The sequence below is a fragment of the Scardinius erythrophthalmus genome (genome assembly GCF_964197995.2).
Source record: "Scardinius erythrophthalmus genome assembly, chromosome: 17".
NCBI lineage: Eukaryota > Metazoa > Chordata > Actinopteri > Cypriniformes > Leuciscidae > Scardinius > Scardinius erythrophthalmus.
This window is the reverse complement of record NC_138237.1, coordinates 30,505,996-30,578,084: the sequence shown is the minus strand read 5'-3', so window position 1 is coordinate 30,578,084 and position 72,089 is coordinate 30,505,996.

The window sequence follows — 72,089 nt, the reverse complement described above, 5'->3', positions numbered from 1 at the left end:
CAGTACAGCTTATTGTGACTGTACTGGGGCGTTAGGACCCACTAAGGCCACAGGTTGATCAGACCTGCGTCCTCTCTAACACCTCTTCCAGCAGCTACCCAGTCTCCCAGGAGGTTTCCCGTCCAGATAAAGACCAGGCTCAACCCTACTTAGCTTCGATGGGAGTGCAGGTGGAAGCTTCAGGTTGACCACTGCTGGCTGGTATTGCTTTCTTTGCAAGAGTTATAAAGACCAACTAATGGAAACAATAATCACCATTATGGTGATTTCAAATGAAACAGAGCGTTAAACCCCTGTTAATTCTCAGTGGACATCTGACAGAAATAAAGTAATTCTGGTTAGTAATAAGTGAAGGTGGTAATGCTTTTTGTGGAGTTGTTTAATCCTCTTCTGATGAGATCTTGAGAGATTTATTGTCGTCTTTTATCTTCTGTTGATTTCATCTAAGACTGTGGCTGAAGTCAGTTGTAGTTCTTGTGTTTATACTCATCTCCTTCAGTGATTCTGCTTGTTAACAGGCTTATTAAGGCTGAGATGACTCAAGCAAATGGCGAAATGGATCGCTGGGTCCTACCACCTTAGTGAAAACTTGCTGGGACCCGAGGCATATATATGCCTCTTGCAAAAGCTGCAGCAGATACCATTGGGGAACAAGCTGTGACCCCATAGGTGGTATCTTTTCCCTTCAGATTTAGTGACAGAACATCACTGGAACAGAACAATACATCCACACAAAGCAAACTTGAAGTAATATAAACTTCTTTTTACGATTTTCACACTTTTATCATATAGTGGCCAGTGGTGTTGTAAATACCTAAAGAGTTACATATGCCAAGTAAGCATATATGTAAGTGACTACATGTGGTGTGCTAGAACTTCAAGACCCTAGGCATAGTTGTCTATAGTAACATGAAAGCAAATAAGAAGAGCCTGTCAAAGTCTAGAACTCTTGATTCGTTTGATTCCATAATAACCCAATGGAAAAAATGCTAAGCAAGTGCATATACTGATTATCTGGAGGGATGGCTACACAAATAAACAAGGTAAGCAAAGGTGCAAAATGGATCGCTGGGTCCTACCACCTTGGTGAAAACTTGCTGGGACCCGAGGGGTATAATTGCCTCTTGCAAAAGCTTCAGCAGATACCATTGGGGAACAGGCTTTGAGCCCATAGGTGATGTCTTTTCCCTTCAGATGTAGTCAAAGAACATCACTGGAACAGAACAATACATCCACACAGAGCAAACTTTAACTAATATAAACTTCTTCTTACAATTAATTTGCACACTTTTATCATGTAGTGACCAGTGGTGTTGTAAATACCTAAAGAGTTACATATGCCAAGTAAGCATACATGTAAGTGACTACATGTGGTGTGCTAGAACTTCAAGACCCTAGGCATAGTTGTCTATAGTAACATGAAAGCAAATAAGAAGAACCTGTCAAAGTCTAGAACTTTGATTAGTTTGATTCCATAATAACCCAATGGAAAAAATGCTAAGCAAGTGCATATTGATTATCTGGAGGGCTGGCTACACGAATAAACAAGGTAAGCAAAGGCACGAAATGGATCGCTGGGTCCTACCACCTTGGTGAAAACTGGCTGGGACCCGAGGGGTATATAAGCCTCTTGCAAAAGCTTCAGCAGATGCCATTGGGGAACAGGCTTTAAACCTATAGGTTATATCTTTTCCATTCAGATTTAGTCACAGAACATCACTGGAACAGAACAATACATCCACACAGAGCAAACTTGAACTAATATAATCTTCTTCTTACGATTCATTTTAACACTTTTATCATATAGTGACCAGTGGTGTTGTAAATACCTAAAGAGTTACATATGCCAAGTAAGCATACATGTAAGTGACTACATGTGGTGTGATAGAACTTCAAGACCCTAGGCATAGTTGTCTATAGTAACATGAAAGCAAATAAGAAAAACCTGTCAAAGTCTAGAAATCTTGATTCGTTTGATTCCGTAATAACCCAACGGAAGAAATGCTAAGCAAGTGCATATTGATTATCTGGAAGGCAGGCTACACGAATAAACAAGGTATGCAAAGGGGCGAAATGGATCGCTGGGTCCTACCACCTTGGTGAAAACTTGCTGGGACCCGAGGGGTATATATGCCTCTTGCAAAAGCTTCAGCAGATACCATTGGGGAACAGGCTTTGAGCTCATAGGTGATATATTTTCCCTTCAGATTTAGTCACAGAACATCACTGGAACAGAACAATACATCCACACAGAGGAAACTCGAACTAATATAAACTTCTTCTTATGATTAATTTTCACATTTTTATAATGTAGTGACCGGTGGTGTTGTAAGTACCTAAAGAGTTACATATGCCAAGTAAGCATACATGTAAGTGACTACATGTGGTGTGATAGAACTTCAAGACCCTAGGCATAGTTGTCTATAGTAACATGAAAACAAATAAGAAGAACCCGTCAAAGTCTAGAACTTTTGATTAGTTTGATTCCATAATAACCCAATGGATGAATTGCAAAAAGCAAGTGCATATTTACTATCTGGATGGCAGGCTACACGAATAAACAAGGTATGCAAAGTGGTGTAATGGATCGCTGGGTCCTACCACCTTGGTGAAAACTTGCTGGGACCCGAGGGGTATATATGCCTCCAGCAAATGCTTCAGCAGATACCATTAGGCAACAGGCTTTGACCCCATAGGTGATATCTTTTCCCATCAAGGTTTAGTCATAGAACATCACTGGAACGGAACAGAACAATACATCCACACAGAACAAACTTGAACTAATATAAACTTCTTCTTACAATTAATTTTCACACTTTAATCATATAGTGACCAGTAGTGTTGTAAATACCTAAAGAGTTACATATGCAAAGTAAGAAAACATATAAGTGGCTATATGTGGTGTAATAGAACTTCAAGGCCCTAGGCATAGTTGTCCATAAAATTTTCATACAGCAATCATGAGAACAGCACCATGAAAACAAATAAGAAGAACCCGTCAAAGTCTAGAACTCTTGATTAGTTTGATTCCATAATAACCCAATGGATGAATTGCAAAGCAAGTGCATATTTATTATCTGGAGGGCAGGCTACACGAATAAACAAGGTATGCAAAGTGGTGCAATGGTTCGCTGGGTCCTACCACCTTGGTGAAAACTTGCTGGGACCCGAGGGGTATATATGCCTCCAGCAAAGGCTTCAGCAGATACCATTGGGGAACAGGCTTTGACCCCATAGGTGATATCTTTTTCCTTCAAGGTTTAGTAATATAACATCACTGGAACAGAACAATACATCCACACAGAGCAAACTTGAACTAATATAAACTTTTTCTTACAATTAATTTTCACACTTTAATCGTTGCCAAAAAAACATATAAGTGGCTACATGTGGTGTGATAGAACTTAAATCAAGCCTCAGGGGCTCAAGCCCCTGCCCCTTTTGTCTCAAAATGTATTGTGCCCCTCTCTGATATATGTAAATAATAATAATTATTAAAATAAATATTATAATAAATAACAATACACTTATACACCATTGCCACGAACAATAATAATACAAACAAATATTAAATATTATTTTTTTGGCGGAAGCATTTGGCGGAGGTGAAGTGGCAGTAGGCGCCTAGGCGGAGTTCTTTTTTTCAGCGCTATGTACGCAGCAGTTCGCCGCGAGTCTTCAAACTGCACGGGCAGCAGGTAATATTAAGCTAATACGGAAAAGTTACATTTATCCTACCATGCTACTGTAAAAGTTGCGGCAGCATGTGAGTTATGCTTAACAATCATAAAAGTATAATTTAATTTCAGCCGCATTCTGAGTCTGACAATGTCATTCGTTTTTGTCCAGGCCATAGCAAGTGTAATTAGCTTGGGGAAATGCATGTAGTGAAAGGAAATTTCATGTCCAAGGAAAAGTCCATGTCCAGCTCTAAATTGTAAGGAATTTATATCTTTGATTTCATAGTACACTTTACAATAAGGTTCATTTGTTTATTATTCATATTAACTAACATTAACTAATCATGCAAAACAACTAAAAACATTACAGATCATGTACAAAGTAAAAAATCATCAATTGCCAGAAAGTATCCAAGGGTTGTTCACAGAAAGAGAATGCCAACATGACTTAAGGGGAACTTGTACAGTTCAAAAAGAACATAGGACCAATGCAAAATACCATTGCATTTCAGTTAAAGGTGTAAATCTATGGAATAGCTGTCATGAGGAACTAAAAATATGTGGGGCACTTAATAAGTTAAAGAAACTATTTAAAAAATAATGCACTGAAACTATATGAAACCATTTAAAGAATGATAAATGAACAAGCTGCTTTTGTTGTATTTGGATTGTGCAATGGTATTGCATAGGAAATACTAATGTTTTTGTATTCTGTTTATATTTGTTTGTCAACATAATGATGTAAGACAATAATTATTTTTATTTTTTATTAAAATATGAGATGTTTTAAAAAGGTAGGCATTATAAGCAAGAGCTTCAGCCTACACCTGTTTGAGACTGTGCTGTTGTTTGTTAGCTCAACTGTGTCTGAAACTAAACTAAACATTTTTTAGGCTACTGTAGGCCTATTTGTTAATCTTAGTTAATAATAATACAACTTTTAATTGTTTGTTCATGTTATGTCACAGTCAGTGCATTAACTAATGTTAACAAATACAACTTTTGATTTTAATAATGTTTTAGTAAATGCTGAAATTAATATTAACTAAGATTAATAAATTGTGTAGAAGTGTAGTTCATTATTAGTTCATTTTAATAAATGTAACTAATGAAACCTTATTGTAAAGTGTTACTGATTTCATGATAGCTAACACTTTATTGAATACATAGGCCTACAATTTATAACATCAACATAACTAAACATGAATTCCTCATAATTACTGACTTGATTCTCTGTTTTGTTTGGTAATGTAAATAATAATTAGTTATATTATCATCATTTCCGAGAGAGGCTCTCTGACCTACTGCTGCTCTCCATCGAGTGAGATATTCCAAATAATTGTGAGGAAGTCATTAAAATAGATAAAACACAACAGACAGACGGATACTGCTTTAAATACAGGTGATTTATTTTAAAAATAAATGTTTTTTTTTAAAAAGTGCCCTTTTTGGTCCTTCCACCCCTGCCCCGGAGGAGGTCTGTGCACGCCACTGCCCATAGGTGATATCTTTTCCCTTTAAGGTTTAGTAATAGAATATCACTGGAACAGAACAATACATCCACACAGAGCAAACTTGAACTAATATAAACTTCTTCTTACGATTAATTTTCACACTTTTATCATATAGTGACCAGTGGTGTTGTAAATACCTACAGAGTTACATATGCCAAGTAAGAAAACATATAAGTGGCTACATGTTGTGTGATAGAACTTCAAGACCCAAGACATAGTTGTCTACAGAGGTGTATAGTCCAGGGGTCAGAAAGTAGAAGTCCTGCCATATGTTTATTCCACCCATGAACTCAGCCAGCTGATTTCACTAATTAGTTTTATCTCCTGGCTGAATTAGCAAATCCAGTTGATTGGAACAAAATACTGAGGAGGACTTTTACTTTCTTAACCTGGACTTTACACCTCTGGCCAGATGTCAGCCAAGAGCAAAATAAATAAACCAGAACTGGACCTTATCTGAGCCACAAAACCTGTGTATATTAAATATTGAGTCATCTCAGCCTTAATAAGCCTGTTAACAAGCAGAATCACTGAAGTTTTCGTTGAGAATTAACAGAGGTTTAACTCTAATGTGTTTCATTTGAAGTCACCATAACAGTGATTTGTGTTTCCATTAGTTGGGCTCTTAACTCTTATTATATCTTTTGTCTGTTTTTGGCCACTGTGACAGTGCACACATTTGCAAAAGCAAAGAAAGCTAAAGTGAAATGAGATCAGGTGTGATGATTATCTGTTGATGGTTTTGTAATCATCATGAAATAGACTGAATCCCTGATTTTATTTGTATATAACAATTTTTTTGTTCCATCAATACATTTACATCACAAACCCTGTGTTACTCTAGCATGAGATCCAGCAGTATTATACCTATCAGTTAAAATATTTTAATAAACATGAGCACAAATTTTTTACCTATAGTGACACACACAGTTATTAACAATCAGTGTATGAATCTCAACAATGGTGACAATAAACAATATTCAGATAAACAGATCAACTCTGAACATCACAAAAAACTACTAAATGTCACTACAAAAACAACAGCAAAAAATAAATGAAAATATTTAGAATTAAACAAAATAATAGGACAATTCAGCTACATAATTTATTCATGTTGCAATGCATGCTGGGCGTTTTGTACTCTATGCTGGTACCCAGCATGCATTGCAGCAAGGGACTTTTGATTGTCACCATTGTTGAGATTCATACACTGATTGTTGATGTCTGTGTGTGTCATATTAAACTGACTTTTTCGTGCTCATGTTTGTTAAAATATTCTGATTCTTATAATATTGCTCGATCTCATGCAGCAGTAACACAGGGTTTGTGATGTGAAAATATAATGGAACACAATTATTTGACTTTGAAAACATCAGTGATTCAGGCTACTTCATGACGATTATAAAACCATCAACAGGTAACCATCATCACCTGATCTCATTTGACTTTACCTTCTTTTGCTGCTTAACAAACATACTGTCTATCATAAGAGTTAAGAGCCCAACTAATGGAAACACTAATCGCTGTTATGGTGACTTCAAATGAACCACATTAGAGTTAAACCTCTGTTAATTCTCAATACAAACTTCTGTAGACGTCTGACAGAAATAAAGTCAGTCTGGTTAGTAATAAGTGAAGCTGGTAATGCTGTTTGTGGAGTTGTTTAATCCTCCTCTGCTGAGATCTTCACAGATTTAATGTCTTCTTTTCTCTTCAGTTGATTTCATCTAAGGCTGTGACTGAAATCAGTTGTAGTTCTTGTTTCTGCTCGTCTCTTTTTCTGTTCTCTTCTTTCCTTCAGTGATTCTGCTTGTTAACAGGCTTATTAAGGCTGAGATGACTTAATATACACAGATTTTGTGGCTCAGATAAGGTCCAGTTGTGGTTTATTTCTTTTGCTCTTGGCTGACATGTGGCCAGAGACTTAGGTAAAGTTGCAGGGCTGGACTGGTAATCTGGCATACCGGGCAAATGCCCGGTGGGCCGACGTGCTTTTTGGGCCGATAAATCTCATACTTTTTTTTTCTTTTAACGGCCCATAAAACTTGTACATCGGCGGCCCATTCGTTTTGTTTTGTTTAAATTGATGGTGCTGGGTTAGTGCCGGTGTAATGCATTGGTCAAAAAAAAGTAAGCGTTAGTTTTTTTCCCACTGACAGACCGGCTTATGAAACCCGTAGATCGGCGGCCCATTGGTTGTTTTCTTGATTGATTTCTTGACACTGGGCTGGCCCAATCACACCTCCCCCTTTGGGCTTTGAGTGAGCGTGCAGTGTCAAGTGTGTATCTGTCAAAATAGTCTGAGAGATGGAGAAGAAACGCAAGGAATGTACAGGAATGTAAAAAGACGCGTTTTTATCCATGTTTTCCACCAAAATAAAAGCTTGATGCAGTTTCCGTCAAAATAAAAGATCATGTGCTTATCTCTTTCAAGTTTAGAAATGAGTACAAAACTAATTATGAAAGTTTTCTTTATTTTTCAGTGCATTTGTTTTGCAATATATGGCTATTACTGTCATTGGTTTAATATTATAACTATTATTATGTAGTAGTGTAATATAGACAGACACTGTTACTAAAAGAGGTATGATTTTTTCTTTGTTTAATTTGCACACTTAATATGGGTTGGAGCCTTTTAATTTTGAACTCTCAAACTGCACCAGATTAATGAATTTAACATTAAAATGCACACATTTTTCTTAGGGGGGGCATGCCCCCAAACCCCCCTAGAGGGACAGAGGTCCGCCCACCACAGTTTTACCAAGATCCTGTGGGAAACATTGGTATTGCTATGCCAATGCAGCTTATAGCTTGTTTTTTGGATGCATCACTGTGGAGTATAGTTCAATTGTATTAATAAATTACAATTTTGTACTTATTTAATCTGTTAACTCGTTCCTACTCACTCATTACATGGCATTAGTGGTTTTAATGAAAAGGAGTTGAACAAAAACATATTTAAGGGCGTGCAAAGATGGGTGGTGTTTATGGTCATATGTAGTGGGCCAGTCTGGGCCAAAATGCCAGGGCCGATTTTCTGTCCCAGTCCAGCCCTGTCACCGGTCACTACATGATAAAAGTGTGAAAATTAATCGTAAGAAGAAGTTTATATTAGTTCAGGTTTGCTCTGTGTGGATGTATTGTTCTGTTCCAGTGATGTTCTGTGACTAAATCTGAAGGGAAAAGATATCACCTATGGGGTCAAAGCCTGTTCCCCAATGGTATCTGCTGAAGCTTTTGCAAGAGGCATATATACCCCTCGGGTCCCAGCAAGTTTTCACCAAGGTGGTAGGACCCAGCGATCCATTTTGCCCCTTTGCATACCTTGTTTATTCGTGAAGCCTGCCTTCCAGATAATCAATATGCACTTGCTTAGCAGTTTTTCCATTGGGTTATTATGGAATCAAACTAATCAAGAGTTTGAGACTTTGACAGGTTCTTCTTATTTGCTTTCATGTTACTATAGACAACTATGCCTAGGGTCTTGAAGTTCTATCACACCACATGTAGTCACTTACATGTATGCTTACTTGGCATATGTAACTCTTTAGGTATTTACAACACCACTGGTCACTACATGATAAAAGTGTGAAAATTAATCGTAGGAAGAAGTTTATATTAGTTCAAGTTTGCTCTGTGTGGATGTATTGTTCTGTTCCAGTGATGTTCTGTGACTAAATCTGAAGGGAAAAGATATCACCTATGGGGTCAAAGCCATTTCCCCAATGGTATCTGCTGAAGCTTTTGCAAGAGGCATATATACCCCTCGGGTCCCAGCAAGTTTTCACCAAGGTGGTAGGACCCAGCGATCCATTTTGCCCCTTTGCATACCTTGTTTATTCGTGAAGCCTGCCTTCCAGATAATCAATATGCACTTGCTTAGCAGTTTTTCCATTGGGTTATTATGGAATCAAACTAATCAAGAGTTCTAGACTTTGACAGGTTCTTCTTATTTGCTTTCATGTTACTATAGACAACTATGCCTAGGGTCTTGAAGTTCTATCACACCACATGTAGTCACTTACATGTATGCTTACTTGGCATATGTAACTCTTTAGGTATTTACAACACCACTGGTCACTACATGATAAAAGTGTGAAAATTAATCGTAAGAAGAAGTTTATATTAGTTCAAGTTTGCTCAGTGTGGATGTATTGTTCTTTTCCAGTGATGTTCTGTGATTAAATCTGAAGGGAAAAGATATCACCTATGGGCTCAAAGCCTGTTCCCTAGTGTTACCTGCTGAAGCTTTTGCAAGAGGCATATATACCCCTCGGGTCCCAACAAGTTTTCACCAAGGTGGTAGGACCCAGCGATCCAATTCGCCCCTTTGCATGCCTTGTTTATTCGTGTAGCCAGCCCTCCAGATAATCAATATGCACTTGCTTAGCAGTTTTTCCATTGGGTTATTATGGAATCAAACGAATCAAGAGTTCTAGACTTTGACAGGTTCTTCTTATTTGCTTTAATGTTACTATAGACAACTATGCCTAGGGTCTTGAAGTTCTATCACACCAAATGTAGTCACTTACATGTATGCTTACTCTTTAGGTGTTTACAACATCACCGGTCACTACAAGATAAAAGTGTGAAAATTAATCGTAAGAAGAAGTTTATATTAGTTCAAGTTTGCTCTGTGTGGATGTATTGTTCTGTTCCAGTCATGTTCTCTGACTAAATCTGAAGGGAAAATATATCACCTATGGGGTCAAAGCCTGTTCCCCAATGGTATCTGCTGAAGCTTTTGCAAGAGGCCTATATAACCCTCGGCTCCCAGCAAGTTTTCACCAAGGTGGTAGGACCCAGCGATCCATTTCACCCCTTTGCATACCTTGTTTATTCGTGTAGACTGCCTTCCAGATAATCAATATGCACTTGCTTAGCATTTCTTCCATTGGGTTATTATGGAATCAAACTAATCAAGAATTCTAGACTTTGACAGGTTCTTCTTATTTGCTTTCATGTTACTATAGACAACTATGCCTAGGGTCTTGAAGTTCTATCACACCACATGTAGTCACTTACATGTATGCTTACTTGGCATATGTAACTCTTTAGGTATTTACAACACCACCGGTCACTACATGATAAAAGTGTGAAAATTAATCGTAAGAAGAAGTTTATATTAGTTCAGGTTTGCTCTGTGTGGATGTATTGTTCTGTTCCAGTGATGTTCTGTGACTAAATCTGAAGGGAAAAGATATCACCTATGGGGTCAAAGCCTGTTCCCCAATGGTATCTGCTGAAGCTTTTGCAAGAGGCATATATACCCCTCGGGTCCCAGCAAGTTTTCACCAAGGTGGTAGGGCCCAGCGATCCATTTCGTGCCTTTGCATAACTTGTTTATTCGTGTAGCCTGCCTTCCAGATAATCAATATGCACTTGCTTAGCAGTTTTTCCATTGGGTTATTATGGAATCAAACTAATCAAGAGTTCTAGACTTTGACAGGTTCTTCTTATTTGCTTTCATGTTACTATAGACAACTATGCCTAGGGTCTTGAAGTTCTATCACACCAAATGTAGTCACTTACATGTATGCTTACTCTTTAGGTGTTTACAACATCACCGGTCACTACAAGATAAAAGTGTGAAATTAATCGTAAGAAGAAGTTTATATTAGTTCAAGTTTGCTCTGTGTGGATGTATTGTTCTGTTCCAGTGATGTTGTGTGACTAAATCTGACGGGAAAATATATCACCTATGGGGTCAAAGCCTGTTCCCCAATGGTATCTGCTCAAGCTTTTGCAAGAGGCATATATACCCCTCGGGTCCCAGCAAGTTTTCACCAAGGTGATAGGACCCAGCGATCCATTTTGCCCCTTTGCATAACTTGTTTATTCGTGTAGCCTGCCTTCCAGATAATCAATATGCACTTGCTTAGCAGTTTTTCCATTGGGTTATTATGGAATCAAACTAATCAAGAGTTCTAGACTTTGACAGGTTCTTCTTATTTGCTTTCATGTTACTATAGACAACTTTGCCTAGGGTCTTGAAGTTCTATCACACCACATGTAGTCACTTACATGTATGCTTACTTGGCATATGTAATTCTTTAGGTATTTACAACACCATTGTTCACTATATGATAAAAGTAAGAAAATTAATCGTAAGAAGAAGTTTATATTAGTTCAAGTTTGCTCTCTGTGTATGTATTGTTCTGTTCCAGTCATGTTCTCTGACTAAATCTGAAGGGAAAAGATATCAACTATGGGGTCAAAGCCTGTTCCCCAATGGTATCTGCTGAAGTTGTTGCAAGAGGCATATATAACCCTCGGGTCACAGCAAGTTTTCACCAAGGTGGTAAGGCCCAGTGATCCATTTCGCCCCTTTGCTTACCTTGTTTATTCGTGTAGCCAGCCGTCCAGATAATCAATATGCACTTGCTTAGCATTTCTTCCATTGGGTTATTATGGAATCAAACTAATCAAGAATTCTAGACTTTGACAGGTTCTTCTTATTTGCTTTCATGTTACTATAGACAACTATGCCTAGGGTCTTGAAGTTCTATCACACCACATGTAGTCACTTACATGTATGCTTACTTGGCATATGTAACTCTTTAGGTATTTACAACGCCACTGGTCACTATATGCTAAAAGTGTGAAAATTAATCGTAAGAAGAAGTTTATATTAGTTCAAGTTTGCTTTGTGTGGATGTATTGTTCTGTTCCAGTGATGTTCTGTGACTAAATCTGAAGGGAAAAGATATCACCTATGGGGTCAAAGCCTGTTCCCCAATGGTATCTGCTGAAGCTTTTGCAAGAGGCATATATACCCCTCGGGTCCCAGCAAGTTTTCACCAAGGTGGTAGGACCCAGCGATCCATTTTGCCCCTTTGCATACCTTGTTTATTCGTGAAGCCTGCCTTCCAGATAATCAATATGCACTTGCTTAGCAGTTTTTCCATTGGGTTATTATGGAATCAAACTAATCAAGAGTTCTAGACTTTGACAGGTTCTTCTTATTTGCTTTCATGTTACTATAGACAACTATGCCTAGGGTCTTGAAGTTCTATCACACCACATGTAGTCACTTACATGTATGCTTACTTGGCATATGTAATTCTTTAGGTATTTACAACACCACCGGTCACTACATGATAAAATTGTGAAAATTAATCGTAAGAAAAAGTTTATATTAGTTCAAGTTTGCTCTGTGTGGATGTATTGTTCTGTTCCAGTGATGATGTGTGACTAAATCTGAAGGGAAAAGATATCACCTATGGGGTCAAAGCCTGTTCCCCAATGGTAACTGCTCAAGCTTTTGCAAGAGGCATATATACCCCTCGGGTCCCAGCAAGTTTTCACCAAGGTGGTAGGACCCAGCGATCTATTTTGCCCCTTTGCATAACTTGTTTATTCGTGTAGCCTGCCTTCCAGATAATCAATATGCACTTGCTTAGCAGTTTTTCCATTGGGTTATTATGGAATCAAACTAATCAAGAGTTCTAGACTTTGACAGGTTCTTCTTATTTGCTTTCATGTTACTATAGACAACTATGCCTAGGGTCTTGAAGTTCTATCACACCACATGTAGTCACGTACATGTATGCTTACTTGGCATATGTAATTCTTTAGGTATTTACAACACCATTGTTCACTATATGATAAAAGTGAGAAAATTAATAGTAAGAAGAAGTTTATATTAGTTCAAGTTTGCTCTCTGTGTATGTATTGTTCTGTTCCAGTCATGTTCTGTGACTAAATCTGAAGGGAAAAGATATCACCTATGGGGTCAAAGCCTGTTCCCCAGTGGTATCTGCTGAAGCTTTTGCAAGTGACATATATACCCCTCGGGTCCCAGCAAGTTTTCACCAAGGTGGTAGGGCCCAGCGATCCATTTCGTGGCTTTGCATAACTTGTTTATTCGTGTAGCCTGCCTTCCAGATAATCAATATGCACTTGCTTAGCAGTTTTTCCATTGGGTTATTATGGAATCAAACTAATCAAGAGTTCTAGACTTTGACAGGTTTTTCTTATTTGCTTTCATGTTACTATAGACAACTATGCCTAGGGTCTTGAAGTTCTATCACACCACATGTAGTCACTTACATGTATGCTTACTCTTTAGGTGTTTACAACATCACCGGTCAGGGCTGGACTGGTAATCTGGCATACCGGGCAAATGCCTGGTGGGCCGACGTGCTTTTTGGGCCGATAAATCTCATACTTTTTTTTTTCTTTTAACAGCCCATAAAACTTGTACATCGGCGGCCCATTCGTTTTGTTTTGTTTAAATTGATGGTGCTGGGTTAGTGCCGGTGTAATGCATTGGTCAAAAAAAAGTAAGCGTTAGTTTTTTTTCCCACTGACAGACCGGCTTATGAAACCCGTAGATCAGCGGCCCATTGGTTGTTTTCTTGATTGATTTCTTGACACTGGGCTGGCCCAATCACACCTCCCCCTTTGGGCTTTGAGTGAGCGTGCAGTGTCAAGTGTGTATCTGTCAAAATAGTCTGAGAGATGGAGAAGAAACGCAAGGAATGTACAGGAATGTAAAAAAGACGCGTTTTTATCCATGTTTTCCGCCAAAATAAAAGCTTGATGCAGTTTCCGTCAAAATAAAAGATCATGTGCTTATCTCTTTCAAGTTTAGAAATGAGTACAAAACTAATTATGAAAGTTTTCTTTATTTTTCAGTGCATTTGTTTTGCAATATATGGCTATTACTGTCATTGGTTTAATATTATAACTATTATTATGTAGTAGTGTAATATAGACAGACACTGTTACTAAAAGAGGTATGATTTTTTCTTTGTTTAATTTGCACACTTAATATGGGTTGGAGCCTTTTAATTTTGAACTCTCAAACTGCACCAGATTAATGAATTTAACATTAAAATGCACAAATTTTTCTTAGAGGGGGCATGCCCCCAAACCCCCCTAGAGGGACAGAGGTCCGCCCACCACAGTTTTACCAAGATCCTGTGGGAAACATTGGTATTGCTATGCCAATGCAGCTTATAGCTTGTTTTTTGGATGCATCACTGTGGAGTATAGTTCAATTGTATTAATAAATTACAATTTTGTACTTATTTAATCTGTTAACTCGTTCCTACTCACTCATTACATGGCATTAGTGGTTTTAATGAAAAGGAGTTGAACAAAAACATATTTAAGGGCGTGCAAAGATGGGTGGTGTTTATGGTCATGTGTAGTGGGCCAGTCTGGGCCAAAATGCCAGGGCCGATTTTCTGTCCCAGTCCAGCCCTGTCGCCGGTCACTACATGATAAAAGTGTGAAAATTAATCGTAAGAAGAAGTTTATATTAGTTCAAGTTTGCTTTGTGTGGATGTATTGTTCTGTTCCAGTCATGTTCTCTGACTAAATCTGAAGTTAAAATATATCACCTATGGGGTCAATGCCTGTTCCCCAATGGTATCTGCTGAAGCTTTTGCAAGAGGCATATATAACCCTCGGGTCCCAGCAAGTTTTCACCAAGGTGGTAAGGCCCAGCGATCCATTTCGCCCCTTTGCTTACCTTGTTTATTCGTGTAGCCAGCCGTCCAGATAATCAATATGCACTTGCTTAGCATTTCTTCCATTGGGTTATTATGGAATCAAGCTAATCAAGAATTCTAGACTTTGACAGGTTCTTCTTATTTGCTTTCATGTTACTATAGACAACTATGCCTAGGGTCTTGAAGTTCTATCACACCACATGTAGTCACTTACATGTATGCTTACTTGGCATATGTAACTCTTTAGGTATTTACAACACCACTGGTCACTATATGCTAAAAGTGTGAAAATTAATCGTAGGAAGAAGTTTATATTAGTTCAAGTTTGCTCTGTGTGGATGTATTGTTCTGTTCCAGTGATGTTCTGTGACTAAATCTGAAGGGAAAAGATATCACCTATGGGGTCAAAGCCATTTCCCCAATGGTATCTGCTGAAGCTTTTGCAAGAGGCATATATACCCCTCGGGTCCCAGCAAGTTTTCACCAAGGTGGTAGGACCCAGCGATCCATTTTGCCCCTTTGCATACCTTGTTTATTCGTGTAGCCTGCCTTCCAGATAATCAATATGCACTTGCTTAGCAGTTTTTCCATTGGGTTATTATGGAATCAAACTAATCAAGAGTTCTAGACTTTGACAGGTTCTTCTTATTTGCTTTCATGTTACTATAGACAACTATGCCTAGGGTCTTGAAGTTCTATCACACCACATGTAGTCACTTACATGTATGCTTACTTGGCATATGTAACTCTTTAGGTATTTACAACACCACTGGTCACTACATGATAAAAGTGTGAAAATTAATCGTAGGAAGAAGTTTATATTAGTTCAAGTTTGCTCTGTGTGGATGTATCGTTCTGTTCCAGTGATGTTCTGTGACTACATCTGAAGGGAAAATATATCACCTATGGGGTCAAAGCCATTTCCCCAATGGTATCTGCTGAAGCTTTTGCAAGAGGCATATATACCCCTCGGGTCCCAGCAAGTTTTCACCAAGGTGGTAGGACCCAGCGATCCATTTTGCCCCTTTGCATACCTTGTTTATTCGTGAAGCCTGCCTTCCAGATAATCAATATGCACTTGCTTAGCAGTTTTTCCATTGGGTTATTATGGAATCAAACTAATCAAGAGTTCTAGACTTTGACAGGTTCTTCTTATTTGCTTTCATGTTACTATAGACAACTATGCCTAGGGTCTTGAAGTTCTATCACACCACATGTAGTCACTTACATGTATGCTTACTTGGCATATGTAACTCTTTAGGTATTTACAACACCACTGGTCACTACATGATAAAAGTGTGAAAATTAATCGTAAGAAGAAGTTTATATTAGTTCAAGTTTGCTCAGTGTGGATGTATTGTTCTTTTCCAGTGATGTTCTGTGATTAAATCTGAAGGGAAAAGATATCACCTATGGGGTCAAAGCCTGTTCCCCAGTGTTACCTGCTGAAGCTTTTGCAAGAGGCATATATACCCCTCGGGTCCCAACAAGTTTTCACCAAGGTGGTAGGACCCAGCGATCCAATTCGCCCCTTTGCATGCCTTGTTTATTCGTGTAGCCAGCCCTCCAGATAATCAATATGCACTTGCTTAGCAGTTTTTCCATTGGGTTATTATGGAATCAAACGAATCAAGAGTTCTAGACTTTGACAGGTTCTTCTTATTTGCTTTAATGTTACTATAGACAACTATGCCTAGGGTCTTGAAGTTCTATCACACCAAATGTAGTCACTTACATGTATGCTTACTCTTTAGGTGTTTACAACATCACCGGTCACTACAAGATAAAAGTGTGAAAATTAATCGTAAGAAGAAGTTTATATTAGTTCAAGTTTGCTCTGTGTGGATGTATTGTTCTGTTCCAGTCATGTTCTCTGACTAAATCTGAAGGGAAAATATATCACCTATGGGGTCAAAGCCTGTTCCCCAATGGTATCTGCTGAAGCTTTTGCAAGAGGCCTATATAACCCTCGGCTCCCAGCAAGTTTTCACCAAGGTGGTAGGACCCAGCGATCCATTTCACCCCTTTGCATACCTTGTTTATTCGTGTAGACTGCCTTCCAGATAATCAATATGCACTTGCTTAGCATTTCTTCCATTGGGTTATTATGGAATCAAACTAATCAAGAATTCTAGACTTTGACAGGTTCTTCTTATTTGCTTTCATGTTACTATAGACAACTATGCCTAGGGTCTTGAAGTTCTATCACACCACATGTAGTCACTTACATGTATGCTTACTTGGCATATGTAACTCTTTAGGTATTTACAACACCACCGGTCACTACATGATAAAAGTGTGAAAATTAATCGTAAGAAGAAGTTTATATTAGTTCAGGTTTGCTCTGTGTGGATGTATTGTTCTGTTCCAGTGATGTTCTGTGACTAAATCTGAATGGAAAAGATATCACCTATGGGGTCAAAGCCTGTTCCCCAATGGTATCTGCTGAAGCTTTTGCAAGAGGCATATATACCCCTCGGGTCCCAGCAAGTTTTCACCAAGGTGGTAGGGCCCAGCGATCCATTTCGTGCCTTTGCATAACTTGTTTATTCGTGTAGCCTGCCTTCCAGATAATCAATATGCACTTGCTTAGCAGTTTTTCTTCCATTGGGTTATTATGGAATCAAACTAATCAAGAGTTCTAGACTTTGACAGGTTCTTCTTATTTGCTTTCATGTTACTATAGACAACTATGCCTAGGGTCTTGAAGTTCTATAACACCAAATGTAGTCACTTACATGTATGCTTACTCTTTAGGTGTTTACAACATCACCGGTCACTACAAGATAAAAGTGTGAAATTAACCGTAAGAAGAAGTTTATATTAGTTCAAGTTTGCTCTGTGTGGATGTATTGTTCTGTTCCAGTGATGTTGTGTGACTAAATCTGAAGGGAAAATATATCACCTATGGGGTCAAAGCCTGTTCCCCAATGGTATCTGCTCAAGCTTTTGCAAGAGGCATATATACCCCTCGGGTCCCAGCAAGTTTTCACCAAGGTGATAGGACCCAGCGATCCATTTTGCCCCTTTGCATAACTTGTTTATTCGTGTAGCCTGCCTTCCAGATAATCAATATGCACTTGCTTAGCAGTTTTTCCATTGGGTTATTATGGAATCAAACTAATCAAGAGTTCTAGACTTTGACAGGTTCTTCATATTTGCTTTCATGTTACTATAGACAACTTTGCCTAGGGTCTTGAAGTTCTATCACACCACATGTAGTCACTTACATGTATGCTTACTTGGCATATGTAATTCTTTAGGTATTTACAACACCATTGTTCACTATATGATAAAAGTAAGAAAATTAATCGTAAGAAGAAGTTTATATTAGCTCAAGTTTGCTCTCTGTGTATGTATTGTTCTGTTCCAGTCATGTTCTCTGACTAAATCTGAAGGGAAAAGATATTAACTATGGGGTCAAAGCCTGTTCCCCAATGGTATCTGCTGAAGCTGTTGCAAGAGGCATATATAACCCTCGGGTCACAGCAAGTTTTCACCAAGGTGGTAAGGCCCAGCGATCCATTTCGCCCCTTTGCTTACCTTGTTTATTCGTGTAGCCAGCCGTCCAGATAATCAATATGCACTTGCTTAGCATTTCTTCCATTGGGTTATTATGGAATCAAACTAATCAAGAATTCTAGACTTTGACAGGTTCTTCTTATTTGCTTTCATGTTACTGTAGACAACTATGCCTAGGGTCTTGAAATTCTATCACACCACATGTAGTCACTTACATGTATGCTTACTTGGCATATGTAACTCTTTAGGTATTTACAACGCCACTGGTCACTATATGCTAAAAGTGTGAAAACTAATCGTAAGAAGAAGTTTATATTAGTTCAAGTTTGCTCTGTGTGGATGTATTGTTCTGTTCCAGTGATGTTCTGTGACTAAATCTGAAGGGAAAAGATATCACCTATGGGGTCAAAGCCATTTCCCCAATGGTATCTGCTGAAGCTTTTGCAAGAGGCATATATACCCCTCGGGTCCCAGCAAGTTTTCACCAAGGTGGTAGGACCCAGCGATCCATTTTGCCCCTTTGCATACCTTGTTTATTCGTGAAGCCTGCCTTCCAGATAATCAATATGCACTTGCTTAGCAGTTTTTCCATTGGGTTATTATGGAATCAAACTAATCAAGAGTTCTAGACTTTGACAGGTTCTTCTTATTTGCTTTCATGTTACTATAGACAACTATGCCTAGGGTCTTGAAGTTCTATCACACCACATGTAGTCACTTACATGTATGCTTACTTGGCATATGTAATTCTTTAGGTATTTACAACACCACCGGTCACTACATGATAAAATTGTGAAAATTAATCGTAAGAAAAAGTTTATATTAGTTTAAGTTTGCTCTGTGTGGATGTATTGTTCTGTTCCAGTGATGATGTGTGACTAAATCTGAAGGGAAAAGATATCACCTATGGGGTCAAAGCCTGTTCCCCAATGGTAACTGCTCAAGCTTTTGCAAGAGGCATATATACCCCTCGGGTCCCAGCAAGTTTTCACCAAGGTGGTAGGACCCAGCGATCTATTTTGCCCCTTTGCATAACTTGTTTATTCGTGTAGCCTGCCTTCCAGATAATCAATATGCACTTGCTTAGCAGTTTTTCCATTGGGTTATTATGGAATCAAACTAATCAAGAGTTCTAGACTTTGACAGGTTCTTCTTATTTGCTTTCATGTTACTATAGACAACTATGCCTAGGGTCTTGAAGTTCTATCACACCACATGTAGTCACGTACATGTATGCTTACTTGGCATATGTAATTCTTTAGGTATTTACAACACCATTGTTCACTATATGATAAAAGTGAGAAAATTAATCGTAAGAAGAAGTTTATATTAGTTCAAGTTTGCTCTCTGTGTATGTATTGTTCTGTTCCAGTCATGTTCTGTGACTAAATCTGAAGGGAAAAGATATCACCTATGGGGTCAAAGCCTGTTCCCCAGTGGTATCTGCTGAAGCTTTTGCAAGAGACATATATACCCCTCGGGTCCCAGCAAGTTTTCACCAAGGTGGTAGGGCCCAGCGATCCATTTCGTGACTTTGCATAACTTGTTTATTCGTGTAGCCTGCCTTCCAGATAATCAATATGCACTTGCTTAGCAGTTTTTCCATTGGGTTATTATTATCAGGAGTGATAAACACAGCAGTTTCAGATCATTCACTCATATATGTCATTAGGAAATGTTTTAAACAGCCAAGATGTCATAAAAATAATTACATTAAAAAAGTCCCAAATTCAAAATTGTCTCAGTTTAATGCTGAATTTGCTGATACTGATTGGAGTAACGAGATGTTTCTGAAGAATCCCGATCATGTTTTGTCAAATTTCCATAGGAGATAGGAGACAATACGTCAAAAATATACAACTACCTGTAAAATACATATTAAACAAAATACAGTACCTTGGGTAACTTCTGATATTTTACAGCTCCTAAAAAAGAAGGCCTCTTCCTTGAAAGCCTACAGATTATTAAAAACACCTGAAGCTAAGCTTATTTTCACACAGTTTAGAAATAAGTGTAAATTTGAATTATACAAAGCAAAACAGTCTTATTATGAAAATCAAATTAGTCGAACAGTTTCCAACCCAAGAACATTATGGCGAACATTGAAATCTATAACTGGTGAAAAAAAATGTAAAATTAATAATAGTTTGCAAATATCCATAAATGGTACTCTTCTTACTGATCATGATAAAATTGCTAATTCTTTTAATGAGTATTTTATTGCATCTGTACAAGAATTATCTTCTAAATTTACTATTCCTCTGTTTCTCACATCAGTACCAGCATTATCTCAGCAATTCTCTTTTTCTGAAATTGTACAAAATGATATAACTAATATTTTGTGTTCTCTGAATGCTTCTCATGCTTGTGATACAAATAATTTAAACATGACTTTTCTTAAAACTCATGCCAGTACTCTTATACCACTCTTGCATCATTTAGTTAATTTGTGTATTAGACAATCAGTATTTCCTGCCTTGTGGAAAACGGCCCAGATCACCCCGATGTTTAAGTCTGATGATCCAACTAATATTTCGAACTACCGTCCAATTGCAATTCTCCCAACCATTTCCAAGTTGCTTGAAAAAATATTGTACAATCAACTAATTAACCACCTTGAAAATAATAACCTGCTCAGTGATTGCCAGCATGGCTTTCGACCCTTACGGTCAACTATGTCGGCTTTGTTGCTTCTCACTGAGCAAATACGTGCGTCTTTAAACAAGGGTCAGATTACTGGAGTTATATACATAGATTTTCAGAAAGCTTTCGATACAGTCAATCATCAAATTCTGTTAAACAAACTTCTTTCTTTTCATTTGTCATCTTCCGCAATAGATATGTTTACATCATATTTAAGTGACAGATCTCAGACTGTAAGAATCGGCTCAGTAACATCACAGCCACGAGTGTGTTCTATGGGAGTTCCACAGGGCAGTATTTTAGGTCCTTTACTTTTCCTTATGTATATTACAGTTTTTCTCAGTCGCTTTGGTGCATTTCTCACATCACTATTTACATTTGCACAACAGTTAGTTCAACCTCCACAACATTTAGTCATTTGGGCACATCATAGTAGCATTTTCTCATTCCTTCCAAAAAATTGCAAATGCTTTTGGACATGCATCAATTGCTTTCATACAACTCTCTGCTGTTTTATAACATTATCATTTGCTTATGTCATGTCAGTCAAAATTAACTATACTTGTGAATGCTGAATAGTCATTCCATATAAAACTAATAGTCCTCATTTCATTGCTTGAGTCATTACATACAAAAATGTTGAACTAGCTGTCAAAATTTGTCATTTAAAAAAAAAAAAATCCTGAAAAAGTCTCCTAAATTGAACAATTTGCAATTGAGCAAGAGATGATATTCGCTGTGATGTAGATTACTGTAAATTATGTGACCAGACAGAGAGGAACGTCTGGATGTGCATGAATGATTACAGTACCATGTATGTTGTATGTTCAGTTCCAATATGTTCTGCAATATTGTGTACAGTTGTGCACAGCTCTACCCAAAGGGAGTTTATGTTTGTTGTAAATAATGGTGTATTTTTTCTTTGCACAATGCTGTGAACAAATTAGAATTGCAAAGAGCATATGCAGTAAAAATGTGAAACATACATATATTCAGTGTCTTGTACTCAGTTACCTCATAAATACAGTAATGTGTAACTTTACTGTATTTTTCAAATGGCTGTGCAAATAGTATTTAGTGCTGTATTGAGCATTTTCAGGTAGTGTCACCAAGATCTGACTTTTATCATTGGAAAACATTTACAGAGTAAACTGTCATAATGAAAACACGACTAAGCCATTTGACTATCTTGTTCATAAACGATGGTGTCAGGACTTTTTATTTTGATGACACTGACACTTTCATTGACATAAATACTTGCTTTTGAGGAATGGGCTATCCATTTTGAGCAAGTGACACGCTTTTGCAGGTTATCAACTAGGTTTTGCAGTTTGTACTATTTGTTTTGAGAACTGCATTAACTGTTGTGCAAATGTAAATAGTGTTATGAGAAATGCACCAAAGCGACTGAGAAAAACTGTAATGATCTTCCTTGTGTTTTGAATTTTTCTAGTTCTTTGCTATATGCTGATGACACTGTTATTTTTCTTTCTGGTTCTAATATCGACACAATTAACTACAGACTTAACACAGATCTGCAGCATTTACATAACTGGCTGCAAGATAACCATTTAACACTTAGGGCCCTATCTTGCACCCAGCGCAATTGACTTTGTACACCGACGCATGTATCATTCCTATTTTGCACCCGCGCAAAGCGCGCTTTTCCCTCCACAGAAGCACGTCGGTTAACTAAGAAATACACTTGCGCTCCCCGGGGCGGTTCAGCGCAAAGAGGAGGCGTGTTCCAGCGCAAACGTTCCCTCATGCTATTTTGCAGGTTTAGAAAACAATTGCGCTACTAACCAGGAAAAATTTGTTTAAAGTCAGTGGCGCGTTGCGCATGTTATTCATATGCTATTTTAAGGGCGCATGCTTGGCCATAATCAATGTAGCGTGTGCACAACGCGAATGCACTTTGATTCTCTCATCTACACATAAGCAGCAGTTTTCATTTTTGCAAATCATACATTATTACGATAGATAGATAGATAGATAGATAGATAGATAGATAGATAGATAGATAGATAGATAGATAGATAGATAGATAGATAGATAGATAGATAGATAGATAGATAGATAGATAGATAGATAGATAGACAGTTTATTATAAAAGCATACATCTAGCTTACACATTTACCCAAATTATCATACGCCTTTTTAACCGAAGTTAATTTGGGTGTGTTTCTCCATCCCCAACGTCCCTGACGAGAACGCCGGTCTCCTTGGCTGTGAACCGCTCCTGGCGCGCGCCAGGCAAATCCGCCGTTACAATAGGAATCCGCTTTAGAACAAACGCGTCTGCTCTTAAAGGGAATGTGAGATGATGCTCTGATTGGTTTATTTCACGTTACGCCCAAACCACACCTATGAATAATGAAGCTACTTCAGACCAACCCATTTTAGATTTGCGCCTGGCGCAAGAGTCATTTATCCCGCCGGGAAAATAGCAACAGCGCCAAGACCCGCCCACAAAGTTACTTGCGCTTTGCGCTTTGACACTTGCGTTTCAGATCGTTAAAATAGGGCCCTTAATGTCAAGAAAACACAATGCATGTATTTCTATTCATCTAGGAGACAGCTATCCATATCCAATCCTATCACTTTTTCTAATCAAACGCTTTCAATTGTATCAGCATATAAGTATTTGGGAGTCTATCTTGACTCACATCTTACTTATCAAGAACATGTTCAAACCCTAACCAGAAAGTTAAACCAAAAGTTATATGTTTATAGCAAAATTAGACCATATTTGTTGCTTTCTGTTTCAAAAACCTATCTTCATGCCATCATTCTGTCCACTTTGTCGTATTGTTTACCTGTTTGGTCACTAACAACAAATGAGATTATTGAACCTGTAATAAGAATTTATAATAGAGCTCATAAGATCCATGTCAGGCTTCCAGGCTGGACTCACCACTGTACTCAGGGCTGGACTGGTAATCTGGCATACCGGGCAAATGCCCGGTGGGCCGACGTGCTTTTTGGGCCGATAAATCTCATACTTTTTTTTTTCTTTTAACGGCCCATAAAACTTGTACATCGGCGGCCCATTCGTTTTGTTTTGTTTAAATTGATGGTGCTGGGTTAGTGCCGGTGTAATGCATTGGTCAAAAAAAAGTAAGCGTTAGTTTTTTTTCCCACTGACAGACCGGCTTATGAAACCCGTAGATCAGCGGCCCATTGGTTGTTTTCTTGATTGATTTCTTGACACTGGGCTGGCCCAATCACACCTCCCCCTTTGGGCTTTGAGTGAGCGTGCAGTGTCAAGTGTGTATCTGTCAAAATAGTCTGAGAGATGGAGAAGAAACGCAAGGAATGTACAGGAATGTAAAAAAGACGCGTTTTTATCCATGTTTTCCGCCAAAATAAAAGCTTGATGCAGTTTCCGTCAAAAATAAAAGATCATGTGCTTATCTCTTTCAAGTTTAGAAATGAGTACAAAACTAATTATGAAAGTTTTCTTTATTTTTCAGTGCATTTGTTTTGCAATATATGGCTATTACTGTCATTGGTTTAATATTATAACTATTATTATGTAGTAGTGTAATATAGACAGACACTGTTACTAAAAGAGGTATGATTTTTTCTTTGTTTAATTTGCACACTTAATATGGGTTGGAGCCTTTTAATTTTGAACTCTCAAACTGCACCAGATTAATGAATTTAACATTAAAATGCACAAATTTTTCTTAGGGGGGGCATGCCCCCAAACCCCCCTAGAGGGACAGAGGTCCGCCCACCACAGTTTTACCAAGATCCTGTGGGAAACATTGGTATTGCTATGCCAATGCAGCTTATAGCTTGTTTTTTGGATGCATCACTGTGGAGTATAGTTCAATTGTATTAATAAATTACAATTTTGTACTTATTTAATCTGTTAACTCGTTCCTACTCACTCATTACATGGCATTAGTGGTTTTAATGAAAAGGAGTTGAACAAAAACATATTTAAGGGCGTGCAAAGATGGGTGGTGTTTATGGTCATATGTAGTGGGACAGTCTGGGCCAAAATGCCAGGGCCGATTTTCTGTCCCAGTCCAGCCCTGTCACCGGTCACTACATGATAAAAGTGTGAAAATTAATCGTAAGAAGAAGTTTATATTAGTTCAAGTTTGCTTTGTGTGGATGTATTGTTCTGTTCCAGTCATGTTCTCTGACTAAATCTGAAGTTAAAATATATCACCTATGGGGTCAATGCCTGTTCCCCAATGGTATCTGCTGAAGCTTTTGCAAGAGGCATATATAACCCTCGGGTCCCAGCAAGTTTTCACCAAGGTGGTAAGGCCCAGCGATCCATTTCGCCCCTTTGCTTACCTTGTTTATTTGTGTAGCCAGCCCTCCAGATAATCAATATGCACTTGCTTAGCATTTCTACCATTGGGTTATTATGGAATCAAGCTAATCAAGAATTCTAGACTTTGACAGGTTCTTCTTATTTGCTTTCATGTTACTATAGACAACTATGCCTAGGGTCTTGAAGTTCTATCACACCACATGTAGTCACTTACATGTATGCTTACTTGGCATATGTAACTCTTTAGGTATTTACAACACCACTGGTCAATATATGCTAAAAGTGTGAAAATTAATCGTAGGAAGAAGTTTATATTAGTTCAAGTTTGCTCTGTGTGGATGTATTGTTCTGTTCCAGTGATGTTCTGTGACTAAATCTGAAGGGAAAAGATATCACCTATGGGGTCAAAGCCATTTCCCCAATGGTATCTGCTGAAGCTTTTGCAAGAGGCATATATACCCCTCGGGTCCCAGCAAGTTTTCACCAAGGTGGTAGGACCCAGCGATCCATTTTGCCCCTTTGCATACCTTGTTTATTCGTGAAGCCTGCCTTCCAGATAATCAATATGCACTTGCTTAGCAGTTTTTCCATTGGGTTATTATGGAATCAAACTAATCAAGAGTTCTAGAATTTGACAGGTTCTTCTTATTTGCTTTCATGTTACTATAGACAACTATGCCTAGGGTCTTGAAGTTCTATCACACCACATGTAGTCACTTACATGTATGCTTACTTGGCATATGTAACTCTTTAGGTATTTACAACACCACTGGTCACTACATGATAAAAGTGTGAAAATTAATCGTAAGAAGAAGTTTATATTAGTTCAAGTTTGCTCAGTGTGGATGTATTGTTCTTTTCCAGTGATGTTCTGTGATTAAATCTGAAGGGAAAAGATATCACCTATGGGGTCAAAGCCTGTTCCCCAGTGTTACCTGCTGAAGCTTTTGCAAGAGGCATATATACCCCTCAGGTCCCAACAAGTTTTCACCAAGGTGGTAGGACCCAGCGATCCAATTCGCCCCTTTGCATGCCTTGTTTATTCGTGTAGCCAGCCCTCCAGATAATCAATATGCACTTGCTTAGCAGTTTTTCCATTGGGTTATTATGGAATCAAACGAATCAAGAGTTCTAGACTTTGACAGGTTCTTCTTATTTGCTTTAATGTTACTATAGACAACTATGCCTAGGGTCTTGAAGTTCTATCACACCAAATGTAGTCACTTACATGTATGCTTACTCTTTAGGTGTTTACAACATCACCGGTCACTACAAGATAAAAGTGTGAAAATTAATCGTAAGAAGAAGTTTATATTAGTTCAAGTTTGCTCTGTGTGGATGTATTGTTCTGTTCCAGTCATGTTCTCTGACTAAATCTGAAGGGAAAATATATCACCTATGGGGTCAAAGCCTGTTCCCCAATGGTATCTGCTGAAGCTTTTGCAAGAGGCCTATATAACCTTTGGCTCCCAGCAAGTTTTCACCAAGGTGGTAGGACCCAGCGATCCATTTCACCCCTTTGCATACCTTGTTTATTCGTGTAGACTGCCCTCCAGATAATCAATATGCACTTGCTTAGCATTTCTTCCATTGGGTTATTATGGAATCAAACTAATCAAGAATTCTAGACTTTGACAGGTTCTTCTTATTTGCTTTCATGTTACTATAGACAACTATGCCTAGGGTCTTGAAATTCTATCACACCACATGTAGTCACTTACATGTATGCTTACTTGGCATATGTAACTCTTTAGGTATTTACAACACCACCGGTCACTACATGATAAAAGTGTGAAAATTAATCGTAGGAAGAAGTTTATATTAGTTCAGGTTTGCTCTGTGTGGATGTATTGTTCTGTTCCAGTGATGTTCTGTGACTAAATCTGAAGGGAAAAGATATCACCTATGGGGTCAAAGCCTGTTCCCCAATGGTATCTGCTGAAGCTTTTGCAAGAGGCATATATACCCCTCGGGTCCCAGCAAGTTTTCACCAAGGTGGTAGGGCCCAGCGATCCATTTCGTGCCTTTGCATAACTTGTTTATTCGTGTAGCCTGCCTTCCAGATAATCAATATGCACTTGCTTAGCAGTTTTTCCATTGGGTTATTATGGAATCAAACTAATCAAGAGTTCTAGACTTTGACAGGTTCTTCTTATTTGCTTTCATGTTACTATAGACAACTATGCCTAGGGTCTTGAAGTTCTATCACACCAAATGTAGTCACTTACATGTATGCTTACTCTTTAGGTGTTTACAACATCACCGGTCACTACAAGATAAAAGTGTGAAATTAATCGTAAGAAGAAGTTTATATTAGTTCAAGTTTGCTCTGTGTGGATGTATTGTTCTGTTCCAGTGATGTTGTGTGACTAAATCTGAAGGGAAAATATATCACCTATGGGGTCAAAGCCTGTTCCCCAATGGTATCTGCTCAAGCTTTTGCAAGAGGCATATATACCCCTCGGGTCCCAGCAAGTTTTCACCAAGGTGATAGGACCCAGCGATCCATTTTGCCCCTTTGCATAACTTGTTTATTCGTGTAGCCTGCCTTCCAGATAATCAATATGCACTTGCTTAGCAGTTTTTCCATTGGGTTATTATGGAATCAAACTAATCAAGAGTTCTAGACTTTGACAGGTTCTTCTTATTTGCTTTCATGTTACTATAGACAACTTTGCCTAGGGTCTTGAAGTTCTATCACACCACATGTAGTCACTTACATGTATGCTTACTTGGCATATGTAATTCTTTAGGTATTTACAACACCATTGTTCACTATATGATAAAAGTAAGAAAATTAATCGTAAGAAGAAGTTTATATTAGTTCAAGTTTGCTCTCTGTGTATGTATTGTTCTGTTCCAGTCATGTTCTCTGACTAAATCTGAAGGGAAAAGATATCAACTATGGGGTCAAAGCCTGTTCCCCAATGGTATCTGCTGAAGCTGTTGCAAGAGGCATATATAACCCTCGGGTCACAGCAAGTTTTCACCAAGGTGGTAAGGCCCAGCGATCCATTTCGCCCCTTTGCTTACCTTGTTTATTCGTGTAGCCAGCCGTCCAGATAATCAATATGCACTTGCTTAGCATTTCTTCCATTGGGTTATTATGGAATCAAACTAATCAAGATTTCTAGACTTTGACAGGTTCTTCTTATTTGCTTTCATGTTACTATAGACAACTATGCCTAGGGTCTTGAAGTTCTATCACACCACATGTAGTCACTTACATGTATGCTTACTTGGCATATGTAATTCTTTAGGTATTTACAACACCACCGGTCACTACATGATAAAATTGTGAAAATTAATTGTAAGAAAAAGTTTATATTAGTTCAAGTTTGCTCTGTGTGGATGTATTGTTCTGTTCCAGTCATGTTCTCTGACTAAATCTGAAGGGAAAAGATATCACCTATGGGGTCAAAGCCTGTTCCCCAATGGTAACTGCTCAAGCTTTTGCAAGAGGCATATATACCCCTCGGGTCCCAGCAAGTTTTCACCAAGGTGGTAGGACCCAGCGATCTATTTTGCCCCTTTGCATAACTTGTTTATTCGTGTAGCCTGCCTTCCAGATAATCAATATGCACTTGCTTAGCAGTTTTTCCATTGGGTTATTATGGAATCAAACTAATCAAGAGTTCTAGACTTTGACAGGTTCTTCTTATTTGCTTTCATGTTACTATAGACAACTATGCCTAGGGTCTTGAAGTTCTATCACACCACATGTAGTCACGTACATGTATGCTTACTTGGCATATGTAATTCTTTAGGTATTTACAACACCATTGTTCACTATATGATAAAAGTGAGAAAATTAATCGTAAGAAGAAGTTTATATTAGTTCAAGTTTGCTCTCTGTGTATGTATTGTTCTGTTCCAGTCATGTTCTGTGACTAAATCTGAAGGGAAAAGATATCACCTATGGGGTCAAAGCCTGTTCCCCAGTGGTATCTGCTGAAGCTTTTGCAAGAGACATATATACCCTTCGGGTCCCAGCAAGTTTTCACCAAGGTGGTAGGGCCCAGCGATCCATTTCGTGGCTTTGCATAACTTGTTTATTCGTGTAGCCTGCCTTCCAGATAATCAATATGCACTTGCTTAGCAGTTTTTCCATTGGGTTATTATGGAATCAAACTAATCAAGAGTTCTAGACTTTGACAGGTTTTTCTTATTTGCTTTCATGTTACTATAGACAACTATGCCTAGGGTCTTGAAGTTCTATCACACCACATGTAGTCACTTACATGTATGCTTACTCTTTAGGTGTTTACAACATCACCGGTCAGGGCTGGACTGGTAATCTGGCATACCGGGCAAATGCCCGGTGGGCCGACGTGCTTTTTGGGCCGATAAATCTCATACTTTTTTTTTTCTTTTAACGGCCCATAAAACTTGTACATCGGCGGCCCATTCGTTTTGTTTTGTTTAAATTGATGGTGCTGGGTTAGTGCCGGTGTAATGCATTGGTCAAAAAAAAGTAAGCGTTAGTTTTTTTCCCACTGACAGACCGGCTTATGAAACCCGTAGATCGGCGGCCCATTGGTTGTTTTCTTGATTGATTTCTTGACACTGGGCTGGCCCAATCACACCTCCCCCTTTGGGCTTTGAGTGAGCGTGCAGTGTCAAGTGTGTATCTGTCAAAATAGTCTGAGAGATGGAGAAGAAACGCAAGGAATGTACAGGAATGTAAAAAGACGCGTTTTTATCCATGTTTTCCGCCAAAATAAAAGCTTGATGCAGTTTCCGTCAAAATAAAAGATCATGTGCTTATCTCTTTCAAGTTTAGAAATGAGTACAAAACTAATTATGAAAGTTTTCTTTATTTTTCAGTGCATTTGTTTTGCAATATATGGCTATTACTGTCATTGGTTTAATATTATAACTATTATTATGTAGTAGTGTAATATAGACAGACACTGTTACTAAAAGAGGTATGATTTTTTCTTTGTTTAATTTGCACACTTAATATGGGTTGGAGCCTTTTAATTTTGAACTCTCAAACTGCACCAGATTAATGAATTTAACATTAAAATGCACACATTTTTCTTAGGGGGGGCATGCCCCCAAACCCCCCTAGAGGGACAGAGGTCCGCCCACCACAGTTTTACCAAGATCCTGTGGGAAACATTGGTATTGCTATGCCAATGCAGCTTATAGCTTGTTTTTTGGATGCATCACTGTGGAGTATAGTTCAATTGTATTAATAAATTACAATTTTGTACTTATTTAATCTGTTAACTCGTTCCTACTCACTCATTACATGGCATTAGTGGTTTTAATGAAAAGGAGTTGAACAAAAACATATTTAAGGGCGTGCAAAGATGGGTGGTGTTTATGGTCATATGTAGTGGGACAGTCTGGGCCAAAATGCCAGGGCCGATTTTCTGTCCCAGTCCAGCCCTGTCACCGGTCACTACATGATAAAAGTGTGAAAATTAATCGTAAGAAGAAGTTTATATTAGTTCAAGTTTGCTTTGTGTGGATGTATTGTTCTGTTCCAGTCATGTTCTCTGACTAAATCTGAAGTTAAAATATATCACCTATGGGGTCAATGCCTGTTCCCCAATGGTATCTGCTGAAGCTTTTGCAAGAGGCATATATAACCCTCGGGTCCCAGCAAGTTTTCACCAAGGTGGTAAGGCCCAGCGATCCATTTCGCCCCTTTGCTTACCTTGTTTATTCGTGTAGCCAGCCCTCCAGATAATCAATATGCACTTGCTTAGCATTTCTTCCATTGGGTTATTATGGAATCAAGCTAATCAAGAATTCTAGACTTTGACAGGTTCTTCTTATTTGCTTTCATGTTACTATAGACAACTATGCCTAGGGTCTTGAAGTTCTATCACACCACATGTAGTCACTTACATGTATGCTTACTTGGCATATGTAACTCTTTAGGTATTTACAACACCACTGGTCACTATATGCTAAAAGTGTGAAAATTAATCGTAGGAAGAAGTTTATATTAGTTCAAGTTTGCTCTGTGTGGATGTATTGTTCTGTTCCAGTGATGTTCTGTGACTAAATCTGAAGGGAAAAGATATCACCTATGGGGTCAAAGCCATTTCCCCAATGGTATCTGCTGAAGCTTTTGCAAGAGGCATATATACCCCTCGGGTCCCAGCAAGTTTTCACCAAGGTGGTAGGACCCAGCGATCCATTTTGCCCCTTTGCATACCTTGTTTATTCGTGAAGCCTGCCTTCCAGATAATCAATATGCACTTGCTTAGCAGTTTTTCCATTGGGTAATTATGGAATCAAACTAATCAAGAGTTCTAGACTTTGACAGGTTCTTCTTATTTGCTTTCATGTTACTATAGACAACTATGCCTAGGGTCTTGAAGTTCTATCACACCACATGTAGTCACTTACATGTATGCTTACTTGGCATATGTAACTCTTTAGGTATTTACAACACCACTGGTCACTACATGATAAAAGTGTGAAAATTAATCGTAAGAAGAAGTTTATTTTAGTTCAAGTTTGCTCAGTGTGGATGTATTGTTCTTTTCCAGTGATGTTCTGTGATTAAATCTGAAGGGAAAAGATATCACCTATGGGGTCAAAGCCTGTTCCCCAGTGTTACCTGCTGAAGCTTTTGCAAGAGGCATATATACCCCTCAGGTCCCAACAAGTTTTCACCAAGGTGGTAGGACCCAGCGATCCAATTCGCCCCTTTGCATGCCTTGTTTATTCGTGTAGCCAGCCCTCCAGATAATCAATATGCACTTGCTTAGCAGTTTTTCCATTGGGTTATTATGGAATCAAACGAATCAAGAGTTCTAGACTTTGACAGGTTCTTCTTATTTGCTTTAATGTTACTATAGACAACTATGCCTAGGGTCTTGAAGTTCTATCACACCAAATGTAGTCACTTACATGTATGCTTACTCTTTAGGTGTTTACAACATCACCGGTCACTACAAGATAAAAGTGTGAAAATTAATCGTAAGAAGAAGTTTATATTAGTTCAAGTTTGCTCTGTGTGGATGTATTGTTCTGTTCCAGTCATGTTCTCTGACTAAATCTGAAGGGAAAATATATCACCTATGGGGTCAAAGCCTGTTCCCCAATGGTATCTGCTCAAGCTTTTGCAAGAGGCCTATATAACCCTCGGCTCCCAGCAAGTTTTCACCAAGGTGGTAGGACCCAGCGATCCATTTCACCCCTTTGCATACCTTGTTTATTCGTGTAGACTGCCCTCCAGATAATCAATATGCACTTGCTTAGCATTTCTTCCATTGGGTTATTATGGAATCAAACTAATCAAGAATTCTAGACTTTGACAGGTTCTTCTTATTTGCTTTCATGTTACTATAGACAACTATGCCTAGGGTCTTGAAATTCTATCACACCACATGTAGTCACTTACATGTATGCTTACTTGGCATATGTAACTCTTTAGGTATTTACAACACCACCGGTCACTACATGATAAAAGTGTGAAAATTAATCGTAGGAAGAAGTTTATATTAGTTCAGGTTTGCTCTGTGTGGATGTATTGTTCTGTTCCAGTGATGTTCTGTGACTAAATCTGAAGGGAAAAGATATCACCTATGGGGTCAAAGCCTGTTCCCCAATGGTATCTGCTGAAGCTTTTGCAAGAGGCATATATACCCCTCGGGTCCCAGCAAGTTTTCACCAAGGTGGTAGGGCCCAGCGATCCATTTCGTGCCTTTGCATAACTTGTTTATTCGTGTAGCCTGCCTTCCAGATAATCAATATGCACTTGCTTAGCAGTTTTTCCATTGGGTTATTATGGAATCAAACTAATCAAGAGTTCTAGACTTTGACAGGTTCTTCTTATTTGCTTTCATGTTACTATAGACAACTATGCCTAGGGTCTTGAAGTTCTATCACACCAAATGTAGTCACTTACATGTATGCTTACTCTTTAGGTGTTTACAACATCACCGGTCACTACAAGATAAAAGTGTGAAATTAATCGTAAGAAGAAGTTTATATTAGTTCAAGTTTGCTCTGTGTGGATGTATTGTTCTGTTCCAGTGATGTTGTGTGACTAAATCTGAAGGGAAAATATATCACCTATGGGGTCAAAGCCTGTTCCCCAATGGTATCTGCTCAAGCTTTTGCAAGAGGCATATATACCCCTCGGGTCCCAGCAAGTTTTCACCAAGGTGATAGGACCCAGCGATCCATTTTGCCCCTTTGCATAACTTGTTTATTCGTGTAGCCTGCCTTCCAGATAATCAATATGCACTTGCTTAGCAGTTTTTCCATTGGGTTATTATGGAATCAAACTAATCAAGAGTTCTAGACTTTGACAGGTTCTTCTTATTTGCTTTCATGTTACTATAGACAACTTTGCCTAGGGTCTTGAAGTTCTATCACACCACATGTAGTCACTTACATGTATGCTTACTTGGCATATGTAATTCTTTAGGTATTTACAACACCATTGTTCACTATATGATAAAAGTAAGAAAATTAATCGTAAGAAGAAGTTTATATTAGTTCAAGTTTGCTCTCTGTGTATGTATTGTTCTGTTCCAGTCATGTTCTCTGACTAAATCTGAAGGGAAAAGATATCAACTATGGGGTCAAAGCCTGTTCCCCAATGGTATCTGCTGAAGCTGTTGCAAGAGGCATATATAACCCTCGGGTCACAGCAAGTTTTCACCAAGGTGGTAAGGCCCAGCGATCCATTTCGCCCCTTTGCTTACCTTGTTTATTCGTGTAGCCAGCCGTCCAGATAATCAATATGCACTTGCTTAGCATTTCTTCCATTGGGTTATTATGGAATCAAACTAATCAAGATTTCTAGACTTTGACAGGTTCTTCTTATTTGCTTTCATGTTACTATAGACAACTATGCCTAGGGTCTTGAAGTTCTATCACACCACATGTAGTCACTTACATGTATGCTTACTTGGCATATGTAATTATTTAGGTATTTACAACACCACCGGTCACTACATGATAAAATTGTGAAAATTAATCGTAAGAAAAAGTTTATATTAGTTCAAGTTTGCTCTGTGTGGATGTATTGTTCTGTTCCAGTCATGTTCTCTGACTAAATCTGAAGGGAAAAGATATCACCTATGGGGTCAAAGCCTTTTCCCCAATGGTAACTGCTCAAGCTTTTGCAAGAGGCATATATACCCCTCGGGTCCCAGCAAGTTTTCACCAAGGTGGTAGGACCCAGCGATCTATTTTGCCCCTTTGCATAACTTGTTTATTCGTGTAGCCTGCCTTCCAGATAATCAATATGCACTTGCTTAGCAGTTTTTCCATTGGGTTATTATGGAATCAAACTAATCAAGAGTTCTAGACTTTGACAGGTTCTTCTTATTTGCTTTCATGTTACTATAGACAACTATGCCTAGGGTCTTGAAGTTCTATCACACCACATGTAGTCACGTACATGTATGCTTACTTGGCATATGTAATTCTTTAGGTATTTACAACACCATTGTTCACTATATGATAAAAGTGAGAAAATTAATCGTAAGAAGAAGTTTATATTAGTTCAAGTTTGCTCTCTGTGTATGTATTGTTCTGTTCCAGTCATGTTCTGTGACTAAATCTGAAGGGAAAAGATATCACCTATGGGGTCAAAGCCTGTTCCCCAGTGGTATCTGCTGAAGCTTTTGCAAGAGACATATATACCCTTCGGGTCCCAGCAAGTTTTCACCAAGGTGGTAGGGCCCAGCGATCCATTTCGTGGCTTTGCATAACTTGTTTATTCGTGTAGCCTGCCTTCCAGATAATCAATATGCACTTGCTTAGCAGTTTTTCCATTGGGTTATTATGGAATCAAACTAATCAAGAGTTCTAGACTTTGACAGGTTTTTCTTATTTGCTTTCATGTTACTATAGACAACTATGCCTAGGGTCTTGAAGTTCTATCACACCACATGTAGTCACTTACATGTATGCTTACTCTTTAGGTGTTTACAACATCACCGGTCAGGGCTGGACTGGTAATCTGGCATACCGGGCAAATGCCCGGTGGGCCGACGTGCTTTTTGGGCCGATAAATCTCATACTTTCTTTTTTCTTTTAACGGCCCATAAAACTTGTACATCGGCGGCCCATTCGTTTTGTTTTGTTTAAATTGATGGTGCTGGGTTAGTGCCGGTGTAATGCATTGGTCAAAAAAAAGTAAGCGTTAGTTTTTTTCCCACTGACAGACCGGCTTATGAAACCCGTAGATCGGCGGCCCATTGGTTGTTTTCTTGATTGATTTCTTGACACTGGGCTGGCCCAATCACACCTCCCCCTTTGGGCTTTGAGTGAGCGTGCAGTGTCAAGTGTGTATCTGTCAAAATAGTCTGAGAGATGGAGAAGAAACGCAAGGAATGTACAGGAATGTAAAAAGACGCGTTTTTATCCATGTTTTCCGCCAAAATAAAAGCTTGATGCAGTTTCCGTCAAAATAAAAGATCATGTGCTTATCTCTTTCAAGTTTAGAAATGAGTACAAAACTAATTATGAAAGTTTTCTTTATTTTTCAGTGCATTTGTTTTGCAATATATGGCTATTACTGTCATTGGTTTAATATTATAACTATTATTATGTAGTAGTGTAATATAGACAGACACTGTTACTAAAAGAGGTATGATTTTTTCTTTGTTTAATTTGCACACTTAATATGGGTTGGAGCCTTTTAATTTTGAACTCTCAAACTGCACCAGATTAATGAATTTAACATTAAAATGCACACATTTTTCTTAGGGGGGGCATGCCCCCAAACCCCCCTAGAGGGACAGAGGTCCGCCCACCACAGTTTTACCAAGATCCTGTGGGAAACATTGGTATTGCTATGCCAATGCAGCTTATAGCTTGTTTTTTGGATGCATCACTGTGGAGTATAGTTCAATTGTATTAATAAATTACAATTTTGTACTTATTTAATCTGTTAACTCGTTCCTACTCACTCATTACATGGCATTAGTGGTTTTAATGAAAAGGAGTTGAACAAAAACATATTTAAGGGCGTGCAAAGATGGGTGGTGTTTATGGTCATATGTAGTGGGACAGTCTGGGCCAAAATGCCAGGGCCGATTTTCTGTCCCAGTCCAGCCCTGTCACCGGTCACTACATGATAAAAGTGTGAAAATTAATCGTAAGAAGAAGTTTATATTAGTTCAAGTTTGCTTTGTGTGGATGTATTGTTCTGTTCCAGTCATGTTCTCTGACTAAATCTGAAGTTAAAATATATCACCTATGGGGTCAATGCCTGTTCCCCAATGGTATCTGCTGAAGCTTTTGCAAGAGGCATATATAACCCTCGGGTCCCAGCAAGTTTTCACCAAGGTGGTAAGGCCCAGCGATCCATTTCGCCCCTTTGCTTACCTTGTTTATTCGTGTAGCCAGCCCTCCAGATAATCAATATGCACTTGCTTAGCATTTCTTCCATTGGGTTATTATGGAATCAAGCTAATCAAGAATTCTAGACTTTGACAGGTTCTTCTTATTTGCTTTCATGTTACTATAGACAACTATGCCTAGGGTCTTGAAGTTCTATCACACCACATGTAGTCACTTACATGTATGCTTACTTGGCATATGTAATTCTTTAGGTATTTACAACACCACCGGTCACTACATGATAAAATTGTGAAAATTAATCGTAAGAAAAAGTTTATATTAGTTCAAGTTTGCTCTGTGTGGATGTATTGTTCTGTTCCAGTCATGTTCTCTGACTAAATCTGAAGGGAAAAGATATCACCTATGGGGTCAAAGCCTGTTCCCCAATGGTAACTGCTCAAGCTTTTGCAAGTGGCATATATACCCCTCGGGTCCCAGCAAGTTTTCACCAAGGTGGTAGGACCCAGCGATCTATTTTGCCCCTTTGCATAACTTGTTTATTCGTGTAGCCTGCCTTCCAGATAATCAATATGCACTTGCTTAGCAGTTTTTCCATTGGGTTATTATGGAATCAAACTAATCAAGAGTTCTAGACTTTGACAGGTTCTTCTTATTTGCTTTCATGTTACTATAGACAACTATGCCTAGGGTCTTGAAGTTCTATCACACCACATGTAGTCACGTACATGTATGCTTACTTGGCATATGTAATTCTTTAGGTATTTACAACACCATTGTTCACTATATGATAAAAGTGAGAAAATTAATCGTAAGAAGAAGTTTATATTAGTTCAAGTTTGCTCTCTGTGTATGTATTGTTCTGTTCCAGTCATGTTCTGTGACTAAATCTGAAGGGAAAAGATATCACCTATGGGGTCAAAGCCTGTTCCCCAGTGGTATCTGCTGAAGCTTTTGCAAGAGACATATATACCCTTCGGGTCCCAGCAAGTTTTCACCAAGGTGGTAGGGCCCAGCGATCCATTTCGTGGCTTTGCATAACTTGTTTATTCGTGTAGCCTGCCTTCCAGATAATCAATATGCACTTGCTTAGCAGTTTTTCCATTGGGTTATTATGGAATCAAACTAATCAAGAGTTCTAGACTTTGACAGGTTTTTCTTATTTGCTTTCATGTTACTATAGACAACTATGCCTAGGGTCTTGAAGTTCTATCACACCACATGTAGTCACTTACATGTATGCTTACTTGGCATATGTAACTCTTTAGGTATTTACAACACCACTGGTCACTATATGCTAAAAGTGTGAAAATTAATCGTAGGAAGAAGTTTATATTAGTTCAAGTTTGCTCTGTGTGGATGTATTGTTCTGTTCCAGTGATGTTCTGTGACTAAATCTGAAGGGAAAAGATATCACCTATGGGGTCAAAGCCATTTCCCCAATGGTATCTGCTGAAGCTTTTGCAAGAGGCATATATACCCCTCGGGTCCCAGCAAGTTTTCACCAAGGTGGTAGGACCCAGCGATCCATTTTGCCCCTTTGCATACCTTGTTTATTCGTAAAGCCTGCCTTCCAGATAATCAATATGCACTTGCTTAGCAGTTTTTCCATTGGGTTATTATGGAATCAAACTAATCAAGAGTTCTAGACTTTGACAGGTTCTTCTTATTTGCTTTCATGTTTCTATAGACAACTATGCCTAGGGTCTTGAAGTTCTATCACACCAAATGTAGTCACTTACATGTATGCTTACTCTTTAGGTGTTTACAACATCACCGGTCACTACAAGAAAAAAGTGTGAAAATTAATCGTAAGAAGAAGTTTATATTAGTTCAAGTTTGCTCTGTGTGGATGTATTGTTCTGTTCCAGTCATGTTCTCTGACTAAATCTGAAGGGAAAATATATCACCTATGGGGTCAAAGCCTGTTCCCCAATGGTATCTGCTGAAGCTTTTGCAAGAGGCCTATATAACCCTCGGCTCCCAGCAAGTTTTCACCAAGGTGGTAGGACCCAGCGATCCATTTCACCCCTTTGCATACCTTGTTTATTCGTGTAGACTGCCTTCCAGATAATCAATATGCACTTGCTTAGCATTTCTTCCATTGGGTTATTATGGAATCAAACTAATCAAGAATTCTAGACTTTGACAGGTTCTTCTTATTTGCTTTCATGTTACTATAGACAACTATGCCTAGGGTCTTGAAGTTCTATCACACCACATGTAGTCACTTACATGTATGCTTACTTGGCATATGTAACTCTTTAGGTATTTACAACACCACCGGTCACTACATGATAAAAGTGTGAAAATTAATCATAAGAAGAAGTTTATATTAGTTCAGGTTTGCTCTGTGTGGATGTATTGTTCTGTTCCAGTGATGTTCTGTGACTAAATCTGAAGGGAAAAGATATCACCTATGGGGTCAAAGCCATTTCCCCAATGGTATCTGCTGAAGCTTTTGCAAGAGGCATATATACCCCTCGGGTCCCAGCAAGTTTTCACCAATTTGGTAGGACCCAGCGATCCATTTTGCCCCTTTGCATACCTTGTTTATTCGTAAAGCCTGCCTTCCAGATAATCAATATGCACTTGCTTAGCAGTTTTTCCATTGGGTTATTATGGAATCAAACTAATCAAGAGTTCTAGACTTTGACAGGTTCTTCTTATTTGCTTTCATGTTTCTATAGACAACTATGCCTAGGGTCTTGAAGTTCTATCACACCACATGTAGTCACTTACATGTATGCTTACTTGGCATATGTAACTCTTTAGGTATTTACAACACCACTGGTCACTACATGATAAAAGTGTGAAAATTAATCGTAAGAAGAAGTTTATATTAGTTCAAGTTTGCTCAGTGTGGATGTATTGTTCTTTTCCAGTGATGTTCTGTGATTAAATCTGAAGGGAAAAGATATCACCTATGGGGTCAAAGCCTGTTCCCCAGCGTTACCTGCTGAAGCTTTTGCAAGAGGCATATATACCCCTCGGGTCCCAACAAGTTTTCACCAAGGTGGTAGGACCCAGCGATCCAATTCGCCCCTTTGCATGCCTTGTTTATTCGTGTAGCCAGCCCTCCAGATAATCAATATGCACTTGCTTAGCAGTTTTTCCATTGGGTTATTATGGAATCAAACGAATCAAGAGTTCTAGACTTTGACAGGTTCTTCTTATTTGCTTTAATGTTACTATAGACAACTATGCCTAGGGTCTTGAAGTTCTATCACACCAAATGTAGTCACTTACATGTATGCTTACTCTTTAGGTGTTTACAACATCACCGGTCACTACAAGAAAAAAGTGTGAAAATTAATCGTAAGAAGAAGTTTATATTAGTTCAAGTTTGCTCTGTGTGGATGTATTGTTCAGTTCCAGTCATGTTCTCTGACTAAATCTGAAGGGAAAATATATCACCTATGGGGTCAAAGCCTGTTCCCCAATGGTATCTGCTGAAGCTTTTGCAAGAGGCCTATATAACCCTCGGCTCCCAGCAAGTTTTCACCAAGGTGGTAGGACCCAGCGATCCATTTCACCCCTTTGCATACCTTGTTTATTCGTGTAGACTGCCTTCCAGATAATCAATATGCACTTGCTTAGCATTTCTTCCATTGGGTTATTATGGAATCAAACTAATCAAGAATTCTAGACTTTGACAGGTTCTTCTTATTTGCTTTCATGTTACTATAGACAACTATGCCTAGGGTCTTGAAGTTCTATCACACCACATGTAGTCACTTACATGTATGCTTACTTGGCATATGTAACTCTTTAGGTATTTACAACACCACCGGTCACTACATGATAAAAGTGTGAAAATTAATCATAAGAAGAAGTTTATATTAGTTCAGGTTTGCTCTGTGTGGATGTATTGTTCTGTTCCAGTGATGTTCTGTGACTAAATCTGAAGGGAAAAGATATCACCTATGGGGTCAAAGCCTGTTCCCCAATGGTATCTGCTGAAGCTTTTGCAAGAGGCATATATACCCCTCGGGTCCCAGCAAGTTTTCACCAAGGTGGTAGGGCCCAGCGATCCATTTCGTGCCTTTGCATAACTTGTTTATTCGTGTAGCCTGCCTTCCAGATAATCAATATGCACTTGCTTAGCAGTTTTTCCATTGGGTTATTATGGAATCAAACTAATCAAGAGTTCTAGACTTTGACAGGTTCTTCTTATTTGCTTTCATGTTACTATAGACAACTATGCCTAGGGTCTTGAAGTTCTATCACACCAAATGTAGTCACTTACATGTATGCTTACTCTTTAGGTGTTTACAACATCACCGGTCACTACAAGATAAAAGTGTGAAATTAATCGTAAGAAGAAGTTTATATTAGTTCAAGTTTGCTCTGTGTGGATGTATTGTTCTGTTCCAGTGATGTTGTGTGACTAAATCTGAAGGGAAAATATATCACCTATGGGGTCAAAGCCTGTTCCCCAATGGTATCTGCTCAAGCTTTTGCAAGAGGCATATATACCCCTCGGGTCCCAGCAAGTTTTCACCAAGGTGATAGGACCCAGCGATCCATTTTGCCCCTTTGCATAACTTGTTTATTCGTGTAGCCTGCCTTCCAGATAATCAATATGCACTTGCTTAGCAGTTTTTCCATTGGGTTATTATGGAATCAAACTAATCAAGAGTTCTAGACTTTGACAGGTTCTTCTTATTTGCTTTCATGTTACTATAGACAACTTTGCCTAGGGTCTTGAAGTTCTATCACACCACATGTAGTCACTTACATGTATGCTTACTTGGCATATGTAATTCTTTAGGTATTTACAACACCATTGTTCACTATATGATAAAAGTAAGAAAATTAATCGTAAGAAGAAGTTTATATTAGTTAAAGTTTGCTCTCTGTGTATGTATTGTTCTGTTCCAGTCATGTTCTCTGACTAAATCTGAAGGGAAAAGATATCAACTATGGGGTCAAAGCCTGTTCCCCAATGGTATCTGCTGAAGCTGTTGCAAGAGGCATATATAACCCTCGGGTCACAGCAAGTTTTCACCAAGGTGGTAAGGCCCAGCGATCCATTTCGCCCCTTTGCTTACCTTGTTTATTCGTGTAGCCAGCCGTCCAGATAATTAATATGCACTTGCTTAGCAGTTTTTCCATTGGGTTATTATGGAATCAAACTAATCAAGAGTTCTAGACTTTGACAGGTTCTTCTTATTTGCTTTCATGTTACTATAGACAACTATGCCTAGGGTCTTGAAGTTCTATCACACCACATGTAGTCACTTACATATATGCTTACTTGGCATATGTAATTCTTTAGGTATTTACAACACCACCGGTCACTACATGATAAAATTGTGAAAATTAATCATAAGAAAAAGTTTATATTAGTTCAAGTTTGCTCTGTGTGGATGTATTGTTCTGTTCCAGTCATGTTCTCTGACTAAATCTGAAGGGAAAAGATATCACCTATGGGGTCAAAGCCTGTTCCCCAATGGTAACTGCTCAAGCTTTTGCAAGAGGCATATATACCCCTCGGGTCCCAGCAAGTTTTCACCAAGGTGGTAGGACCCAGCGATCTATTTTGCCCCTTTGCATAACTTGTTTATTCGTGTAGCCTGCCTTCCAGATAATCAATATGCACTTGCTTAGCAGTTTTTCCATTGGGTTATTATGGAATCAAACTAATCAAGAGTTCTAGACTTTGACAGGTTCTTCTTATTTGCTTTCATGTTACTATAGACAACTATGCCTAGGGTCTTGAAGTTCTATCACACCACATGTAGTCACGTACATGTATGCTTACTTGGCATATGTAATTCTTTAGGTATTTACAACACCATTGTTCACTATATGATAAAAGTGAGAAAATTAATCGTAAGAAGAAGTTTATATTAGTTCAAGTTTGCTCTCTGTGTATGTATTGTTCTGTTCCAGTCATGTTCTGTGACTAAATCTGAAGGGAAAAGATATCACCTATGGGGTCAAAGCCTGTTCCCCAGTGGTATCTGCTGAAGCTTTTGCAAGAGACATATATACCCCTCGGGTCCCAGCAAGTTTTCACCAAGGTGGTAGGGCCCAGCGATCCATTTCGTGGCTTTGCATAACTTGTTTATTCGTGTAGCCTGCCTTCCAGATAATCAATATGCACTTGCTTAGCAGTTTTTCCATTGGGTTATTATGGAATCAAACTAATCAAGAGTTCTAGACTTTGACAGGTTTTTCTTATTTGCTTTCATGTTACTATAGACAACTATGCCTAGGGTCTTGAAGTTCTATCACACCACATGTAGTCACTTACATGTATGCTTACTCTTTAGGTGTTTACAACATCACCGGTCAGGGCTGGACTGGTAATCTGGCATACCGGGCAAATGCCCGGTGGGCCGACGTGCTTTTTGGGCCGATAAATCTCATACTTTCTTTTTTCTTTTAACGGCCCATAAAACTTGTACATCGGCGGCCCATTCGTTTTGTTTTGTTTAAATTGATGGTGCTGGGTTAGTGCCGGTGTAATGCATTGGTCAAAAAAAAGTAAGCGTTAGTTTTTTTCCCACTGACAGACCGGCTTATGAAACCCGTAGATCGGCGGCCCATTGGTTGTTTTCTTGATTGATTTCTTGACACTGGGCTGGCCCAATCACACCTCCCCCTTTGGGCTTTGAGTGAGCGTGCAGTGTCAAGTGTGTATCTGTCAAAATAGTCTGAGAGATGGAGAAGAAACGCAAGGAATGTACAGGAATGTAAAAAGACGCGTTTTTATCCATGTTTTCCGCCAAAATAAAAGCTTGATGCAGTTTCCGTCAAAATAAAAGATCATGTGCTTATCTCTTTCAAGTTTAGAAATGAGTACAAAACTAATTATGAAAGTTTTCTTTATTTTTCAGTGCATTTGTTTTGCAATATATGGCTATTACTGTCATTGGTTTAATATTATAACTATTATTATGTAGTAGTGTAATATAGACAGACACTGTTACTAAAAGAGGTATGATTTTTTCTTTGTTTAATTTGCACACTTAATATGGGTTGGAGCCTTTTAATTTTGAACTCTCAAACTGCACCAGATTAATGAATTTAACATTAAAATGCACACATTTTTCTTAGGGGGGGCATGCCCCCAAACCCCCCTAGAGGGACAGAGGTCCGCCCACCACAGTTTTACCAAGATCCTGTGGGAAACATTGGTATTGCTATGCCAATGCAGCTTATAGCTTGTTTTTTGGATGCATCACTGTGGAGTATAGTTCAATTGTATTAATAAATTACAATTTTGTACTTATTTAATCTGTTAACTCGTTCCTACTCACTCATTACATGGCATTAGTGGTTTTAATGAAAAGGAGTTGAACAAAAACATATTTAAGGGCGTGCAAAGATGGGTGGTGTTTATGGTCATATGTAGTGGGACAGTCTGGGCCAAAATGCCAGGGCCGATTTTCTGTCCCAGTCCAGCCCTGTCACCGGTCACTACATGATAAAAGTGTGAAAATTAATCGTAAGAAGAAGTTTATATTAGTTCAAGTTTGCTTTGTGTGGATGTATTGTTCTGTTCCAGTCATGTTCTCTGACTAAATCTGAAGTTAAAATATATCACCTATGGGGTCAATGCCTGTTCCCCAATGGTATCTGCTGAAGCTTTTGCAAGAGGCATATATAACCCTCGGGTCCCAGCAAGTTTTCACCAAGGTGGTAAGGCCCAGCGATCCATTTCGCCCCTTTGCTTACCTTGTTTATTCGTGTAGCCAGCCCTCCAGATAATCAATATGCACTTGCTTAGCATTTCTTCCATTGGGTTATTATGGAATCAAGCTAATCAAGAATTCTAGACTTTGACAGGTTCTTCTTATTTGCTTTCATGTTACTATAGACAACTATGCCTAGGGTCTTGAAGTTCTATCACACCACATGTAGTCACTTACATGTATGCTTACTTGGCATATGTAATTCTTTAGGTATTTACAACACCACCGGTCACTACATGATAAAATTGTGAAAATTAATCGTAAGAAAAAGTTTATATTAGTTCAAGTTTGCTCTGTGTGGATGTATTGTTCTGTTCCAGTCATGTTCTCTGACTAAATCTGAAGGGAAAAGATATCACCTATGGGGTCAAAGCCTGTTCCCCAATGGTAACTGCTCAAGCTTTTGCAAGTGGCATATATACCCCTCGGGTCCCAGCAAGTTTTCACCAAGGTGGTAGGACCCAGCGATCTATTTTGCCCCTTTGCATAACTTGTTTATTCGTGTAGCCTGCCTTCCAGATAATCAATATGCACTTGCTTAGCAGTTTTTCCATTGGGTTATTATGGAATCAAACTAATCAAGAGTTCTAGACTTTGACAGGTTCTTCTTATTTGCTTTCATGTTACTATAGACAACTATGCCTAGGGTCTTGAAGTTCTATCACACCACATGTAGTCACGTACATGTATGCTTACTTGGCATATGTAATTCTTTAGGTATTTACAACACCATTGTTCACTATATGATAAAAGTGAGAAAATTAATCGTAAGAAGAAGTTTATATTAGTTCAAGTTTGCTCTCTGTGTATGTATTGTTCTGTTCCAGTCATGTTCTGTGACTAAATCTGAAGGGAAAAGATATCACCTATGGGGTCAAAGCCTGTTCCCCAGTGGTATCTGCTGAAGCTTTTGCAAGAGACATATATACCCTTCGGGTCCCAGCAAGTTTTCACCAAGGTGGTAGGGCCCAGCGATCCATTTCGTGGCTTTGCATAACTTGTTTATTCGTGTAGCCTGCCTTCCAGATAATCAATATGCACTTGCTTAGCAGTTTTTCCATTGGGTTATTATGGAATCAAACTAATCAAGAGTTCTAGACTTTGACAGGTTTTTCTTATTTGCTTTCATGTTACTATAGACAACTATGCCTAGGGTCTTGAAGTTCTATCACACCACATGTAGTCACTTACATGTATGCTTACTTGGCATATGTAACTCTTTAGGTATTTACAACACCACTGGTCACTATATGCTAAAAGTGTGAAAATTAATCGTAGGAAGAAGTTTATATTAGTTCAAGTTTGCTCTGTGTGGATGTATTGTTCTGTTCCAGTGATGTTCTGTGACTAAATCTGAAGGGAAAAGATATCACCTATGGGGTCAAAGCCATTTCCCCAATGGTATCTGCTGAAGCTTTTGCAAGAGGCATATATACCCCTCGGGTCCCAGCAAGTTTTCACCAAGGTGGTAGGACCCAGCGATCCATTTTGCCCCTTTGCATACCTTGTTTATTCGTAAAGCCTGCCTTCCAGATAATCAATATGCACTTGCTTAGCAGTTTTTCCATTGGGTTATTATGGAATCAAACTAATCAAGAGTTCTAGACTTTGACAGGTTCTTCTTATTTGCTTTCATGTTTCTATAGACAACTATGCCTAGGGTCTTGAAGTTCTATCACACCAAATGTAGTCACTTACATGTATGCTTACTCTTTAGGTGTTTACAACATCACCGGTCACTACAAGAAAAAAGTGTGAAAATTAATCGTAAGAAGAAGTTTATATTAGTTCAAGTTTGCTCTGTGTGGATGTATTGTTCTGTTCCAGTCATGTTCTCTGACTAAATCTGAAGGGAAAATATATCACCTATGGGGTCAAAGCCTGTTCCCCAATGGTATCTGCTGAAGCTTTTGCAAGAGGCCTATATAACCCTCGGCTCCCAGCAAGTTTTCACCAAGGTGGTAGGACCCAGCGATCCATTTCACCCCTTTGCATACCTTGTTTATTCGTGTAGACTGCCTTCCAGATAATCAATATGCACTTGCTTAGCATTTCTTCCATTGGGTTATTATGGAATCAAACTAATCAAGAATTCTAGACTTTGACAGGTTCTTCTTATTTGCTTTCATGTTACTATAGACAACTATGCCTAGGGTCTTGAAGTTCTATCACACCACATGTAGTCACTTACATGTATGCTTACTTGGCATATGTAACTCTTTAGGTATTTACAACACCACCGGTCACTACATGATAAAAGTGTGAAAATTAATCATAAGAAGAAGTTTATATTAGTTCAGGTTTGCTCTGTGTGGATGTATTGTTCTGTTCCAGTGATGTTCTGTGACTAAATCTGAAGGGAAAAGATATCACCTATGGGGTCAAAGCCATTTCCCCAATGGTATCTGCTGAAGCTTTTGCAAGAGGCATATATACCCCTCGGGTCCCAGCAAGTTTTCACCAATTTGGTAGGACCCAGCGATCCATTTTGCCCCTTTGCATACCTTGTTTATTCGTAAAGCCTGCCTTCCAGATAATCAATATGCACTTGCTTAGCAGTTTTTCCATTGGGTTATTATGGAATCAAACTAATCAAGAGTTCTAGACTTTGACAGGTTCTTCTTATTTGCTTTCATGTTTCTATAGACAACTATGCCTAGGGTCTTGAAGTTCTATCACACCACATGTAGTCACTTACATGTATGCTTACTTGGCATATGTAACTCTTTAGGTATTTACAACACCACTGGTCACTACATGATAAAAGTGTGAAAATTAATCGTAAGAAGAAGTTTATATTAGTTCAAGTTTGCTCAGTGTGGATGTATTGTTCTTTTCCAGTGATGTTCTGTGATTAAATCTGAAGGGAAAAGATATCACCTATGGGGTCAAAGCCTGTTCCCCAGCGTTACCTGCTGAAGCTTTTGCAAGAGGCATATATACCCCTCGGGTCCCAACAAGTTTTCACCAAGGTGGTAGGACCCAGCGATCCAATTCGCCCCTTTGCATGCCTTGTTTATTCGTGTAGCCAGCCCTCCAGATAATCAATATGCACTTGCTTAGCAGTTTTTCCATTGGGTTATTATGGAATCAAACGAATCAAGAGTTCTAGACTTTGACAGGTTCTTCTTATTTGCTTTAATGTTACTATAGACAACTATGCCTAGGGTCTTGAAGTTCTATCACACCAAATGTAGTCACTTACATGTATGCTTACTCTTTAGGTGTTTACAACATCACCGGTCACTACAAGAAAAAAGTGTGAAAATTAATCGTAAGAAGAAGTTTATATTAGTTCAAGTTTGCTCTGTGTGGATGTATTGTTCAGTTCCAGTCATGTTCTCTGACTAAATCTGAAGGGAAAATATATCACCTATGGGGTCAAAGCCTGTTCCCCAATGGTATCTGCTGAAGCTTTTGCAAGAGGCCTATATAACCCTCGGCTCCCAGCAAGTTTTCACCAAGGTGGTAGGACCCAGCGATCCATTTCACCCCTTTGCATACCTTGTTTATTCGTGTAGACTGCCTTCCAGATAATCAATATGCACTTGCTTAGCATTTCTTCCATTGGGTTATTATGGAATCAAACTAATCAAGAATTCTAGACTTTGACAGGTTCTTCTTATTTGCTTTCATGTTACTATAGACAACTATGCCTAGGGTCTTGAAGTTCTATCACACCACATGTAGTCACTTACATGTATGCTTACTTGGCATATGTAACTCTTTAGGTATTTACAACACCACCGGTCACTACATGATAAAAGTGTGAAAATTAATCATAAGAAGAAGTTTATATTAGTTCAGGTTTGCTCTGTGTGGATGTATTGTTCTGTTCCAGTGATGTTCTGTGACTAAATCTGAAGGGAAAAGATATCACCTATGGGGTCAAAGCCTGTTCCCCAATGGTATCTGCTGAAGCTTTTGCAAGAGGCATATATACCCCTCGGGTCCCAGCAAGTTTTCACCAAGGTGGTAGGGCCCAGCGATCCATTTCGTGCCTTTGCATAACTTGTTTATTCGTGTAGCCTGCCTTCCAGATAATCAATATGCACTTGCTTAGCAGTTTTTCCATTGGGTTATTATGGAATCAAACTAATCAAGAGTTCTAGACTTTGACAGGTTCTTCTTATTTGCTTTCATGTTACTATAGACAACTATGCCTAGGGTCTTGAAGTTCTATCACACCAAATGTAGTCACTTACATGTATGCTTACTCTTTAGGTGTTTACAACATCACCGGTCACTACAAGATAAAAGTGTGAAATTAATCGTAAGAAGAAGTTTATATTAGTTCAAGTTTGCTCTGTGTGGATGTATTGTTCTGTTCCAGTGATGTTGTGTGACTAAATCTGAAGGGAAAATATATCACCTATGGGGTCAAAGCCTGTTCCCCAATGGTATCTGCTCAAGCTTTTGCAAGAGGCATATATACCCCTCGGGTCCCAGCAAGTTTTCACCAAGGTGATAGGACCCAGCGATCCATTTTGCCCCTTTGCATAACTTGTTTATTCGTGTAGCCTGCCTTCCAGATAATCAATATGCACTTGCTTAGCAGTTTTTCCATTGGGTTATTATGGAATCAAACTAATCAAGAGTTCTAGACTTTGACAGGTTCTTCTTATTTGCTTTCATGTTACTATAGACAACTTTGCCTAGGGTCTTGAAGTTCTATCACACCACATGTAGTCACTTACATGTATGCTTACTTGGCATATGTAATTCTTTAGGTATTTACAACACCATTGTTCACTATATGATAAAAGTAAGAAAATTAATCGTAAGAAGAAGTTTATATTAGTTAAAGTTTGCTCTCTGTGTATGTATTGTTCTGTTCCAGTCATGTTCTCTGACTAAATCTGAAGGGAAAAGATATCAACTATGGGGTCAAAGCCTGTTCCCCAATGGTATCTGCTGAAGCTGTTGCAAGAGGCATATATAACCCTCGGGTCACAGCAAGTTTTCACCAAGGTGGTAAGGCCCAGCGATCCATTTCGCCCCTTTGCTTACCTTGTTTATTCGTGTAGCCAGCCGTCCAGATAATTAATATGCACTTGCTTAGCAGTTTTTCCATTGGGTTATTATGGAATCAAACTAATCAAGAGTTCTAGACTTTGACAGGTTCTTCTTATTTGCTTTCATGTTACTATAGACAACTATGCCTAGGGTCTTGAAGTTCTATCACACCACATGTAGTCACTTACATATATGCTTACTTGGCATATGTAATTCTTTAGGTATTTACAACACCACCGGTCACTACATGATAAAATTGTGAAAATTAATCATAAGAAAAAGTTTATATTAGTTCAAGTTTGCTCTGTGTGGATGTATTGTTCTGTTCCAGTCATGTTCTCTGACTAAATCTGAAGGGAAAAGATATCACCTATGGGGTCAAAGCCTGTTCCCCAATGGTAACTGCTCAAGCTTTTGCAAGAGGCATATATACCCCTCGGGTCCCAGCAAGTTTTCACCAAGGTGGTAGGACCCAGCGATCTATTTTGCCCCTTTGCATAACTTGTTTATTCGTGTAGCCTGCCTTCCAGATAATCAATATGCACTTGCTTAGCAGTTTTTCCATTGGGTTATTATGGAATCAAACTAATCAAGAGTTCTAGACTTTGACAGGTTCTTCTTATTTGCTTTCATGTTACTATAGACAACTATGCCTAGGGTCTTGAAGTTCTATCACACCACATGTAGTCACGTACATGTATGCTTACTTGGCATATGTAATTCTTTAGGTATTTACAACACCATTGTTCACTATATGATAAAAGTGAGAAAATTAATCGTAAGAAGAAGTTTATATTAGTTCAAGTTTGCTCTCTGTGTATGTATTGTTCTGTTCCAGTCATGTTCTGTGACTAAATCTGAAGGGAAAAGATATCACCTATGGGGTCAAAGCCTGTTCCCCAGTGGTATCTGCTGAAGCTTTTGCAAGAGACATATATACCCCTCGGGTCCCAGCAAGTTTTCACCAAGGTGGTAGGGCCCAGCGATCCATTTCGTGGCTTTGCATAACTTGTTTATTCGTGTAGCCTGCCTTCCAGATAATCAATATGCACTTGCTTAGCAGTTTTTCCATTGGGTTATTATGGAATCAAACTAATCAAGAGTTCTAGACTTTGACAGGTTTTTCTTATTTGCTTTCATGTTACTATAGACAACTATGCCTAGGGTCTTGAAGTTCTATCACACCACATGTAGTCACTTACATGTATGCTTACTCTTTAGGTGTTTACAACATCACCGGTCAGGGCTGGACTGGTAATCTGGCATACCGGGCAATTGCCCGGTGGGCCAACGTGCTTTTTGGGCCGATAAATCTCATACTTTTTTTTTTCTTTTAACGGCCCATAAAACTTGTACATCGGCGGCCCATTCGTTTTGTTTTGTTTAAATTGATGGTGCTGGGTTAGTGCCGGTGTAATGCATTGGTCAAAAAAAAGTAAGCGTTAGTTTTTTTTCCCACTGACAGACCGGCTTATGAAACCCGTAGATCAGCGGCCCATTGGTTGTTTTCTTGATTGATTTCTTGACACTGGGCTGGCCCAATCACACCTCCCCCTTTGGGCTTTGAGTGAGCGTGCAGTGTCAAGTGTGTATCTGTCAAAATAGTCTGAGAGATGGAGAAGAAACGCAAGGAATGTACAGGAATGTAAAAAAGACGCGTTTTTATCCATGTTTTCCGCCAAAATAAAAGCTTGATGCAGTTTCCGTCAAAATAAAAGATCATGTGCTTATCTCTTTCAAGTTTAGAAATGAGTACAAAACTAATTATGAAAGTTTTCTTTATTTTTCAGTGCATTTGTTTTGCAATATATGGCTATTACTGTCATTGGTTTAATATTATAACTATTATTATGTAGTAGTGTAATATAGACAGACACTGTTACTAAAAGAGGTATGATTTTTTCTTTGTTTAATTTGCACACTTAATATGGGTTGGAGCCTTTTAATTTTGAACTCTCAAACTGCACCAGATTAATGAATTTAACATTAAAATGCACACATTTTTCTTAGGGGGGGCATGCCCCCAAACCCCCCTAGAGGGACAGAGGTCCGCCCACCACAGTTTTACCAAGATCCTGTGGGAAACATTGGTATTGCTATGCCAATGCAGCTTATAGCTTGTTTTTTGGATGCATCACTGTGGAGTATAGTTCAATTGTATTAATAAATTACAATTTTGTACTTATTTAATCTGTTAACTCGTTCCTACTCACTCATTACATGGCATTAGTGGTTTTAATGAAAAGGAGTTGAACAAAAACATATTTAAGGGCGTGCAAAGATGGGTGGTGTTTATGGTCATATGTAGTGGGACAGTCTGGGCCAAAATGCCAGGGCCGATTTTCTGTCCCAGTCCAGCCCTGTCACCGGTCACTACATGATAAAAGTGTGAAAATTAATCGTAAGAAGAAGTTTATATTAGTTCAAGTTTGCTTTGTGTGGATGTATTGTTCTGTTCCAGTCATGTTCTCTGACTAAATCTGAAGTTAAAATATATCACCTATGGGGTCAATGCCTGTTCCCCAATGGTATCTGCTGAAGCTTTTGCAAGAGGCATATATAACCCTCGGGTCCCAGCAAGTTTTCACCAAGGTGGTAAGGCCCAGCGATCCATTTCGCCCCTTTGCTTACCTTGTTTATTCGTGTAGCCAGCCCTCCAGATAATCAATATGCACTTGCTTAGCATTTCTTCCATTGGGTTATTATGGAATCAAGCTAATCAAGAATTCTAGACTTTGACAGGTTCTTCTTATTTGCTTTCATGTTACTATAGACAACTATGCCTAGGGTCTTGAAGTTCTATCACACCACATGTAGTCACTTACATGTATGCTTACTTGGCATATGTAACTCTTTAGGTATTTACAACACCACTGGTCACTATATGCTAAAAGTGTGAAAATTAATCGTAGGAAGAAGTTTATATTAGTTCAAGTTTGCTCTGTGTGGATGTATTGTTCTGTTCCAGTGATGTTCTGTGACTAAATCTGAAGGGAAAAGATATCACCTATGGGGTCAAAGCCATTTCCCCAATGGTATCTGCTGAAGCTTTTGCAAGAGGCATATATACCCCTCGGGTCCCAGCAAGTTTTCACCAAGGTGGTAGGGCCCAGCGATCCATTTCGTGCCTTTGCATAACTTGTTTATTCGTGTAGCCTGCCTTCCAGATAATCAATATGCACTTGCTTAGCAGTTTTTCCATTGGGTTATTATGGAATAAAACTAATCAAGAGTTCTAGACTTTGACAGGTTCTTCTTATTTGCTTTCATGTTACTATAGACAACTATGTCTAGGGTCTTGAAGTTCTATCACACCAAATGTAGTCACTTACATGTATGCTTACTCTTTAGGTGTTTACAACATCACCAGTCACTACAAGATAAAAGTGTGAAATTAATCGTAAGAAGAAGTTTATATTAGTTCAAGTTTGCTCTGTGTGGATGTATTGTTCTGTTCCAGTGATGTTGTGTGACTAAATCTGAAGGGAAAATATATCACCTATGGGGTCAAAGCCTGTTCCCCAATGGTATCTGCTCAAGCTTTTGCAAGAGGCATATATACGCCTCGGGTCCCAGCAAGTTTTCACCAAGGTGATAGGACCCAGCGATCCATTTTGCCCCTTTGCATAACTTGTTTATTCGTGTAGCCTGCCTTCCAGATAATCAATATGCACTTGCTTAGCAGTTTTTCCATTGGGTTATTATGGAATCAAACTAATCAAGAGTTCTAGACTTTGACAGGTTCTTCTTATTTGCTTTCATGTTACTATAGACAACTATGCCTAGGGTCTTGAAGTTCTATCACACCAAATGTAGTCACTTACATGTATGCTTACTCTTTAGGTGTTTACAACATCACCGGTCACTACAAGATAAAAGTGTGAAATTAATCATAAGAAGAAGTTTATATTAGTTCAAGTTTGCTCTGTGTGGATGTATTGTTCTGTTCCAGTGATGTTGTGTGACTAAATCTGAAGGGAAAATATATCACCTATGGGGTCAAAGCCTGTTCCCCAATGGTATCTGCCAAAGCTTTTGCAAGAGGCATATATACCCCTCGGGTCCCAGCAAGTTTTCACCAAGGTTATAGGACCCAGCGATCCATTTTGCCCCTTTGCATAACTTGTTTATTCGTGTAGCCTGCCTTCCAGATAATCAATATGCACTTGCTTAGCAGTTTTTCCATTGGGTTATTATGGAATCAAACTAATCAAGAGTTCTAGACTTTGACAGATTCTTCTTATTTGCTTTCATGTTACTATAGACAACTATGCCTAGGGTCTTGAAGTTCTATCACACCACATGTAGTCACTTACATGTATGCTTACTTGGCATATGTAACTCTTTAGGTATTTACAACACCACTGGTCACTACATGATAAAAGTGTGAAAATTAATCGTAAGAAGAAGTTTATATTAGTTCAAGTTTGCTCAGTGTGGATGTATTGTTCTTTTCCAGTGATGTTCTGTGATTAAATCTGAAGGGAAAAGATATCACCTATGGGGTCAAAGCCTGTTCCCCAGTGTTACCTGCTGAAGCTTTTGCAAGAGGCATATATACCCCTCGGGTCCCAACAAGTTTTCACCAAGGTGGTAGGACCCAGCGATCCAATTCGCCCCTTTGCATGCCTTGTTTATTCGTGTAGCCAGCCCTCCAGATAATCAATATGCACTTGCTTAGCAGTTTTTCCATTGGGTTATTATGGAATCAAACTAATCAAGAGTTCTAGACTTTGACAGGTTCTTCTTATTTGCTTTCATGTTACTATAGACAACTATGCCTAGGGTCTTGAAGTTCTATCACACCAAATGTAGTCACTTACATGTATGCTTACTCTTTAGGTGTTTACAACATCACCGGTCACTACAAGATAAAAGTGTGAAAATTAATCGTAAGAAGAAGTTTATATTAGTTCAAGTTTGCTCTGTGTGGATGTATTGTTCTGTTCCAGTCATGTTCTCTGACTAAATCTGAAGGGAAAATATATCACCTATGGGGTCAAAGCCTGTTCCCCAATGGTATCTGCTCAAGCTTTTGCAAGAGGCATATATAACCCTCGGGTCACAGCAAGTTTTCACCAAGGTGGTAAGGCCCAGCGATCCATTTCGCCCCTTTGCTTACCTTGTTTATTCGTGTAGCCAGCCGTCCAGATAATCAATATGCACTTGCTTAGCATTTCTTCCATTGGGTTATTATGGAATCAAACTAATCAAGAATTCTAGACTTTGACAGGTTCTTCTTATTTGCTTTCATGTTACTATAGACAACTATGCCTAGGGTCTTGAAGTTCTATCACACCACATGTAGTCACTTACATGTATGCTTACTTGGCATATGTAACTCTTTAGGTATTTACAACGCCACTGGTCACTATATGCTAAAAGTGTGAAAATTAATCGTAAGAAGAAGTTTATATTTGTTCAAGTTTGCTCCGTGTGGATGTATTGTTCTGTTCCAGTGATGTTCTGTGACTAAATCTGAAGGGAAAAGATATCACCTATGGGGTCAAAGCCATTTCCCCAATGGTATCTGCTGAAGCTTTTGCAAGAGGCATATATACCCCTCGGGTCCCAGCAAGTTTTCACCAAGGTGGTAGGACCCAGCGATCCATTTTGCCCCTTTGCATAACTTGTTTATTCGTGTAGCCTGCCTTCCAGATAATCAATATGCACTTGCTTAGCAGTTTTTCCATTGGGTTATTATGGAATCAAACTAATCAAGAGTTCTAGACTTTGACAGGTTCTTCTTATTTGCTTTAATGTTACTATAGACAACTATGCCTAGGGTCTTGAAGTTCTATCACACCAAATGTAGTCACTTACATGTATGCTTACTCTTTAGGTGTTTACAACATCACCGGTCACTACAAGATAAAAGTGTGAAAATTAATCGTAAGAAGAAGTTTATATTAGTTCAAGTTTGCTCTGTGTGGATGTATTGTTCTGTTCCAGTCATGTTCTCTGACTAAATCTGAAGGGAAAATATATCACCTATGGGGTCAAAGCCTGTTCCCCAATGGTATCTGCTCAAGCTTTTGCAAGAGGCATATATACCCCTCGGGTCCCAGCAAGTTTTCACCAAGGTGATAGGACCCAGCGATCCATTTTGCCCCTTTGCATAACTTGTTTATTCGTGTAGCCTGCCTTCCAGATAATCAATATGCACTTGCTTAGCAGTTTTTCCATTGGGTTATTATGGAATCAAACTAATCAAGAGTTCTAGACTTTGACAGGTTCTTCTTATTTGCTTTCATGTTACTATAGACAACTTTGCCTAGGGTCTTGAAGTTCTATCACACCACATGTAGTCACTTACATGTATGCTTACTTGGCATATGTAATTCTTTAGGTATTTACAACACCATTGTTCACTATATGATAAAAGTAAGAAAATTAATCGTAAGAAGAAGTTTATATTCGTTCAAGTTTGCTCTCTGTGTATGTATTGTTCTGTTCCAGTCATGTTCTCTGACTAAATCTGAAGGGAAAAGATATCAACTATGGGGTCAAAGCCTGTTCCCCAATGGTATCTGCTGAAGCTGTTGCAAGAGGCATATATAACCCTCGGGTCACAGCAAGTTTTCACCAAGGTGGTAAGGCCCAGCGATCCATTTCGCCCCTTTGCTTACCTTGTTTATTCGTGTAGCCAGCCGTCCAGATAATCAATATGCACTTGCTTAGCATTTCTTCCATTGGGTTATTATGGAATCAAACTAATCAAGAATTCTAGACTTTGACAGGTTCTTCTTATTTGCTTTCATGTTACTATAGACAACTATGCCTAGGGTCTTGAAGTTCTATCACACCACATGTAGTCACTTACATGTATGCTTACTTGGCATATGTAACTCTTTAGGTATTTACAACGCCACTGGTCACTATATGCTAAAAGTGTGAAAATTAATCGTAAGAAGAAGTTTATATTAGTTCAAGTTTGCTCAGTGTGGATGTATTGTTCTGTTCCAGTGATGTTCTGTGACTAAATCTGAAGGGAAAAGATATCACCTATGGGGTCAAAGCCTGTTCCCCAATGGTATCTGCTCAAGCTTTTGCAAGAGGCATATATACCCCTCGGGTCCCAGCAAGTTTTCACCAAGGTGATAGGACCCAGCGATCCATTTTGCCCCTTTGCATAACTTGTTTATTCGTGTAGCCTGCCTTCCAGATAATCAATATGCACTTGCTTAGCAGTTTTTCCATTGGGTTATTATGGAATCAAACTAATCAAGAGTTCTAGACTTTGACAGGTTCTTCTTATTTGCTTTCATGTTACTATAGACAACTTTGCCTAGGGTCTTGAAGTTCTATCACACCACATGTAGTCACTTACATGTATGCTTACTTGGCATATGTAATTCTTTAGGTATTTACAACACCATTGTTCACTATATGATAAAAGTAAGAAAATTAATCGTAAGAAGAAGTTTATATTAGTTCAAGTTTGCTCTCTGTGTATGTATTGTTCTGTTCCAGTCATGTTCTCTGACTAAATCTGAAGGGAAAAGATATCAACTATGGGGTCAAAGCCTGTTCCCCAATGGTATCTGCTGAAGCTGTTGCAAGAGGCATATATAACCCTCGGGTCACAGCAAGTTTTCACCAAGGTGGTAAGGCCCAGCGATCCATTTCGCCCCTTTGCTTACCTTGTTTATTCGTGTAGCCAGCCGTCCAGATAATCAATATGCACTTGCTTAGCATTTCTTCCATTGGGTTATTATGGAATCAAACTAATCAAGAATTCTAGACTTTGACAGGTTCTTCTTATTTGCTTTCATGTTACTATAGACAACTATGCCTAGGGTCTTGAAGTTCTATCACACCACATGTAGTCACTTACATGTATGCTTACTTGGCATATGTAACTCTTTAGGTATTTACAACGCCACTGGTCACTATATGCTAAAAGTGTGAAAATTAATCGTAAGAAGAAGTTTATATTAGTTCAAGTTTGCTCAGTGTGGATGTATTGTTCTGTTCCAGTGATGTTCTGTGACTAAATCTGAAGGGAAAAGATATCACCTATGGGGTCAAAGCCTGTTCCCCAATGGTATCTGCTCAAGCTTTTGCAAGAGGCATATATACCCCTCGGGTCCCAGCAAGTTTTCACCAGGGTGATAGGACCCAGCGATCCATTTTGCCCCTTTGCATAACTTGTTTATTCGTGTAGCCTGCCTTCCAGATAATCAATATGCACTTGCTTAGCAGTTTTTCCATTGGGTTATTATGGAATCAAACTAATCAAGAGTTCTAGACTTTGACAGGTTCTTCTTATTTGCTTTCATGTTACTATAGACAACTTTGCCTAGGGTCTTGAAGTTCTATCACACCACATGTAGTCACTTACATGTATGCTTACTTGGCATATGTAATTCTTTAGGTATTTACAACACCATTGTTCACTATATGATAAAAGTAAGAAAATTAATCGTAAGAAGAAGTTTATATTAGTTCAAGTTTGCTCTCTGTGTATGTATTGTTCTGTTCCAGTCATGTTCTCTGACTAAATCTGAAGGGAAAAGATATCAACTATGGGGTCAAAGCCTGTTCCCCAATGGTATCTGCTGAAGCTGTTGCAAGAGGCATATATAACCCTCGGGTCACAGCAAGTTTTCACCAAGGTGGTAAGGCCCAGCGATCCATTTCGCCCCTTTGCTTACCTTGTTTATTCGTGTAGCCAGCCGTCCAGATAATCAATATGCACTTGCTTAGCATTTCTTCCATTGGGTTATTATGGAATCAAACTAATCAAGAATTCTAGACTTTGACAGGTTCTTCTTATTTGCTTTCATGTTACTATAGACAACTATGCCTAGGGTCTTGAAGTTCTATCACACCACATGTAGTCACTTACATGTATGCTTACTTGGCATATGTAACTCTTTAGGTATTTACAACGCCACTGGTCACTATATGCTAAAAGTGTGAAAATTAATCGTAAGAAGAAGTTTATATTAGTTCAAGTTTGCTCAGTGTGGATGTATTGTTCTGTTCCAGTGATGTTCTGTGACTAAATCTGAAGGGAAAAAATATCACCTATGGGGTCAAAGCCATTTCCCCAATGGTATCTGCTGAAGCTTTTGCAAGAGGCATATATACCCCTCGGGTCCCAGCAAGTTTTCACCAAGGTGGTAGGACCCAGCGATCCATTTTGCCCCTTTGCATAACTTGTTTATTCGTGTAGCCTGCCTTCCAGATAATCAATATGCACTTGCTTAGCAGTTTTTCCATTGGGTTATTATGGAATCAAACTAATCAAGAGTTCTAGACTTTGACAGGTTCTTCTTATTTGCTTTCATGTTACTATAGACAACTATGCCTAGGGTCTTGAAGTTCTATCACACCACATGTAGTCACTTACATGTATGCTTACTTGGCATATGTAACTCTTTAGGTATTTACAACACCACTGGTCACTACATGATAAAAGTGTGAAAATTAATCGTAAGAAGAAGTTTATATTAGTTCAAGTTTGCTCAGTGTGGATGTATTGTTCTTTTCCAGTGATGTTCTGTGATTAAATCTGAAGGGAAAAGATATCACCTATGGGGTCAAAGCCTGTTCCCCAGTGTTACCTGCTGAAGCTTTTGCAAGAGGCATATATACCCCTCGGGTCCCAACAAGTTTTCACCAAGGTGGTAGGACCCAGCGATCCAATTCGCCCCTTTGCATGCCTTGTTTATTCGTGTAGCCAGCCCTCCAGATAATCAATATGCACTTGCTTAGCAGTTTTTCCATTGGGTTATTATGGAATCAAACGAATCAAGAGTTCTAGACTTTGACAGGTTCTTCTTATTTGCTTTAATGTTACTATAGACAACTATGCCTAGGGTCTTGAAGTTCTATCACACCAAATGTAGTCACTTACATGTATGCTTACTCTTTAGGTGTTTACAACATCACCGGTCACTACAAGATAAAAGTGTGAAAATTAATCGTAAGAAGAAGTTTATATTAGTTCAAGTTTGCTCTGTGTGGATGTATTGTTCTGTTCCAGTCATGTTCTCTGACTAAATCTGAAGGGAAAATATATCACCTATGGGGTCAAAGCCTGTTCCCCAATGGTATCTGCTGAAGCTTTTGCAAGAGGCCTATATAACCCTCGGCTCCCAGCAAGTTTTCACCAAGGTGGTAGGACCCAGCGATCCATTTCACCCCTTTGCATACCTTGTTTATTCGTGTAGACTGCCTTCCAGATAATCAATATGCACTTGCTTAGCATTTCTTCCATTGGGTTATTATGGAATCAAACTAATCAAGAATTCTAGACTTTGACAGGTTCTTCTTATTTGCTTTCATGTTACTATAGACAACTATGCCTAGGGTCTTGAAGTTCTATCACACCACATGTAGTCACTTACATGTATGCTTACTTGGCATATGTAACTCTTTAGGTATTTACAACACCACCGGTCACTACATGATAAAAGTGTGAAAATTAATCGTAAGAAGAAGTTTATATTAGTTCAGGTTTGCTCTGTGTGGATGTATTGTTCTGTTCCAGTGATGTTCTGTGACTAAATCTGAAGGGAAAAGATATCACCTATGGGGTCAAAGCCTGTTCCCCAATGGTATCTGCTGAAGCTTTTGCAAGAGGCATATATACCCCTCGGGTCCCAGCAAGTTTTCACCAAGGTGGTAGGGCCCAGCGATCCATTTCGTGCCTTTGCATAACTTGTTTATTCGTGTAGCCTGCCTTCCAGATAATCAATATGCACTTGCTTAGCAGTTTTTCCATTGGGTTATTATGGAATCAAACTAATCAAGAGTTCTAGACTTTGACAGGTTCTTCTTATTTGCTTTCATGTTACTATAGACAACTATGCCTAGGGTCTTGAAGTTCTATCACACCAAATGTAATCACTTACATGTATGCTTACTCTTTAGGTGTTTACAACATCACCGGTCACTACAAGATAAAAGTGTGAAATTAATCGTAAGAAGAAGTTTATATTAGTTCAAGTTTGCTCTGTGTGGATGTATTGTTCTGTTCCAGTGATGTTGTGTGACTAAATCTGAAGGGAAAATATATCACCTATGGGGTCAAAGCCTGTTCCCCAATGGTATCTGCCAAAGCTTTTGCAAGAGGCATATATACCCCTCGGGTCCCAGCAAGTTTTCACCAAGGTTATAGGACCCAGCGATCCATTTTGCCCCTTTGCATAACTTGTTTATTCGTGTAGCCTGCCTTCCAGATAATCAATATGCACTTGCTTAGCAGTTTTTCCATTGGGTTATTATGGAATCAAACTAATCAAGAGTTCTAGACTTTGACAGGTTCTTCTTATTTGCTTTCATGTTACTATAGACAACTATGCCTAGGGTCTTGAAGTTCTATCACACCACATGTAGTCACTTACATGTATGCTTACTTGGCATATGTAACTCTTTAGGTATTTACAACACCACTGGTCACTACATGATAAAAGTGTGAAAATTAATCGTAAGAAGAAGTTTATATTAGTTCAAGTTTGCTCAGTGTGGATCTATTGTTCTTTTCCAGTGATGTTCTGTGATTAAATCTGAAGGGAAAAGATATCACCTATGGGGTCAAAGCCTGTTCCCCAGTGTTACCTGCTGAAGCTTTTGCAAGAGGCATATATACCCCTCGGGTCCCAACAAGTTTTCACCAAGGTGGTAGGACCCAGCGATCCAATTCGCCCCTTTGCATGCCTTGTTTATTCGTGTAGCCAGCCCTCCAGATAATCAATATGCACTTGCTTAGCAGTTTTTCCATTGGGTTATTATGGAATCAAACTAATCAAGAGTTCTAGACTTTGACAGGTTCTTCTTATTTGCTTTCATGTTACTATAGACAACTATGCCTAGGGTCTTGAAGTTCTATCACACCAAATGTAGTCACTTACATGTATGCTTACTCTTTAGGTGTTTACAACATCACCGGTCACTACAAGATAAAAGTGTAAAAATTAATCGTAAGAAGAAGTTTATATTAGTTCAAGTTTGCTCTGTGTGGATGTATTGTTCTGTTCCAGTCATGTTCTCTGACTAAATCTGAAGGGAAAATATATCACCTATGGGGTCAAAGCCTGTTCCCCAATGGTATCTGCTCAAGCTTTTGCAAGAGGCATATATAACCCTCGGGTCACAGCAAGTTTTCACCAAGGTGGTAAGGCCCAGCGATCCATTTCGCCCCTTTGCTTACCTTGTTTATTCGTGTAGCCAGCCGTCCAGATAATCAATATGCACTTGCTTAGCATTTCTTCCATTGGGTTATTATGGAATCAAACTAATCAAGAATTCTAGACTTTGACAGGTTCTTCTTATTTGCTTTCATGTTACTATAGACAACTATGCCTAGGGTCTTGAAGTTCTATCACACCACATGTAGTCACTTACATGTATGCTTACTTGGCATATGTAATTCTTTAGGTATTTACAACACCATTGTTCACTATATGATAAAAGTGAGAAAATTAATCGTAAGAAGAAGTTTATATTAGTTCAAGTTTGCTCTCTGTGTATGTATTGTTCTGTTCCAGTCATGTTCTGTGACTAAATCTGAAGGGAAAAGATATCACCTATGGGGTCAAAGCCTGTTCCCCAGTGGTATCTGCTGAAGCTTTTTCAAGAGACATATATACCCCTCGGGTCCCAGCAAGTTTTCACCAAGGTGGTAGGGCCCAGCGATCCATTTCGTGACTTTGCATAACTTGTTTATTCGTGTAGCCTGCCTTCCAGATAATCAATATGCACTTGCTTAGCGGTTTTTCCATTGGGTTATTATGGAATCAAACTAATCAAGAGTTCTAGACTTTGACAGGTTTTTCTTATTTGCTTTCATGTTACTATAGACAACTATGCCTAGGGTCTTGAAGTTCTATCACACCACATGTAGTCACTTACATGTATGCTTACTCTTTAGGTGTTTACAACATCACCGGTCAGGGCTGGACTGGTAATCTGGCATACCGGGCAAATGCCCGGTGGGCCGACGTGCTTTTTGGGCCGATAAATCTCATACTTTTTTTTTGCTTTTAACGGCCCATAAAACTTGTACATCGGCGGCCCATTCGTTTTGTTTTGTTTAAATTGATGGTGCTGGGTTAGTGCCGGTGTAATGCATTGGTCAAAAAAAAGTAAGCGTTAGTTTTTTTTCCCACTGACAGACCGGCTTATGAAACCCGTAGATCAGCGGCCCATTGGTTGTTTTCCTGATTGATTTCTTGACACTGGGCTGGCCCAATCACACCTCCCCCTTTGGGCTTTGAGTGAGCGTGCAGTGTCAAGTGTGTATCTGTCAAAATAGTCTGAGAGATGGAGAAGAAACGCAAGGAATGTACAGGAATGTAAAAAAGACGCGTTTTTATCCATGTTTTCCGCCAAAATAAAAGCTTGATGCAGTTTCCGTCAAAATAAAAGATCATGTGCTTATCTCTTTCAAGTTTAGAAATGAGTACAAAACTAATTATGAAAGTTTTCTTTATTTTTCAGTGCATTTGTTTTGCAATATATGGCTATTACTGTCATTGGTTTAATATTATAACTATTATTATGTAGTAGTGTAATATAGACAGACACTGTTACTAAAAGAGGTATGATTTTTTCTTTGTTTAATTTGCACACTTAATATGGGTTGGAGCCTTTTAATTTTGAACTCTCAAACTGCACCAGATTAATGAATTTAACATTAAAATGCACACATTTTTCTCAGGGGGGGCATGCCCCCAAACCCCCCTAGAGGGACAGAGGTCCGCCCACCACAGTTTTACCAAGATCCTGTGGGAAACATTGGTATTGCTATGCCAATGCAGCTTATAGCTTGTTTTTTGGATGCATCACTGTGGAGTATAGTTCAATTGTATTAATAAATTACAATTTTGTACTTATTTAATCTGTTAACTCGTTCCTACTCACTCATTACATGGCATTACTGGTTTTAATGAAAAGGAGTTGAACAAAAACATATTTAAGGGCGTGCAAAGATGGGTGGTGTTTATGGTCATATGTAGTGGGCCAGTCTGGGCCAAAATGCCAGGGCCGATTTTCTGTCCCAGTCCAGCCCTGTCACCGGTCACTACATGATAAAAGTGTGAAAATTAATCGTAAGAAGAAGTTTATATTAGTTCAAGTTTGCTTTGTGTGGATGTATTGTTCTGTTCCAGTCATGTTCTCTGACTAAATCTGAAGTTAAAATATATCACCTATGGGGTCAATGCCTGTTCCCCAATGGTATCTGCTGAAGCTTTTGCAAGAGGCATATATAACCCTCGGGTCCCAGCAAGTTTTCACCAAGGTGGTAAGGCCCAGCGATCCATTTCGCCCCTTTGCTTACCTTGTTTATTCGTGTAGCCAGCCCTCCAGATAATCAATATGCACTTGCTTAGCATTTCTTCCATTGGGTTATTATGGAATCAAGCTAATCAAGAATTCTAGACTTTGACAGGTTCTTCTTATTTGCTTTCATGTTACTATAGACAACTATGCCTAGGGTCTTGAAGTTCTATCACACCACATGTAGTCACTTACATGTATGCTTACTTGGCATATGTAACTCTTTAGGTATTTACAACACCACTGGTCACTATATGCTAAAAGTGTGAAAATTAATCGTAGGAAGAAGTTTATATTAGTTCAAGTTTGCTCTGTGTGGATGTATTGTTCTGTTCCAGTGATGTTCTGTGACTAAATCTGAAGGGAAAAGATATCACCTATGGGGTCAAAGCCATTTCCCCAATGGTATCTGCTGAAGCTTTTGCAAGAGGCATATATACCCCTCGGGTCCCAGCAAGTTTTCACCAAGGTGGTAGGACCCAGCGATCCATTTTGCCCCTTTGCATACCTTGTTTATTCGTGAAGCCTGCCTTCCAGATAATCAATATGCACTTGCTTAGCAGTTTTTCCATTGGGTTATTATGGAATCAAACTAATCAAGAGTTCTAGACTTTGACAGGTTCTTCTTATTTGCTTTCATGTTACTATAGACAACTATGCCTAGGGTCTTGAAGTTCTATCACACCAAATGTAGTCACTTACATGTATGCTTACTCTTTAGGTGTTTACAACATCACCGGTCACTACAAGATAAAAGTGTGAAAATTAATCGTAAGAAGAAGTTTATATTAGTTCAAGTTTGCTCTGTGTGGATGTATTGTTCTGTTCCAGTCATGTTCTCTGACTAAATCTGAAGGGAAAATATATCACCTATGGGGTCAAAGCCTGTTCCCCAAAGGTATCTGCTGAAGCTTTTGCAAGAGGCCTATATAACCCTCGGCTCCCAGCAAGTTTTCCCCAAGGTGGTAGGACCCAGCGATCCATTTCACCCCTTTGCATACCTTGTTTATTCGTGTAGACTGCCTTCCAGATAATCAATATGCACTTGCTTAGCATTTCTTCCATTGGGTTATTATGGAATCAAACTAATCAAGAATTCTAGACTTTGACAGGTTCTTCTTATTTGCTTTCATGTTACTATAGACAACTATGCCTAGGGTCTTGAAGTTCTATCACACCACATGTAGTCACTTACATGTATGCTTACTTGGCATATGTAACTCTTTAGGTATTTACAACACCACCGGTCACTACATGATAAAAGTGTGAAAATTAATCGTAAGAAGAAGTTTATATTAGTTCAGGTTTGCTCTGTGTGGATGTATTGTTCTGTTCCAGTGATGTTGTGTGACTAAATCTGAAGGGAAAATATATCACCTATGGGGTCAAAGCCTGTTCCCCAATGGTATCTGCTCAAGCTTTTGCAAGAGGCATATATACCCCTCGGGTCCCAGCAAGTTTTCACCAAGGTGATAGGACCCAGCGATCCATTTTGCCCCTTTGCATAACTTGTTTATTCGTGTAGCCTGCCTTCCAGATAATCAATATGCACTTGCTTAGCAGTTTTTCCATTGGGTTATTATGGAATCAAACTAATCAAGAGTTCTAGACTTTGACAGGTTCTTCTTATTTGCTTTCATGTTACTATAGACAACTTTGCCTAGGGTCTTGAAGTTCTATCACACCACATGTAGTCACTTACATGTATGCTTACTTGGCATATGTAATTCTTTAGGTATTTACAACACCATTGTTCACTATATGATAAAAGTAAGAAAATTAATCGTAAGAAGAAGTTTATATTAGTTCAAGTTTGCTCTCTGTGTATGTATTGTTCTGTTCCAGTCATGTTCTCTGACTAAATCTGAAGGGAAAAGATATCACCTATGGGGTAAAAGCCATTTCCCCAATGGTATCTGCTGAAGCTTTTGCAAGAGGCATATATACCCCTCGGGTCCCAGCAAGTTTTCACCAAGGTGGTAGGACCCAGCGATCCATTTTGCCCCTTTGCATACCTTGTTTATTCGTGAAGCCTGCCTTCCAGATAATCAATATGCACTTGCTTAGCAGTTTTTCCATTGGGTTATTATGGAATCAAACTAATCAAGAGTTCTAGACTTTGACAGGTTCTTCTTATTTGCTTTCATGTTACTATAGACAACTATGCCTAGGGTCTTGAAGTTCTATCACACCACATGTAGTCACTTACATGTATGCTTACTTGGCATATGTAATTCTTTAGGTATTTACAACACCACCGGTCACTACATGATAAAATTGTGAAAATTAATCGTAAGAAAAAGTTTATATTAGTTCAAGTTTGCTCTGTGTGGATGTATTGTTCTGTTCCAGTGATGTTGTGTGACTAAATCTGAAGGGAAAAGATATCACCTATGGGGTCAAAGCCTGTTCCCCAATGGTAACTGCTCAAGCTTTTGCAAGAGGCATATATACCCCTCGGGTCCCAGCAAGTTTTCACCAAGGTGGTAGGACCCAGCGATCTATTTTGCCCCTTTGCATAACTTGTTTATTCGTGTAGCCTGCCTTCCAGATAATCAATATGCACTTGCTTAGCAGTTTTTCCATTGGGTTATTATGGAATCAAACTAATCAAGAGTTCTAGACTTTGACAGGTTCTTCTTATTTGCTTTCATGTTACTATAGACAACTATGCCTAGGGTCTTGAAGTTCTATCACACCACATGTAGTCACGTACATCTATGCTTACTTGGCATATGTAATTCTTTAGGTATTTACAACACCATTGTTCACTATATGATAAAAGTGAGAAAATTAATCGTAAGAAGAAGTTTATATTAGTTCAAGTTTGCTCTCTGTGTATGTATTGTTCTGTTCCAGTCATGTTCTGTGACTAAATCTGAAGGGAAAAGATATCACCTATGGGGTCAAAGCCTGTTCCCCAGTGGTATCTGCTGAAGCTTTTGCAAGAGACATATATACCCCTCGGGTCCCAGCAAGTTTTCACCAAGGTGGTAGGGCCCAGCGATCCATTTCGTGGCTTTGCATAACTTGTTTATTCGTGTAGCCTGCCTTCCAGATAATCAATATGCACTTGCTTAGCAGTTTTTCCATTGGGTTATTATGGAATCAAACTAATCAAGAGTTCTAGACTTTGACAGGTTTTTCTTATTTGCTTTCATGTTACTATAGACAACTATGCCTAGGGTCTTGAAGTTCTATCACACCACATGTAGTCACTTACATGTATTCTTACTCTTTAGGTGTTTACAACATCACTGGTCAGGGCTGGACTGGTAATCTGGCATACCGGGCAAATGCCCGGTGGGCCGACGTGCTTTTTGGGCCGATAAATCTCATACTTTTTTTTTCTTTTAACGGCCCATAAAACTTGTACATCGGCGGCCCATTCGTTTTGTTTTGTTTAAATTGATGGTGCTGGGTTAGTGCCGGTGTAATGCATTGGTAAAAAAAAAGTAAGCGTTAGTTTTTTTCCCACTGACAGACCGGCTTATGAAACCCGTAGATCAGCGGCCCATTGGTTGTTTTCTTGATTGATTTCTTGACACTGGGCTGGCCCAATCACACCTCCCCCTTTGGGCTTTGAGTGAGCGTGCAGTGTCAAGTGTGTATCTGTTAAAATAGTCTGAGAGATGGAGAAGAAACGCAAGGAATGTACAGGAATGTAAAAAAGACGCGTTTTTATCCATGTTTTCCGCCAAAATAAAAGCTTGATGCAGTTTCCGTCAAAATAAAAGATCATGTGCTTATCTCTTTCAAGTTTAGAAATGAGTACAAAACTAATTATGAAAGTTTTCTTTATTTTTCAGTGCATTTGTTTTGCAATATATGGCTATTACTGTCATTGGTTTAATATTATAACTATTATTATGTAGTAGTGTAATATAGACAGACACTGTTACTAAAAGAGGTATGATTTTTTCTTTGTTTAATTTGCACACTTAATATGGGTTGGAGCCTTTTAATTTTGAACTCTCAAACTGCACCAGATTAATGAATTTAACATTAAAATGCACAAATTTTTCTTAGGGGGGGCATGCCCCCAAACCCCCCTAGAGGGACAGAGGTCCGCCCACCACAGTTTTACCAAGATCCTGTGGGAAACATTGGTATTGCTATGCCAATGCAGCTTATAGCTTGTTTTTTGGATGCATCACTGTGGAGTATAGTTCAATTGTATTAATAAATTACAATTTTGTACTTATTTAATCTGTTAACTCGTTCCTACTCACTCATTACATGGCATTACTGGTTTTAATGAAAAGGAGTTGAACAAAAACATATTTAAGGGCGTGCAAAGATGGGTGGTGTTTATGGTCATATGTAGTGGGCCAGTCTGGGCCAAAATGCCAGGGCCGATTTTCTGTCCCAGTCCAGCCCTGTCACCGGTCACTACATGATAAAAGTGAGAAAATTAATCGTAAGAAGAAGTTTATATTAGTTCAAGTTTGCTCTCTGTGTATGTATTGTTCTGTTCCAGTCATGTTCTCTGACTAAATCTGAAGGGAAAAGATATCAACTATGGGGTCAAAGCCTGTTCCCCAATGGTATCTGCTGAAGCTTTTGCAAGAGGCATATATAACCCTCGGGTCCCAGCAAGTTTTCACCAAGGTGGTAAGGCCCAGCGATCCATTTCGCCCCTTTGCTTACCTTGTTTATTCGTGTAGCCAGCCGTCCAGATAATCAATATGCACTTGCTTAGCATTTCTTCCATTGGGTTATTGTGGAATCAAACTAATCAAGAATTCTAGACTTTGACAGGTTCTTCTTATTTGCTTTCATTGTTACTATAGACAACTATGCCTAGGGTCTTGAAATTCTATCACACCACATGTAGTCCCTTACATGTATGCTTACTTGGCATATGTAACTCTTTAGGTATTTACAAAACCACTGTCACTACATGATAAAAGTGTGAAAATTAATCGTAAGAAGAAGTTTATATTAGTTCAAGTTTGCTCAGTGTGGATGTATTGTTCTTTTCCAGTGATGTTCTGTGATTAAATCTGAAGGGAAAAGATATCACCTATGGGGTCAAAGCCTGTTCCCCAGTGGTATCTGCTGAAGCTTTTGCAAGAGGCATATATACCCTTCGGCTCCCAGCAAGTTTTCACCAAGATGGTAGGACCCAGCGATCCATTTCACCCCTTTGCATACCTTGTTTATTCGTGTAGCCTGCCTTCCAGATAATCAGTATGCACTTGCTTAGCATTTCTTCCATTGGGTTATTATGGAATCAAACAAATTCAGAGTTCTAGACTTTGACAGGTTCTTCTTATTTGCTTTCATGTTACTATAGACAACTATGCCTAGGGTCTTGAAGTTCTATCACAACACATGTAGTCACTTACATGTATGCTTACTTGGCATATGTAACTCTTTAGGTATTTACAACACCACTGGTCACTATATGATAAAATTGTGAAAATTAATCGTAAGAAGAAGTTTATATTAGTTCAAGTTTGCTCTGTGTGGATGTATTGTTCTGTTCCAGTGATGTTCTGTGACTAAATCTGAAGGGAAAAGATATCACCTATGGGGTCAAAGCCTGTTCCCCAATGATATCTGCTGAAGCTTTTGCAAGAGGCATATATACCCCTCGTGTCCCTGCAAGTTCTCTTACGAGAGGTTCTCTCGTACTGCATAAGAACTTACGCTTGGGGGAAAGTCTCTTTCCGTGAGATATTGAAGCCAGAAATTATCCTTTAATTTTTATATAATGCAAAACGCGTTGCAGCAGCATACAGACATAGGCGAGGCACCTTTGTGCGCCTATTGGCTGCTCTGCGGCAACTGCAGCAGCCTATCGAGAGAGGCCCTGTTGACGCCTGGCCAATGGGGGTGCTTCGCGCCCATTTGCATTGCGTCCCGCCGAAATAGGCGTGGCCTAGGGCTATAAATACAGCGTCGAGAGGCTGGTTCACTGATTTTCATCTCTTCAAGCGGAGCTCACGCATCGCTGGATCCTGAGAGAAGCCGCGCCGCCTGAAGAAGCCTTTCAGCAGGACGAGTCTGCATCGAAGCCGCTGGCCGAGCCGCCTTCTGCCGACATTCCTGCTGCGCTATCCGGTGCACTATATCCTTTACTGCAGTGTGTTTTCGCCCCGCGAATCACACACCTTTTATCTCTAAAAGAGCTGAGCGTCTTTTTAAAGATGTCTCGCACTCTCTGTGGCTCGTGCAGAGCCCTTCTCAACGACAGGGACCGCCATGTTATCTGCGTTTCCTGCCTGGGAGAAGATCATGCAGCTCTCGCGCTCGCCGACGGCGGATGCCCTCATTGCGAGCTGATGTCAATGGCGACTCTGCGGACTCGCATGGCACGCTTTCACAAGTCTGCACCTCTGCCCGCCGCGCTGCCGCGCCGTAAGAAGTGCCGCGCTCAGCGAGGCCCTGAACCTCCTCCCACCGAGGCAAGCTCGCCGGTTCGCCCGCCAGCTTCACCGCCCGCTTCACTCGAGTCTATCACCCCCGGACTACGACCGCTGTCTGCCGCCGTTTCTGTCGCGGATGAATCTGATGATGTGGAAATAGCGGAGGAGGACAGCTGCTCTATCCTAGCATCAGGCAGTGAGGATTATCCGAGCTCTGTTGATCTCGCACCCCCTGCTCGCGAAACGTCTGGGAAATGGGGCAGCATTGAGTCAGAGCTGACGCGTCTGCTCTCTCAGGCCTTTGAGAGCCTCGGCCTCGAGTGGTCGACGCCCGTAGAGCCAGCACACAACCGACTGGATGGCTGCTTCCTAAAAGGGGACCGTGTTGCTACACCGTCTAGACCCGCGCCGTTTCTTCCTGAGCTTCACGAAGAACTCGCAAAATCCTGGTGTGCACCCTTTTCAGCCCGTGTAAAAACTTCTGTTTCTGCTGCATTCTCCGTTGTTGATGATGCTAAAAACAGAGGATACCAGTCCCTCCCGGACAGAGGAAGCTGTTGCGGATCATCTTTGCCCGCCCTCCGCTAAGACCGCACTTCCCTCTAAAGCCTGCCGCACCACCTCAGCACTGCACGGCCGCGCTTACACCGCCGCTGGACAGGCTGAAGCTGTGTTGCATACTATGGCCACGCTACAGGTTTTCCAAGCCAACCTTCTCTGCAAACTCGACGAGGAAGGACTGGAAGCTGTAAGCATCACGGATTTAAGAAGCGCCACAGACCTCGCTCTTCGCGCTACAAAATCCGCTGCACAGGCCGTGGGGCGAATTATGGCCTCTCTCACCGTTTCTGAGAGACATTTGTGGCTAACACTGTCTGAGATGCCGGACTCGGAGAGCGCTGCATTCCTCGACGCTCCCGTCTCATCTGCTGGGCTCTTTGGATCGTCCGTCAAGGATTTTGCGGACAGATTCGCTGAGGTACAGAAGACATCGCAGGCCATGAAACATTTCCTGCCTAAGCGCGCTAGCTCCGCGACAGGTCGCTCTAAACAGCCGTCTGCTCGAAGCTCACAGCCGCAGCCACCGCCCGCCGCCGCCTCACAGAGGAAGCAGGCCCGAAGCTCGAGACCGCGCTCTCGCTCTGCTGCCCGCCGCCCTCAACGTGGTCCCCGGCCAAAGATTGACATCAAGCCCGAGGCCTCGAAGTCGTCCTAGCCCTTCTAGGAAAACGACAGTGTTCAAGTCCCGCTGCGGCCAGACTTTGTTGTGGCCAATTCTCAGTCTTCAAAATCAGGTTCATGTCTCAGAAGAAATCTTTCAGAGTCGAAGTTTCAGGTCTCAGGAGAAATAACTTTATTGAGCAGTTCAATAAAGTGAGATGGTAGCTAAGCATCTGATCTTACAATGGTCTGCATTTGGGTCTTATACCTCATTTTACGTCATTTATTGTTTACTTTGGTATCCAATTAACATTCGTATAATTATCTTTTTCTCTTTGCTCCTCCTCATCACTTCACCACGATTAGAAACACCTGCATTAATGCCCAATTTCTATTGGTGGCCATACTGGCGCATGCGCTTTTCTGATGATGACTTTGCATATGGTTCTTTGGGTACTTTTCCACTCTTTCGTCTTATTTTACCTTTTACCCAGTTTTCTGTCTTGTCCTCACACGACTCTTATCCTCACATGCACTTTTGACATGTCCTGTGTTTCCCATCATGCCTTGTTTTCTATTTCTCCCTTGGTTGTAGGCCTCCCTTATTCTAGGCCTAGTTTCTTAAATGTTTGTATCATGCATTTGGACTCATATGAGACAGATATAATTCTCCAACATATACTTATGTATAAAATTCTCCAACACATCCCCCCTTTGGGACTAATTCAGTCCCACCTTCATCCTTCTTCCCAGAATGTACTTTCATGAATAAGTCACTTTTCTTTTCTTTACCTATCCAATATGGTCAATATAGACCATCCATCTTTTACCAAAAGACCCCCTCACAAAAGTACACCCTGGAGGAAAATGAGACCAAACATCACCACCCCCACTTGGCTAGAGTGGAGTAAAAGATCTCACCTTCCAGTAATATCATCTTTTTAAGGGGTGTGTTACATTAAACTTTCAATACCTATCTTGTTGTACAAACTTGGAGTTTAATATCTATCCATCGGTGCCAGAGGTACTGCGCAGGCGCTTCCGGTGGCCTGGAGTGCTATCTGGGTTGCTCCATCGTTGCCAGAGGTGCCCTGGTCCTGCCTAGGGCGCTATCTGGTGTTGGAGCAGACAGCG